Here is a 72,089-nt window from a genome sequence, read left to right as displayed (position 1 = left end):
CTTCAGCTCGAGTCATCGCATTGTGTTGTTTTTCTAAATGAGCAGTTTCTTTGTTAGCTATCGATAAATCTGGAATATGGGGCAAGGGGTCTTCATCATCCAGTTTACTCTGTGCAAGTTCATCAGTGGCTTCCAAACGTTCTGCTTCTTGCTCAGGACAAAGCATGGCCCAAGCATCCTCTAATATTTCATTAGAGTCCAGGTTATTTTTTATCTCTTCCAAATCTTCAGTTTCAATGTCATAGTGAGATCTATTTGAGTTCACAATTGACATCACTGAAACGGTCTGGTTGCCAAGCTGCACTGTGCCCTCTTTGTAGAACTGTTCAAAAGAATGAAATGATGAAGGTTTGAGGTCGTTATCATGACGATAAGGAAAAAACAGCTGTAACAGGCTTTTGTAATATAGCTCAGGATTTTTTGTTTCTGAAAACCGTGCATAGCGCACAACAGCAGGTTTGGTTCTGATTCGCTTTGAAATATAGCCACATGAATTCTGTAACTTAATCACATTTTTGGATTTCTTTTCTGATGTACTTAACACACGATACTCTGAAGCAAATGTGGCTATACACATATTATCAAAAGTGTCATTCTGTGGTCTGTTCTTATATCGATCCACAAATCCAGTCATCCAAATGTCATTGTTTCCTGACTTTTTCAGTTCATTTAGTGGTTTGGTGAGTTTGAAAATTGTGTCACCTGTGGGGATAAACACAACTTTCCTTGAACATTCTTTGAGGTGCATTTGAGTGATTCTGTACACAGCTTCTTGTGCAGACACATCACGGTTATGGAGGTAGGCTTGACCAATCTTCTTCATTGCTTCTTTGGCATCAGCGTTTCCCTGTTTTGTGGCCTCTTGATGTGTTTGTTTCAACAACAGCCCCATCTCTCTCTCAGATTTGGACATATAGCTGATAATATAAACGATACAAGCATATACATCAACCACATATTGGATGTCCATGTTAGCGTTCCAACATTTCAACAAAAGTGCATTATATGGATTAATCCAAATTTCATTGACATCTCTTTGCAGGACAATTTGCATGCGTTTTTCAACACATTTAAGTGCTTGTTCCCATACTTCCTGCGTAATGCCAACATTTTGAAACAGTTGCTGGATACTCGTAATGGGATTGTCTTTATCCAGAAGTGCTTTTTTAACAGTTGACAGTATTTTCATTGCATCCTCTTCTTTCATAAAGTTCTGTTCATTTTGAGAGCATATGCATTCAACAGTGTCTTTTCTTTGTTCTTGGCTGTTTGTTGCAGTGTCTGTACCTTGGCACTTTGGGCACTTTGGTATTTTCTGTTTTTTGGTGATGAAAGTACGTTCAGATACAGGGCGTGGGAAATTGAACCGGCAGGCTGTATTCTTTTTCTTACATGTTTTCGAATGCCGTTGAGAATGTTGCTGCACGGAGGTAACAGTTTCAGCTAATTGCTGATCTTGTGTGGGTATTTCACATGTTATGTACTTGTTGATGAATTTCACCACTTCTTCATCTGTGTTTTTTCCAATCTCAGGAGCATCCTCAATCCAAAATAAAGCGTGTACATGGGGTGATCCACGTTGTTGAAATTCTACTCGATAAAAGTAATCTTTAATCTTTCCAATTGGATTCAATGAAGATAGTAACACGTAATTCAACAAGAGATGCCACCTGTAGTCAAACATGCGTGCTGCAGTGACAGGGCGATTACGCAACAGTTCACACCTTTCAGCATACTCCAAACTCTCAGAAGTTTCAGTTCTCCCCTCTTGCTTCAAAATTGAATTTAAAAGCCCTCCCCAGCGCAAGTCTGCAGACGAAAAACTGCAAAAGAAAGTGGGTTTTCCCAGATTCCGCACCATGGCAAGTAAATCTTTTTGTGCACCTTGCCAAAAGCTTGGAGTACCTCTTATAGGCCTTAGAAAACGATATCCTTCATCAGTCTTAATGATGTCTTGCAAAGACTCAATGTTTTCTGGAGCATTGTCTTTTTGGCCTGCAGGGTTTGTGTGTCCTTTGCGTGATGCTATTGACACTTGCTGAATGACTTGCTGAACTTCTGACATGTATTGTGCAAAAAAAATGTATTCAACGCACTTTGCAAACCTTCCATCAGCGTGCAATATTCTGTTATTAAAATATCGTGCCAATGTCAAGTAGTGCTGTCTGGGCGTATGATAAGTATTGTTCCCTGATGGAAAAAGATATGGAAAGGATTTTGCTTCATTATCTTTATCTGACAAAATACGCACAGGATTGTTTCCTTCAGCAGGTGCCAGATTAATTATATCTTCAAAACCCTGATCAAGAGTTTCTTGACCAAGATCAACAGGCATGGAACAAGAATCTTGATAAATACAGTGGTTTTGCCGGTCATGTAGAGTTTCATCTTCTTCATCAGGAGACTCAGGTTGTTTTGAATTATTGTTTGAGACTTCTTCTGTATGTTTTTCTTCTTCATGTTGAGATTTGTCTTCTGCATCCTCAGGGGAACTGTTTTTTTGTACATTATCATTAGAGTTGTCTTGTGCTTGGTTTTCTTCTTCCTTAGCAAACTCATTCACCCATTCTTCATTTATTTCTATGTCTTGATAATATTGATTGTTTTCCTTTAAATATTTAAGTGCTTCTTTCAGGTGATTTGTGTCAACAAAGTGATATTCATAATGTCCTTTGTAAGATAGCTTACGCTTTAATTTAACACGTAACAAACAACCTTCCAGATTTGACCGAGGCAAAACAGAACAAGTATGATTTATTGAAGAAGGGATGCAAAAAATTGGTCCGTGGCATCCATTTTGACCACCCTTTGGTAAAGCTAACACTTTCATAAATGGAATGTTTAAAGAAATCAGATGTTTTTCCAGATGATTCAAACAAGATAACTCTAGAGGAATTGAATCCAGTTGTAAATTGTTTCCCCACCATTCTGCTGGGGTTACACCTCTTCGGATCTTTGAATGGCAAACCTTGCACATCCAAAGCTCTCCTCTTGATTCTTGTAATGAACATGGTGTATTGCACTCAGAGGTACATTTATGCAAATACTCATCCGAGACACATGTTTCTGCCGTTAATTGAGCTGCTTTGTTTTTGTAGTTCTTTTGTTTGTATGGAACTACTGCTGCTTTAAACATGGATCGGAAACATACACAGCAAACAAATTCAGGTCCATCGTTTGATTTCTTTAAAAACTCATTTATTACAGAATTAATCTGATCAGTTAGTACTTTATCTTGATTTCTTTTGAATCGTTTTTTAGCCAGGACATTATGTCTAAAAGTACTATCTTTGTGGTATTTGGCTTTATTTATTGATTTTAATTTTTCTCGAAGATCAGGATTTGCTTTATAATTTTTGACACTTTCACATTTTACTTTATTTTGATGTGTCAAATCTTTTCTGTATTTCTCACAACTGTATGCTTTCAATTTCTCTTGACGTTCCAAATCAGTTGTGTATTTTTCCTTGCTGTATGCTTTCAATTTCTCTTGACGTTCCAAATCAGTTGTGTATTTTTCCTTGCTGTATGCTTTCAATTTCTCTTGACGTTCCAAGTCAGTTGTGTATTTTTCCTTGCTGTATGCTTTCAATTTCTCTTGACGTTCCAAGTCAGTTGTGTATTTTTCCTTGCTATATGCTTTCAATTTCTCTTGACGTTCCAAGTCAGTTGTGTATTTTTCCTTGCTGTATGCTTTCAATTTCTCTTGACGTTCCAAGTCAGTTGTGTATTTTTCCTTGCTGTATGCTTTCAATTTCTCTTGATGTTCCAAGTCAGTTGTGTATTTTTCCTTGCTGTATGCTTTCAATTTCTTTTGACGTTCCAAGTCAGTTGTGTATTTTTGCTTGCTGTATGCTTTCAATTTCTCTTGACGTTCCAAGTCAGTTGTGTATTTTTCCTTGCTGTATGCTTTCAATTTCTCTTGATGTTCCACGTCCGTTTTGTATTTTTTGGAACTGTGTGCTTTCAATTTCTCTTTATATTCCAAATTTGTTTGGTATTTCTCCATACCGCTTTCTATTGCTTTCAATCGAAATTCTTCCTCGTTGTGATATTTCACCATTTTACATTCTCTGTCCGTCTGTGCCTTCCTTTTCCTTAAATGCTTTGACAAAATGATCTTTTTATTATCATGTGATCTGCCAATAGTATCATCAGGAATTGCACTGAAGGCCCCTTCGTTTGCATGTCTTGATCTGGTGATATATCCCTGGGGCTCACCAAACGTACACAGTTTATAACAGTCATTTCTTTGGCCTTGTTTCACACAAACAACATGTTCATAATGAGCTCCGTGATTCTGTAGGTAGATGCCTTCAGCTGACAGTTGTTTTTCACTGTTTATAAATCTTAACCATTTGCCTTGATAGAAAGTGTAAATATCAACCCCGATGCAATCAGCTGTGGCTTGAATTTCAGCTTGTGTTGCCCAGGTGTTGACATAACACATCTTTTGCAGTTTGATGTACTCTGCCACAGACAAATGCTGATGTTCTTGATTCAAAAGGCAGTGATATTTTCCAGCATTCTTTTCTAAGTGCTTCACTGCATTCAGTCTGATTCTTCTATGGTGTTTCTGTGTCCCACTTATGGCTTGAGAAATGGCACGGAAAAAACAGTTACCATCGGCAACAATGCTTTCATTATGACATGGCACCCCAGCATCACCAGCGCATAAGGACTCTTTAACGTTGCAATTTTCAAATTCAACACTGAGAAATTTGCAAATTGTCTTACACACGTTTTCTGAAAGAGGATTAAACTGCAAAGTATTTTCCTCACTACCAACAACTGTGATGTCATTGGCATCATACACTTTGGATTTCTTCACAATATGGTTGCCTTGAACAATAGAAGATCCACTTTTTAACTCTACCCTGGTTCGCTTTCTGTGCACACCATCGCATACACTCTCAACAGCTGCAGGCTCAGCAGACACACCATCACATACACTCTCAACAGCTGCAGGCTCAGCAGACACACCATCACATACACTCTCAACAGCTGCAGGCTCAGCAGACACACTCTTGCATACACTCTCAACAGCTGCAGGCTCAGCAGACACACCCTCGCATACACTCTTAACAGCTGCAGGCTCAGCAGACACACCATCACATATACTCTCAACAGCTGCAGGCTCAGCAGACACACCATCACATACACTCTCAACAGCTGCAGGCTCAGCAGACACACTCTTGCATACACTCTCAACAGCTGCAGGCTCAGCAGACACACCCTCGCATACACTCTTAACAGCTGCAGGCTCAGCAGACACACTCTTGCATACACTCTCAACAGCTGCAGGCTCAGCAGACACACCATCACATACACTCTCAACAGCTGCAGGCTCAGCAGACACACCATCGCATACACTCTCAACAGCTGCAGGCTCAGCAGACACACCATCACATACACTCTCAACAGCTGCAGGCTCAGCAGACACACCATCACATACACTCTCAACAGCTGCAGGCTCAGCAGACACACTCTTGCATACACTCTCAACAGCTGCAGGCTCAGCAGACACACCATCACATACACTCTCAACAGCTGCAGGCTCAGCAGACACACCATCACATACACTCTCAACAGCTGCAGGTTCAGCAGACACACCATCACATACACTCTCAACAGCTGCAGGCTCAGCAGACACACCATCACATACACTCTCAACAGCTGCAGGCTCAGCAGACACACTCTTGCATACACTCTCAACAGCTGCAGGCTCAGCAGACACACCATCACATACACTCTCAACAGCTGCAGGCTCAGCAGACACACCATCACATACACTCTCAACAGCTGCAGGCTCAGCAGACACACTCTTGCATACACTCTCAACAGCTGCAGGCTCAGCAGACACACCCTCGCATACACTCTCAACAGCTGCAGGTTCAGCAAGCACACCATCACATTCACTCTCACCTTTCAAACTCACTGTCACAGTATTAAGCTCAAACTGAACATTTGGCACACCAAATCCTCCTGCAAGTTGGATTAGGTGGTAGTAAACTTCACTGATGCGCTTGAAAAACACAACAACACTTGAACCATTACCATCTACCATCCCAGATTTACTGCGTGCATGGGAGTCCACAATAGCATACATGCCATTTTTAGCAATAATAGCATATGTAGTGGCTAACATGGTGAAGAGACAAGCGTTGTCAGTAGCAAGATGTTCTTCCAGAGCTGTCTTCAAAGTAACAAAGCATACTTTCTCAAAAGGGATGGTGACTGAAAGCAGACGTCCCATAACAGGGACAATATTCAAACAAAACGTCTTGCCAAACAACTTCTCCTCATTTTTAAAATCAAAAGCTCCCAAATAAAAGTGACCCCCAGTAATAGCTGGCTTCTTCCTTCTGTACAGGCGATCACCTTCCAATAAAGTCATGTTTAGATCTTTCTGAGACCATTTATACACCTCTCGCTGGTATGTGTGTTTAACAATTGCAGCCAAAGCAATGGCCGTGCACTGCTTTCCTCTACTTTCTGGATTAAATATTGTGTGTCCTTGATGAAATGACCCAACAATATTATCAAAGTGAGGAGACTTAGCTTTGCTGTCTTCATGCTGCAGAGGCTGCAGTTGGACAGATGCTTGTTTTTCATGGCAGGAATCCTTCTTGGCCACTTTTGCTTTGCCCCCTTTGGGTGACAGCCGCTGCAGTCTGACCACAGGGACTTGCTTTCCACAGCTGACCTTCTTCATTGGGACCTAAAAAAAACATCAACAACAATGTTATTACCATTTAATTTGAAACAGTTTCTATTAAAAAAGACACTCATACACACTCAGCAGCACACATGTAGCATTCACACTCAGAAACACAGCACATACAGACACATACAGACATTATTAAACAATAATGTTTAATCAGTATTATATTGCGTGTCAATTTTTATTATTAGCACTTTATTAACACACCTGCACATCTGCTTCTCTGGGAACAGGACTGGAGGTCCTCCTGGGTCTCTTCACATCAGGCTTCACCTGCACACAGAATAGATATTGTTATGAACATGACTTAATCAAATAATACTTACTTCGATATAAAACATTTTGCCTGAACATACCAGCTCTACAGTCACTTCAGCCTCTGTGCAGGTAGATGGACGTGGTATCACTGAAACAGCATCAGTCTGCACCTAAAACAGAAGATGTCAGATTTAGATATATCCAGACACCCCACCCACAGATATTTTGAAATGATATATACCTGCTGATCTTCTGTCGGTGCTGTGTTGATAGCAGGTCTGACTGGCGTCTCTGCCACAGTTGTCTCCAGCTAAAAAAGAACCAAATACCAATCAGACAAATTAAATCTTGTATTATGTATTTTCTATCCAAATATGAAGTCAATATTTTTATCAAACCTTTTCCAGCACAACTCGAGGTTGCCAGCTTGATGTTGAGCTCGCTGCTTCCCCAACTCTGGCTGCATGCTTCATCTAAAAACATAGATATTGGTAGTTATTGTCAAACAGATTTCAATTTCATTTTCAACAGCACATCATATCACATGATCTTGTGATATACCTGTCTCTTTGGCTGACTTCTACTTGGCACAGCAGTCCTTGCTTCACTCACCTATATTGAAATAACACATTTATAGTTTAGATCAACAAACAAAAACTATATTTAAACAACATTTTTATGTTTTAGATCAACAAACAAAAACTATATTTAAACAACACTTTTATGTTTTACATTCACAAATGTAAACAATCAATAGATTTGCCCATTTGTTTTACCTTCTTTGTTGCCATGGTAGTTGGGTTCTTTGAGGTTGCAGGAGTCTTCTGCGGTGCAGACAAAACAGCAAAGCGGCCAGCAGACACGGGAATAGCACACAGACCGGTGACCTGAAAAATATGGTTTCAGTGAGGATTTTTAGACCTAACATTGATTGATGAATTGAAAAATAATGTTAACATTTTACTAACCTGTCGCAGGGGAACATTTCTTGTGCTGGTGGCAGTCAACTGTAGACTCTTCTGAAAACATAAAGTCAGTTAGCACTTTCACATAAGAAATTTGGCCACAGCACATATAACAGAGCATATATTTTCTATTGTACACTTTCTCTACCTTTCCAAATTCCCAGCCCTCAGAGTCCGTCTGTGGAGTGGTAGATGGGACATGGACTGCTCTGGATGTGGGACAGGTCACAACCACATCTGGGGTCTTCGGCAGGGGCTTCACACACGGGGCGGCAGGTGTCTTCGGGCTTGGGTGGGCAGAATCCACGGTGCTCTCAGACAGCTCCCTGATGGCCTTACAGATCAAGTCTGACAAGACTCGCATGCCTTCAGGTACACTGAGGTGGATCTGCATAAAGAAAATAACATGAATTATTACACTGCTATGTCACACATACATTATGTCAACACACAAACAGTATTTGTATTACTTACACCATCCTTAGCCCAGAGACGCAGGTTCTTCATAGGGAAGTGGTGCACACAGGAGACATACTGCAGCCCTACAAAAAGACATAATACAATTTAAAATATACTCTTCCATATTTCACTTTTACTCAAGCACATGTACTTTGTCTTACCTTCTGCCTCTGCTGCTGCCTTGTATGCTTCACGAAACTGGTTCTGCTTGGCCACACTGACCACATGACGAGCCGGGAAGTCCACCACACATGTCTAAAAAAAATACAAAAGTTTAGCTCACAAACTATTTGAGGTGACAGTGTGTTTTGGTGATAACAAATGTGACACTGTTGGGAGTGCATACCTTTGGGCAAAGACGTTTTACTGTAGACAGAAGACTCTGGAAGTTCTTCTGTGCCCGCTCCACTGTCTGGCCCCTGGTGGAAGAGTCATTGCCCGTAGCCAGCACCACACATTTTGACACGCGTTGGTCAACAGTGGAATGGCGTACGTCAGTCTCCAAGGTGTCAGCTGTAGCACCAGGGGAGCAAATGTACCCAAAGGAGTATGGGCCATCTGCTCTGATGTCCACATCTCTCTCCACAAAGGATCTGAGATGTGAATCCCCGATAACCAAGACCAACTGGAAAACAAGAACAGCATTTATTAAACACTGAAGTGTTTAATATTAACCCAATTTCTTTTTAATTTTAGTTAACAGTTTACTAATAATCTATCCATTATTTGTTTTACACCAATAAATGTACAATGTGTTTGCATCTGCTGCTACAGTGTGAAATACAACCATGTTTTGTTTTTTAACAACTCCCAAAACAACATTTCGCAACTCAGCTGATGCCAGTTCATATGTTAATGGCGATGATGGTGGCTGTTGAGCCATGGTTAATGTGCACAATTAATATGCATAGGCTGGCAGCACTGTATTTACACACCTGGCTGACAGACTAAAATAACCTCTTAAAAATGTCACATCACTGTGTCTACACACTATAAACTTTTAAAATAAATTGGACATACCTCCTTGTTGGGGGATTCAGGTGGGATGCAGACTCTCAGCTGTTTCCCGGTGAAAGAGGAGCGTGTCCAGTGGCGCACGGCAGGACGCCAACCAGTCCCAATCCCCACTGTAAAGATACAAAAACATTGTATTCTTAATTTCATCTCTACAACTTGTAATTAAACTGCTCACATACACAACACAACCAGTAATAATATAATACAAAATAAACCCATACCAAACACAGGAGACATCACGAAACTCTGGCAGTGCTTAGAACAGAACACCTGAACAGCACCTGTTCAAAACACCTGAAACAACAAACAAAAATATAACATTTTAAATGGTTGAAAATACAAAATTAGTACGTAATCAACATTATAATGTCAAGGCAAACTCTAAACACCTAGGAGGTTACTAATTTGTCCAAGAAACATCATGTTGTTTATTTGGCTCTGATGAGATCAGATGCACTTTCCCAAAAACATAACTATGGTTCCTTTTCAAGTATTAAAGTAGTCTGACAGTAATAATAGTAGACCATTAAAAAGGTAACACAGTTTAGACATAAAAACAGACATAATAACTGTATATAATTCAAAGTAGTACACATACCTTGATGCAGTCAAAAGAAGCTGTGACTTGATAGTAGTCGTCGCAAAAATATCAAAGTAAAAAGTAAAAGTGAATGGTCCACACTAAAAGAAAGTAATCTTCCTCGTAGAGTGGGAAAGTATCCAAACTGAGAAAAAGTAAACTTCCTCGCAGAATGGGAGTCTTCTGAATGGCAAGCCAATCAAAGACACGAGCTCTTTCGAATGTCTGACTTTTAACCTGGTCTTCCCAGGTGTGGCCACACCCCTTGCAGATAACCCAGCCCCCTTCCCCCAGCCCCATTTTTTCAGATATTTTTTTCCAGATATTTGCAGCCTTTAGGTGCAAATTTACACCTTTGTCTTATTTATTTTTCTTCTATTTTCTTCTGGCAAACTACAACAACTTCGTAGCCACATGTACAATACACGTTGATAGTTATGTTTCAAAAACTGAGCTGAACTCTAAATAAGATGCCAACATTCATAGTATAATCATAATATGTTCATTATCCTTACAAACATTAATGTTATTAATATCATCCTGAAAAACTGCCCTTTCAAAAGAACAAATGCTTGTCTCATAAGCTTATAAAACAACAGAAATCCAAACTTATAATAACTAATATTATTAAGATAAACACCATGACAACACCAACATATTTAAGCAAGATACACATGTTTGCCCTTCATTTCTGAACTCCTCCTGCTACAAAGACAGTGTTTATCGCTGTTCAAACACTACTGCTCTCACAATATCAATGTTCATAAATAATGATATAAAATGGACATACTATATACTACACATAAAATAATAGAATCAGGTTTACATGAACACCACCGTTCCACATAATGCAACTTTATGTTACCTTACCTTTAATAAACTGATTAAATAGTAACCACAAAGTTACAGTAAATTACAAAACTGTAATTAGGAATAGACTCTAATGTAAGTACTGAAATCAAATTCAGTTTCAGCATCTTTGGGGGATGAGCTTGCTACATACTTCTTGACCTGTATTCACATGGAAACAAGACTAATGTGTTATTGTATTCTCTGCTGATGGCTGTTGGGCCCAAACTCTCAGCTGTAATGACTCTGATTACATATGAATAGTACAAGTCAAATAGCCCTATCACAACTCTACCCCCCAACCCCAAGTCATTCTCATTGACCAGACATTTTAATGTCAACACTTCTGTTTTGCACTGTACAGACATCATCACAAATGTATCAAATGCAACTATTAAAAAAACAGAAAACCTCAGACTACCATAGAAGAAAATACATATAAGAACAAAGTAGCTTGTTCTTATGACTAATGTTATACTGTATTCTTCATGAATACACAGATATCTTCTCATTCTAATACCTTGGTCCTTTGCATCAAATGTAATTCCTCTGACAAATGTACTTTTCTTTAATTCCGCAGTACATCATTTTTCACCCGCAAAACAAAAATTCAATACATGCGCGTTTTAATTTTGGTTGAGTTTATAGCACAGATAATTTCACCACACTTGCTTCCTCTGCTTGTTTTCAAAGACATGTTTTTTTTTTTTTTTATGACCACTCCTTATAAATATCTGCCAATGACACAAGAGAAACCACAACACTCTTCACTGAAACTGTAGAATATTTAACATTTGAAATGATTACAGGTAAGTCACAATGATGGAAAGGTACTACAGAATTGTACTCCTGAAAAAATTACTTGGCTAAAACGCACTGAAGTACAAGTACTACTGCCAAATATATATGCTACATGTGTTTACTAACATTTTACATACATCTTTTGTGCTATACTTCATTGATTAAACCTGTATTCAGATGTTCAAATGTATATCTACATATTCTCTAAACTCTGATCAATGCAGCAGTGCAGTCCACAGAGGTGGGACACACATGGACTGACACAACCAGGACTGTAAGACAACTCTGTAACAACCCCCGTGTTGTTGCAATTTCACAAAAATACAGTCAATTGAATTAAACACCACAAAGTGTTGAGTTAAACTCTAACTCTGACCTGTCTGAATCAGCTTCTACATGAATTAAAAACACATCTTTGAGAACAAGCTCACCTTCCAGTTCTTTAGTCATATAATAATCATTTATATTCTAAATATATACCTTTATACATGTGCTCACCTTGTTGTGCCATAATGAATGCACTAATTATTCAATCTGTATCCAAACTGCTGTCTCTGATCATTATAAGGACAATACAAACATTAAAAATATATGTTCTAACACAGCCTCAGAGCAGTTACTGACTCATCATGTTTGCCTATAGACTGTACCTACAGCTCTATGTTACCATTTACTCTTAAATACAGTTGCAGACTATAAGCTACTGAAACCAGTAATACATAGTGAAACAAACATACTCCAAATACTTATAAATTAGTAGTTTATCATGTTCTCAGGGTGAGCTTCATCTGCATACATATGTAAAACACTGCTGATGTGTGGATGGACTGTGCAGGAAACCAACGTCAAAGCTGTGAATGGCTCCAGACTTTTGCATATGACAGACCCAACTCTGAGTCCTCCCCCAATAACACTCAAAGCCTCATCTCTGTCAGTACTACTACAGACAATACAAATGCAGTTTCAATTTAAACTAATTTCAGTGTCTTCTTTTTTACACATCTAAGCACAGTCACATTAAGTGAAGTCTTCACTGAGCTTCACTAATGCACAGGGCCTGATGTTGTTGTCCAACAAGGTCCTGGGTTCAGCTCATTTCAATTCACATTTACATTTCTCCACCTGTGTCTGCTGTAGCATTAACTTTTATGTAAGAAGCAAAATTTTAAAAACTTTAAACTTTAAAAAAAACACAGCTCAAATGTATTGACTCCAAAATAATGGTTTGATGACAGGCCCATTGTGCAAATGACTCCTGGTGCAAACAGCTCCCACAGAGGAAACACTAGACACAGTAACTACGAACAACAAAACAATGTAGGTAAGATTATTGAAATAATTAGCTTGAAAATACAGCACAGTACACCACATAAATCATTACTCCATTAGAGTAGTCAAAAACACATATACCAAAAAACAAGAAATGATACTCATTAAAATCACATACAAATCATTATAAAACATAGAATTTACCTACTTATTTGAACAAGTAGCAAAACTGAAAAAGCCACATTCACAGAACAAATACTTACTTTTCCTGAATAGTTTCACAATTCAGTTACACTGCATCAGAACAAGAATAAAATCACATATATCTGGACCACTGTGATTCTGCAGATATAACACCTGATGGAAATATCAAACTAAGTACTGTTATTAGTGGGGAGACAGTGGCTCAGTGGTTACAGCGTTGGTCCCCCAAACCAAAGGCCTTAGGATCGAGTCCCACTCGGACCAAGTTCTGTCTGTGTGTGTGCTTGTGAATCAGGCTGCTAGCCTCTGAGACAACCAGGACTGTAAGACAACCCCAGTGTTTTTAAATGTAACAAATTACTTTTAATTTAGAAATTATACTGAATTACAAGTACATCTTTAATACTCTTAAAAAGGACATTACCCAAATCATCTACTAAATTACACATATATATGTGTCATTACTTACTTTCCACACTAAGGACACTCCCACAAATGTAAATATAATTGTTTCTTGAAGTGAACACATGACTAGGAGCAGTGCTTAGCATTAACAACATTAACTATGAATGTTGCTAATCTAACTTTTTCTTGGTTCAATCAATGATCCCAACAGGGCTCAGGGGAAACTGTTGTTGCAATTTCACAAAAATACAGTCCATTGAATTAAACACCACAAAGTGTTGAGTTAAACTCTGACTCTGACCTGTCTGAATCAGCTTCTACTTGAATTAAAAACACATCTTTGAGAACAAGCTCACCTTCCAGTTCTTTAGTCATATAATAATCATTTATATTCTAAATATATACCTTTATACATGTGCTCACCTTGTTGTGCCATAATGAATGCACTAATTATTCAATCTGTATCCAAACTGCTGTCTCTAATCATTACAAGGCCAATACAAACATTAAAAATATATGTTCTAACACAGCCTCAGAGCAGTTACTGACTCATCATGTTTGCCTATAGACTGTACCTACAGCTCTATGTTACCATTTACTCTTAAATACAGTTGCAGACTATAAGCTACTGAAACCAGTAATACATAGTGAAACAAACATACTCCAAATACTTATAAATTAATAGTTTAACATGTTCTCAGGGTGAGCTTCATCTGCATACATATGTAAAACACTGCTTATGGCTGTGGACTGTGCAGAAGACCAAAAGCTGTCAAAGCTGTGAATGGCTCCAGAATTTTACATATGACAGGCCCAACTCTGAGTCCTGAGTAGTCAAAAACACATATACCAAAAAACAAGAAATGATACTCATTAAAATCACATACAAATCATTATAAAACATAGAATTTACCTACTTCTTTGAACAAGTAGCAAAACTGAAAAAGCCACATTCACAGAACAAATACTTACTTTTCCTGAATAGTTTCACAATTCAGAACAAGAACAAGAATAAAATCACATATATCTGGACCACTGTGATTCTGCAGATATAACACCTAATGGAAATATCAAACTAAGTACTGTTATTAGTGGGGAGACAGTGGCTCAGTGGTTACAGCATTGGTCCCGCAACCCAAAGGTTGCAGGATCGAGTCCCGCTCGGACCAAATCCTGCTCGGGAATCAGGCTACTAGCTCTCCAGGTGTACAAACAGCAGTGTGACATATACAATGGAAGTAATGTATGTATGTAGGATGGTGGTATGGTTTTTGGTGGCATAAATCCCGCGGTCGCAAGGGGTGGCGAGGGCCTTTATCACTGCTTGCAGTTTTAATTATTATTATTATTATTATACTTACCGCTTTGAAGTCATTTTTGCCCCCCTGAACGTTAACGAAAAGTCAATTTTATTGCACCCAAAATTCAAGACTGGTGAAAAAATTTTTATTTTTACCTGCGTTTATAAAAATTTTGAAAAATGTCTCGGTAGCGCCCCCTAAAACTCCAATGCATTGTTTTTGCAAAGTTTGACATAAACATTTGAAATTTTGCACATACATCCTCCTTGACATACTGATAAAAAAAGTCAATGAGATCATACCTCTATTTGCAACTATGTTGCCGTGGTAACATAATAAATGTGCCATTGAAATGAATGGGGTTCAGAGTACTGGACTTTGTTGTAGACTAAATAGATGCTCTACACTCATCAAACTATGGCCTGAAATTCAAGATTGGCAAGAAATGTTGTATTTTGATGTGCAAAAAAATTTACGTAACAAAATGACTCAATAGCGCCACCTCAAAATTTGAAATACATTGCGGCAATGAGAGACCTTTTTCATCGTAGACAAATGAAATTTGGTACAAACATAGAACATGTCAAGACAAGTAAAAAAATATATTATGACCCCGCCCTAAACCCTACAGGAAGTCGGCCATTGTGGGCGGAACCCCATTTTTCCACAATTTTAACTCTCACATTTGGATTTTTTATGTCGTGGATTTTTATTCAACAAACTTGCAAATTGGTCAAAATGAACTAGACCCATGTGGGATTATAATGAGCTGTCTTTGATTTTTCTACATCATAAAATGTGGGTGTGGCCACCAATCAAAGAAAAAAGCAATATTTTGAAGTTTTCAATGGCCCATAACTCAAACATGCAGTGTCCTAATTCCCGGCATTAATATACGTTTTGTTCAAAATCTTGATCTGAGTGCATAGATATGCAATTCACATATGTCAAATATTACATTGCTCCACAGCGCCCCCTTGAAATTTTAAATGGCACGTAAAAAAATTACTTTGTCACAAACATTTGAAATTTGGAATAAATATCGCTATTGCGATACTGAACAAAAAGGTCAATGACACCATACCTCTATTTTCAAAGGTGTTGCCATGGCAACGTCTGACATTTCTCATTGAAATACATGGGTTTTGGTCAACAAGGACGAAAAATTATTACTTTGTCATAGACCATTGAAATTTGGTACACATATTCCTCTCATCATACTGAACAAAAAAGCCAATGAAGTCATGTCTCTATTTCCAACCGTACAGGCGTGACAATGTCATCAATGCTCTCATTGGAATGAATGGAGTAGTATTACTCAGTCGCTCATTTTGGGGGGAGGAGCGATGTAAGCGGGAACGAAAGGCAGGATCTCCGCGGTGGCGTGTACCCCGCGGTGGCAAGGGGTGGCGAGGGCCTTTATCACTGCTTGCAGTTTTAATTATTATTATTATTATTATTATTATTATTATTATTATTATTATTATTATTATTATTATTATTATTATTATTATTATTATTATTATTATTATTATTGTTATCATTATTATTATTATTATTATTATTATTATTAGTAGTAGTAGTAGTAGTAGTAGTAGTAGTAGTAGTAGTAGTAGTAGTAGTAGTAGTAGTAGTAGTAGGCTAGTAGTAGTACCCTAGTAACAGTGTACCAATAAGCAAATGACTGGTAAGATCTTTGAAAAGGTGATTGTGCTCACAGTAAGAATACATGTTTCTCGAAGTATTATGATTACACATGCTATTGAATCAATGAGATATGCATCGCCACAGGGATAAGCAGGTAGCTGGCCTCCATCAGAAAAGTTACCCTGTTGTGCACCTCTTACATGTAGCCTATAGACGCCCTTTCTTCGACTATTTCTTACGAATGAATAGCCTTTAATGCCTTATGACATGTACAGCCTTGGACAGTCTTAAGCATTATACATCCAAAGATAATAAGATAGCTTATTTTGTTTTGGTGTGTATGAAAAACTAGAATGCATTGTTTTCCTCTGTCAAGCTACTGTAGCCATAACGGTCAATAATTAAATTTAATAATGTATATGAAGCTTTTCTGTGTGGCTTTAGCCTGGTTTCAGTAACTCTTGGACTCATTCTCTAGCAAAGTACTCCTGGCCATGACAGTCAAGGGTCCCTGAGAGCTGCAGTGCTCACATCATGAGCTCTAAAATCGGCATGCTTTTGCGGACAAAAAACTCAATTAACCATCGTGTGGATCAGTTAATGGGCTAAATTTAAGTTAAGGTTAGGGTTCAGCTATTTATACAAGCAATGAATGTGAATGATGGCTTGTACTTCAGCTCATATTTTATTAGTTTTTACTTACTAAAAAATATGTATGATGCAGAGATAAATAAATCATATCAATAACAAAATTGGCAATGGGGTTGTTAAAGCCCCAGGAACTTTTTTGCTAAAAAAAAAAAAAAATACTAAAGAAGACTAAAGTAAAAGCATGTTTTTCATTATAGGTGTGTTTATTGCACATCAAAACATATATTGTTACCCTGTCTCTTAGGGTCCACTTTGGAGCTCGATATGGGGCTGTGACAGCTTCACAGTTGACTGCACTGTCCTTTCTGTCTGGAGTGTGCAGTTTCTCAATGGTCTCACTCTAGTTTGCCAAAACATACACAATATCCTGACCAAGCCTAGCAAAATCTGGAGACCACTGTTCCTGACATGTTGTCCCAGCAGCAGAGAAGGATGGGTTAAATGTGTGTTTTAGTTATTTTATTTCTAAGCCTATTATTTGATAACTTATGTCTGAGAATCATCTCTAAAGCAATGCCAAACTTCAACTTTTTGTGCAGTTTTAAATTTGAAAATGGTTGTATACAAAGCCCTGGAGCAGGATAAAATCCCCAAACTGCCATTAGGCTTTAGTGAATGATGCTAGAATTCCATTGGAAGTAGCTTAAATAAGTGTAAAACATCATCACTTAACAGTCCCATAGTCTATCCATTTTCTATACATTTTAAACAAACACATCCTCACATATCAAAAGGGTTTCCACATCTTGCTTGAAATAATTTTCCAGGACATTTTTAGTTGTGTTATCACAACATCTACAAACAGATTACCCCCTCTTTGTATACAGTATTTTGTCTAAACCTAAGGCTATACCTCAAGTCGACAATTATTGCAAATGAATTCGACACCAAGGCAAACACATTATATTTTTTTCTGTAGATGTCCTAAAAATATTTGACCATGGAATGCAAATTAAACGGAGAACAAATGAACCTAATTATAATGACTTAAAATAAACAAGCAAGTAAGTGCTCACAATGCATTCTCCACATTTGAGTGGTACTTTGTGAGTCTAGTGGCGTAATCATACTCATCATTTATATTCCTGTGTTATACGTGACACCAAGTTCCTGCCAAACAGGTAAGATGAAAGAGATGTGAGGGATTTTGGGGGTCGTCCCCCAAGAAATTTTGTGCAAAGTATATATTCTTGTGGAGGTTTTTAAAAAAAACCCAGCTCTAATAAGTGGCAGTAAAAGTCTCCAATAATATAGCAAAGTGTGGTGAAATTTTCAATGTCAAAATATATTTTTTCCAGGCATTTTTTTTTGTATGTTTGTTTTTTTCTCATTTTCCATGTGTTTTCCATGTCTGGAATTGGTCAATTTTTTTTTCATGTTTCCCAGGTCATGTGGGATCCTCAGAATTTTAATCAGCAGAATTTCAATAACAGTGTTGTTTATTCCATTCAAGGGGAATATTACTTGCACATCCATTTACCTCACACAGTTCACTGAAGAAGCATAAACCCATTTGTGCTCAAAGGAAATTACTCAGTAGTGATATTATTATTATTAGTGACAGGTAGCCTTTGTATCTTTTTGGTATTATTTGCAGTGACGATGATGTGAGGAACAGTGACAGACGTGTTTAGTGCTCCCCAAGTTCATAATTTACTGAGGGATCTGACGTAAATTGTGCTTTGAACACTTGTCTCTTTGTAAAATTGTAGGTTTTTTTTGCATAAAAAATCAAAATTTTCTATTTCTGTAGATTGGTGTTAAATTATATGCAAATGAATATAAACTGAATCTGGCAGTTTGCTAACCTGGCTGAAATATGTCAGTCAAAATTGCCATGTTTGTTTTGGTTTCCCTGATAACTTTTCTTTTGGCTTCCACTCAAACTCCAGTGTTGTCCTGTGATTGGTCTAATCTCCTGCTCACAGGTGTCCATGCCCTGACGCACCAATGACAGAATGCAAAGATTCATTCGGATGAGTTGGTGAACCTGTTTGTCTATCCATCCATCCATTTTCTTCCGCTTATCCGGGGCCGGGTCGTGGGGGCAGCAGTCTAAGCAGGGACTCCCAGACTTCCCTCACCCCGGACACGTCCTCCAGCTCCTCCGGTGGGACCCCAAGGCGTTCCCAGGCCAGCCGAGAGACATAGTCCCTCCAGCATGTCCTGGGTCTTCCCTGGGGCCTCCTCCCGGTGGGACATGCCCAGAACACCTCCCTAGGGAGGCGTCCAGGAGGCATCCTGAGCAGATGCCCGAGCCACCTCAGCTGGTTCCTCTCAACGTGTAGGAGCAGCGGCTCTACTCCGAGCTCCTCCCGTGTGACCGAGCTCCTCACCCTATCCCTAAGGGTGCGCCCGGCCACTCTGCGGAGGAAGCCCATTTCAGCCGCTTGTATCCGCGATCTTGTCCTTTCGGTCATTACCCAGAGCTCATGACCATAGGTGAGGGTAGGAACGTAGATTGACCGGTAAATCGAGAGCTTCGCCTTCCGGCTCAGCTCCTTCTTTACCACAACGGACCGATACAGCGACCGCATCACTGCAGACGCTGCACCGATCCGCCTGTCAATCTCACGCTCCATCCTTCCCTCACTCGTGAACAAGACCCCGAGATACTTGAACTCCTCCACTTGGGGCAGAGACTCACCACCCACCCGGAGAGAGCAAACCACCTTTTTCCGGTTGAGAACCATGGCCTCGGATTTGGAGGAGCTGATTCTCATCCCAGCCGCTTCACACTCGGCTGCAAACCGCCCCAGTGCCTGCTGCAGGTCCTGGCTTGAAGAAGCCATCAGGACAACATCATCTGCAAACAGCAGAGATGAAATCCTGTGGTTCCCAAACCAGACCCCCTCCGGCCCCTGGCTGCGCCTAGAAATTCTGTCCATAAATATAATGAACAGAACCAGTGACAAAGGGCAGCCCTGGCAGAGTCCAACATGCACCGGGAACAGGTCTGACTTACTGCCGGCAATGCGAACACAGCTCCTGCTCTGGTCATACAGGGACCGGACAGCCCTTAGCAAAGAGCCCCGGACCCCATACTCCTGGAGCACCCCCCAAAGGACACCACGAGGGACACGGTCGAATGCCTTCTCCAGATCCACAAAACACATGTGGACTGGTTGGGCATACTCCCATGAGCCCTCGAGGACCCGATGAAGAGTATAGAGCTGGTCCAGTGTTCCACGACCAGAACGAAAACCACACTGCTCCTCCTGAATCCGAGGTTCGACTATCGGTCAGATTCTCCTCTCCAGTACCCTGGAATAGACCTTACCGGGAAGGCTGAGGAGTGTGATTCCCCTGTAATTGGAACACACCCTCCGGTCCCCCTTCTTATACAGAGGGACCACCACCCCGGTCTGCCATTCCACAGGTACTGTCCCCGACCGCCACGCGATGTTGCAGAGACGTGTCAGCCAAGACAGCCCCACAACATCCAGAGACTTGAGGTACTCAGGACGGATCTCGTCCACCCCCGGAGCTTTGCCACCGAGGAGCTTGCCAACCACCTCAGTGACTTCAGCCAGGGTGATGGACGAGTCCGCCTCTGGGTCCCCAGTTTCTGCTTCCTCCTCGGAAGACGTGACAGTGGGATTGAGGAGATCCTCAAAGTATTCCTTCCACCGCCCGACAACATCCCCAGTCGAGGTCAGCAGCTCTCCACCCGCACTGCAAACAGTGTTGGTGAAGCACTGCTTCCCCCTCCTGAGGCGTCGGACGGTTTGCCAGAATCTCTTTGAGGTCGTCCGATAGTCCTTCTCCATGGCCTCCCCGAACTCCTCCTAACCCCGAGTTTTTGCCTCTGTGACTGCCTGAGCCGCGGCACGCTTGGCCCGCCGGTACTCATCAGCTGCCTCAGGAGTCCCACGAGCCAACAAGGCTCGATAGGACTCCTTCTTCAGCTTGACGGCATCCCTTACTTCCTGTTTGTACCACAATAAAATACAGACTATATATTAATAATTCCCAAAGCCACTTATGACCTCAAAACTCTGCTTGGCATACACAGATGACAAAACACAATGCAAATTAAAAAAATACAGATGCATATTAATTATCAAGTAACATGGTCTTTGCAGGATAAAGAAGATGTTGCTAAACTGAAAGTATTAAGTATGAACATTGGACTCTTTGCACTGGATGTAGCCTACAGAGCAACAGAAGTTTGTGCTCTAAGTTAAACCATGTGGATAGCATATCCATATAACAATCATTCAATGATTTGAATGAAAAATTTTAATTTATAAATATGTATTTTGTGCTTTTACTGTTTCAAAAATTAAAGTTGAGCCTGAGTTATCAGTGTCTTAACCTGCATGTAGAGATCATGCTCCTGATCTTTAGTTTAAGCATAAATGTCAGCACCACAGGAGCAGACTATGCTCCAACACGAGCATGCCAGTAAGGAACAGGGGAACACCGAGTAAAGAGGCATGAGGAGTCAAAATAAACTTCTGATGCTGATACTGATGCTCTTTTAAAATAAGTTAGCTTAAAATAAGATGTATTTCCCTTGACTTGTTTTGGCTGCTGGCTGCCAGCCATCTTCAGAAAAGTAATTTATTAGTGTACCCACAATCTCACGGCCATAGTCCAATCCACGGCTTTAGCTCAATGTTGCACCCAATGGACTACTCTGTTCCTCTGCAAATAACTTGTATACAGACTACAAAAATGTTTTAAAGCCTCTCAGGGAATCGGTGCAGTGTTGACTTGTTGGTGCATTTGGACATTAAACATTTAGCACTGGAGCTTTTTCTCAAATTTTCTATTGTAATGAACAAGACTCTTGCTTAACCTGAAGTGGCAACCAGAAAGAAAGCATGGTTTAGTAGCATTTAAAGGCAAAAAGTGGGTTTGTTGGAATAAATATTACAAAAGAAAATTTAATCCTGTCAACAGGACAAACGTTTTGCCCCTCATCCAAGAAAGTTCTGGTGAAATGTTTTCATTAAAAAAAAAAAATCAGTTTTCTTTTGCAATTAAACTTATCTGAACAATAAAGGGATTACACAACTACATGGTTAAACTTTTTAATGTTGGTTAAAATAGGTTAAAGTTTAGATCAAGGTTAGACAAGTATTAACTGTTTAGCATTTCAGGAGATGAATGTCTCTATGTAATGTCCCCAAAAAGCATAGAAACCCAATGTGTTAAGCTTGGATTATACTTTACGCCTGTAGATTCCATGCAGAAATTAGGCGCACAGAGCCAAGCAGAGGAAACATGCTGTATGTATGCAGCTGCAGATAGTACAAACAAGCAAACTAGTTACTTCGGAATCCGGCTCATTGAGAAATGTTTCTGAGAGCTGCATATAGTTTTTCATACAGACTTTATGTAAGAAAATGTATAGTTCTTTATTAGTTAGTTTTATAGACTGACTTTAGGAAATCTTATAGTCATCAAAACAATCCCACATGCCCTTTCACCAAAACACCCTACACTGATAACTGCCCGATCCAACACAATCATACATCTCACACACAGACAGCCACAGGCATAGTCTCACCCACATGTGCACAGGCTAAAATACATAGCCGAGGTAAATGAGGCTGAGTACAGACAAACCAGTTGAGGAAAAACCATCATAGGAGCTGTGTGTACCAGGATCATAGAGCTCCCTGCAGACACCAGGACATCGACAAAGGGCCCAGGAAAGATGAGACGACCCAGCACAGCTCCAACAGAGGAAACACTGGAGAGCCAAAAATCATAAAACAGTATGAGTTAAAAACTAAAAACTAGCATAAAATAGCATAAAATAAAATGGTAAACCTGAAAAATAAATAATATACTAAATGCATGTAATAATAAACAAAGAAAACAATAAATATGAATCAAAAGCTACAATAAAAAAGAGCGTCTTGAGCCAGCTCTTAAAAACATACATGTTCTCTGCAGCCTTGAGGTCCTTTGAAAGGTTAAATCTGTCTTAATAATATCTCAGCAGTAAGCTGTGCAAAGAAAAAGTCATACAGCATTTTTTTTCCCTCCTAATAGGTCCTTAAAGGTTTTCAGTTTAGTGTATTATTATTATTATTATTATTATTATTATTATTATTATTATTATTATTATTATTATTATTATTATTATTATTATTATTATTATTATTATTATTATTATTATTATTGTACTATATGACTATTTGAAGGACTAGCATTACAGAAAAGAATTTCAGTAGAACTCTGAAAGGAATCAGCAAATGGATGAAACATTTCCTGTAGTCCAGTGATTCTTAACCATAGGGCCAGGATCCACAGTAGGGCCATGAGCACCTCTTTGAGGGGCACACAATCAGATATAATACATTTAATATGAGATTGGGCCCCAGACTACTTTGTTGGAAAGAACCCCTGCTTTAGTCTTTGTTAAAGGATTTAAGATTTAATACATTTTCTATTAATGAAATGTATTTTTAAGTAATTGTGTGTGCCATGTGGACTGCGACTCCTGGCTGTCAGAACTTAAGGGTGAGAGACAGATGCCCCATTTGATAGGCAGGAAAACTGCTGGGATGCTGGCCTCTATTGCAATGAACAGTGTCAAAAAGCACATTTTTTGAGAAGCAATTGTGGATACTTTTATATCACTTTTAATGCGCTGTTGGTGTAAAAAGGGTTTATCTACAGAAGATGTTCAACTGTCTTTCCAACAAAGCAACATTTCCATAACTTTTTTGCTCTTGTCATCTTGATAAAACAAGTAGCACCTGCTAAACCTCCTCTTTTTGCACTTTGTACTCAACAGTTAGACAGGTGTGTTCAAGTGGAACCTCCTCCTTCAGACTTTACGCCTATCACATACCAACATAAAGGCCCCATATTATGCTATTTTCTCATCTGTTATAATGCTGTTTCCTCAACAAAAACATACCTGGAGTTGTGTTTTGTTTCAATCACTCGTGTTTAACACACAAACCCTGCATATTTAGACTAAATTCTCTAAAACTGAAAACAACGCTGGGTTTGCCAATCTCTACCGAACAAAATGTAAAAGGTAGGTGTTAACTCAAAAACTACCCCCTCATGAAATCACAAGGTGGAACAGAGCATTTTGAGTTTTGGAGACGTAAACAAAGTAATAATAAAGGGTTACTCAAACATGTGTGAATGAAACAAAACAAATATCCAGGCATGTTTTGAATGAGGTAACAACATTCTAACATGGCTTAAAGCTCTCAAGAGTCAATTTTGGATATTATAGGACCCTTTAATGCGTAACAGCAGAGAGGTGGTGCTAAACTGCACTGCTGGTCTGTTTTATGTAACATCACAATGTTCTCCAATGTTCCAAGGTAAAAGGAATGTCACATTTAGATTCATTTGGTAAAGAGGCCTAGAGATACATTTGCTCATAATCATAAAGATTTGAAGTTCTTAGGCTGTAGGAATGATTCATAAAGTCATATCTTAATATTTCTAATCTGGAGGTCAGCACACCTTGTTTCTGCCTTTTTCATGTCTGCTATTTGTATCCTGCTCTCTCTTTTTAACAGGTGGATATCTGTCCCCTCATGATGGGTCGATAAAATCCGTGACATGCCTGAACCAATGATTTCAATGTGCCACTTTTTTTAAACAAGAGTCAGAGTGTATGTATCACTTTCACATATGAGCAGATGAAAGTGCTAGAAATACATGTGTCATTCACTCTCATGCGTTCGATTTGATATAAACCATAATGTGTAAGAAACAACAGCTAAATTTAACAACATCTAAATCTGTCCCACTTGTGTTGGAGCATGTTGAGATTCTGACAGTTGTATGTATGTTATTGATGTATGTTACTACCAGTTATAGAATTATGTAGCAAAAAGGAAAATAATCAACCTGGCTCCTGATAAAGCTGAAGAAAATGGATGGATTTTAAATTCAAAGCCTTAAAACAACCACCCTTTGCTTTGTTGAAAAATATTTAGTAGACTTATTTCATTTGTTTGTTTGTTTTTCTATACTATGGCCTGTTTCTTTATATTCCTCTGTATAAAGAAGGTTCCGTGTTCCCCAGGTGTCCAGGGCCTTTCTGTGCGGAGTTTGCATGTTTCTTGCTAGGCTTGTCTTTGCTCTCAAATTAAAACCCCTGCAAAATTATTCTTTCTGCAGCCTTGCACTCCAGCACTAAATAAGTGCCTTTTAATTGATTTGTTTTATCTCTTGACTTGAATAGTACTTTACAATAGGTTGTATGGTATGTTTCACCATACACTAGCCTGTATATGACTGCCGTTATGTTGTATTTTCCTTATCTGCAATTTTCACAAATGAATTTTTAGTTTCAGAAATTGAACACCATGTTTTTACTACTGAAGCGGATGGTTCAGCAGATGTGCCTGACAGAAATCCTGGTAAAGTCAACATGCTGAAAGGAGAGGCTGTTGGTCGCTGTTCTGTAGGACACAGATGGTGTAAGCGCATGCTTCATCAGGTCTCTATCAAACTCCAAGTGTCCTCTGTGACTAGTCCAAGGACCCTGGCCACTTGTTTGAAAATGCTGATTAGTGTTATTTTCTTTGTTTGGCAGAATGATGGCAGTGGGACTGATTTCCTAAAGAATGCAATCACTTATGACCAGACTGAAGGCTTGAGCAGCGACATATGGAGAGTGGATGACGTAAGTCTTTGTTTGAGCTTTTTGCGACACAGTTATGACTGATGCACTGAGTTGTTTTAGCTTATTATTGCCTCAGTTTCAACTTTTAATGTGGTCAACTTGATTTAACTAAAGCAAAGTCTCTTTTAAAATGTGAGAAAATTAATCAGAAATATTTTGAAAAATCACTATTGCATGTTTTTTCCTTATCTTGTAGCTCAATGTTACCATTAGCTTTAGCAGTGTAGCCTCTCTCACATCTCTTATAAAATCTGTATAGGGTGCACTGTAACAAATTTTAATTAACTTTTAAAGTTATCACATAATTATACTATTTTTTATTTTTTTTTTCAAATTGCAGAGGTGAGAGCTGTATAGACTTTACAAGTTTTTCATTGGTTTGAAGTTTATAGTAAATAATTGCTCTGTAGGTTACAGCACCTTGTACGTCACATTTATATATATTACAAGTCAATTTTGTTGTCAATAATTACCTGTAATTAAAAAAAGTTACCCTATGTATTGCCATAAGAGCACAGATATCCAGAGCTAAATGAATTCAGACATTTATTTTAAAACATTTAAAAAAGTTAAAATATGTAAACAAATAATGTAAGAAACTACTTAAGAAAGTTAAAAACACATGTGACTGACTTACAGTTGTACATGAGCTGATGTATAAAGTCCATAAATATCCTGAAGAGATTTGAGGATTAATTTGTGTGACCTGCAAAGAAGTTCTTTGTCCTCTTCTAAAGGACCAGTGTAGTCCAGCACTGATGTGCTCACCTCACAAAACATCTGCTATCACAAACAGAGAGGTATCAAACAGAACAGTACTCTCTGTTATTCTAATGCCACACACTTTTACTATCTATCACCAGATCTTTTAACACAAAATGCTCACCTATAAAGTGCAGTGACTACAGTGAAGAAGTCAGTTCAGCTATAGTGGTAGAATGTGACCAGGTCTTTACTGATCGGACACAATCGGTATTTCTTCAGCATCCAACTAGAAAGATGCAGTGACTTCACCTAAACAATCACACTTCATTGTTTTTATAGATGGAAGTTTTATATATACCAATAAAGCCAATTTAAAAAAAACAAACAAAAGAATAATCTTGATATAAAAATATATTCATATCTTAATTAATGCTTGGCTTGATTAGCTGTTAGCCTGTTTAGCTGCAGAAATTAACTTCTCTCATCAATCTGGAGCTTGCTAAATCTGGTAAAAAGCTCAGGCTTTCTTCTACACTTGATAATGTGTGTATCCCTGTGTGCAGCAATAATCCACAATCTCTGAAACTCTCATCATTTTGTCCTTGGCTTGTCAAATCCCTTAGCCATCAGTGATGTCTTGATATACTGTTGGATTTCATTGTCTCATCTAATATAGGTGTAATATTTTTTTCAAAAAACTGACCTGTCTGGGATAGCTGGTATTGTTTTCTCCAAAAGCGGTGAACTGTGTCTTGGATCAGGATTTCATACAAGTTTGGCGGGATCGATTTTAATGTCTGCAACTGTCTTTCTGAGGTTATCACTTTTTCTTCTTTCATACTGTTAAGGTGACAGTCAAATCTTTGCTATTTCAGAGTTCAATCTCTGTAGCTGAGCTCCTGATTGATTAACCGCTCTCTACTCCATCTTGCCGGAAGCCTTAACCAGGCCAGTCATTTCATAGTGGTAAAGTGAACAGACTTTACAGTTTGAATGTGCCCTTGTTGGGCATGTCCCCAATCTCTGCATCCAAATTAAATTTACAAAGGCAGAATCTCTGACATGGAGCGGTTGATCAGCCAGATCAGTTCCTATTAGAATAAACCTGTTTTTCCTCCACTGACAATGAGAAGACTTGATATTCATAGCGGTGCCAATGAACAATGGCCAATCAGAGCTTTTTAATTCAGGATGTAGCACTATAATTACAAACAGCAATCAACAGCTAACGATTTTGATCAAATGTTAGTCCATTCAAGTCATCCAACTGCCCTTCACTGCCTCATGTAATTGGATTATTCACAGTGAAGAGGCTAAGATCTGGCTTTTCTCTCTAAGAATTGACATGTCCTGATTTTTTAAATGACTATGTGCCATTGTTGCTGTGTAGTACGGACCTCAATTGAGTGGATACAATAAACTCATGTTGTTTACAACCACAATTCTAAAGAAAATCATTTATTAGGGCTGAGTGCAAAGTCAACGCCCAAAGTGAGTGTAGCATACATAGAATTCAAATACTAATAGTGCCATAAGGGAATTGTTGTCCCCCATGTAATCTTTATATTTTGATTTATTTGACCTCATGGCTTCCCCATAAGTTTAAGAAGTTCCTAAAGTGATCTCTGTAGGAACTGTGTGGGTGTTAAGAACTTTGTCGTGTTCTCATCATCCATCCTCACAAAGGGGAGTGATCCACAAACAGATTCAAATACTCACATTAAAGTGTGAATATTTTTAAATATAATATAGAAATGTATTTACAAATTATAGTCAATTTGGGGTATAAAATCAACATTGCATATTAGATATTTTTTAATCCAAAATTGTAAATAAATCTTTTTCTCTGAATTTATAAATCTTATTGAGACACTTTTATGGCTGAAAGTATGTTCCACAAAGATCCCTGAGATCTATACTCCTTAATGATGGTGTCATATTGATATCTGTAGCACTGTGAATGATCTGAAATGGCACTTGCTGATAGTGATCTGGAAAAGGTGTAACATTTAGATGAGTATTTGAAGCTTGGGTGAAATGTCACAACAGCAGAACAAGTCAGGAAATCAAGCCTTTGTTAAATCCAGGTGGGAGAAAACCATACATCTTTACCATCCACAAATACACAAATTTATTTTGGTATTCCTGCTAACTTCTTCATGGAAGTATATGATCTGAAAGATGAACCAGACATGGGGTTGTACTGGTTTTAAGGCCAGGGCTCTTTGGCGCATGATGCCAAAAAATGTTTCTTCTGCATTTATTTCCTAGTGCCAGCTACTTTATGGTAACAGAATCATGCAGGGTGTGATCACCTCTGACCAATCAGAGTGATGGTAGCGAGAGCGGGGAATGTGGACCCAGAGTGAGGCTAGGCTAAATTTTACAAAGCTAACTTTTAAGCGTTTTGAGAATTAAAAAGTAAATAAAGTTCATCTTGTGAAAATAGAAGAATATCTTCAAAAATCTGACCTTTCTGAAACCTGTCAGGCGATGTGCTGACAGGGCACCTGTGCATGAATCTATAATGGCAAGTCAGGCATTGTGAAAAAATCAGGGATTTTGAATTAAACTCTCATTGCATCAATAAATCTTATAGAAACACTGAGAACCAACATGTGCAATGAATAAAGCTAAAGTAATGAATGAATCCACACTACAAACCATGTGCCTATGTGCTAGTTTTGAGCCTTATATGTACATATGTCTTTCTTCAAAGAACCAATAACAATTAACTATAAGGCTATGAAAAAAAATATGAGAGCATAAGTGCATTAGACAAATAATTGCTGAGACTTTGTTGCTGTAGCAGTCCGTGCACCTGTGTCAATTATATCCATCATACACAGCAGTGTTTATGCAAATGATTCACACAGCTTTAGGTTCAAGTTTCACATCCAGTCGGAGGAATGTCAGTGGTAAAAATGGCAACATTTAGATGTGCTTAATAAAAACATTCTGTGCCACCGGGAGCAACTCCGAGAATAATGAAGCAGTTGTAGAGGGTACAAATGATTCTGAGTGAAGCTTCCGCTGCTCATTCAAGCCTCTTCATCAGTTCTGGTTAGACCTCTGATGGACACTGGTTTCCACCAGAGCACTTCAGGTTTGCTAGAATTTCTCTGAGGCGAACTGGTAGTCCTTCTCCATGACCTCCCCAAACCTCTCCCAACCCCTTTTGCCTTTTGTCTCTGCAATAGCACGAGCCGTGGCACGCTTGGCCCTCCGGTACTCGTCAGCTGCCTCAGGAGTCCCACAAGGCTCGATAGGACTCCTTCTTCAGCCTGATGGCATCCCCTACTTCCAGTGTCCACCACTGGGTTCGGGGGTTGCCGCCACGACAAGCACCGCAACAGCTACGAGCGGCTACATCGACAATAGAAGCAGAGAACATGGCCCACTCTTAATCCATGTCCCCAGATCTGGGAGAAGTTCTCTCAGAGGTGTGAGCTGTAGACCCGCTGACAGAGGGCTGTAAGGCTCTGTTGGGCAAGACGTTCCAGGCAGCCAGGTCTGTCAGGCTTCCTCCTCCGCCAGTGGATCCAACTCACCACCAGGTGGTGACTTGTTGGCAGCTCTGCCCCTCTCTTCACCCGAGTGTCCAAGACACGCACGCACGTCAGAGGTCAGATGACACAACAACTATCATCGACCTTCGACCTAGGGCCACGTGCACCGATGGACACCCTTGTACTCGAACATTGTGTTTGTTATGGACAAACTGTGACTAGCACAGAAGTCACAGAGTAAGAGCATATATACCTTCTCTATAAGGAAGATCTTAGTATTGTTTAATATTGCTTGTGCTATGGCTATTACTGATGCAGAAAGGGGATGCAATGCATTCATCTTAATGATGTTATTTTATTGTTTTTTTCCCCTTAAGAACAAAACTTTATTTGAAATTTGTGAGACCAACAATTAATCTGTAATACAATACACAACATTTGTTTGATATATTTGTTGATTTGGTGGACAATCAAATTTAATTTACATAATACAGTAATGACAATCACCTTTTTAATATTTATTCAAATAAGAATTAAAAAATAATTACTGTCTAATAGACCTAATAACTGCCTAATAATAAGAGGAACTGTGTTCATCTGCAGGAACCAGTCAGCTACAGGCTAAGCTCCCTCTGACCAGACTCCAACTCACCCTGAGAGAAGACAGCAGACCACACCGATTCACAGTGAGGTGAAAATTTTGCACTAGGCATTCACAAGTGTGGCCCCGTGGCTGAGTGGTTAGCACTCTTGCCTCTAAACAACGTTCCGAGTGCAGTTTGCACGTTTCTGTATCTGTGTAAGTCTCCTCTGGGTGCTCCAATTTCCCTCCCTATTTTGTTTTGCTAGTGAGATTAACCGTTGTAAGGTTGTAAGTACTAATTAGTACAGATGTTCCTAGATCTGATAGACAGGACTTAAAACTAGCTAAAGGAAGAGTGTAAACTGATCTGACGTGGAATTACAGATGGATTAACCAATCAGAGAGATGTGTCACAACAAATATGACAGTTTACATGTAAAAAGAGAAACAGCGTGGATTTCTGTAGAGGCAACAAGCGAAGCTCAAAGCCATTATTTTTCATGGGTAAAAAAACATATAATTTGTTCTGAACAATATCAGAATTTTGGAGAGAAGATGTTGTCTGCATTTGAGAGACATCTGCTACAAATTAGCAGTTGTGATTGGATTATTCCACCTTAAAATGGAGTTTGAGACCCTTATGATCCTATTCCAGACCCATTTGTCTTCGAACAGAATGTAGAAGGGACTGGCTGGTCAAGCAGGTTTATTATTATTATGGGGGCATCACCCACAGGTTAGCCTTAAAGCAGACCTATTATGCAAAATCTACTTTTCGGAGCTTTTAACCATGTTATAGTTGTTTCCTCTTCTGATTTACCCTCTCAGTGTTGTTTTTAGAGTGATTTGTGCATGTCTGAGCAATCTTTATTTGCTTATTTTCAAGACCAGTTTTATTTTCTTAAACAATGATATGCATAGGATTCGGCAGCATCACGCAGTCTTTTTTGTACAAATGAACAAAAATCTGCTGTTTACTAGCGTGATCTGCAGCTATCCAGAGGAGATGCAGACAGCTACATGGCTTTTAATTGTGATGACGTTTATGGCAGTTTTTCAACACGGAAGTCAGTGGACTTATTTCTTTTATTGAGTCGTTTTAGATTAATATTGCAATTTAAAATGTGTAAATCATAACATAATGATCCAGTGGTGTCATAGATTATAACTATATAGCAGACACATAAAGAATAAGTCTTCTTTAAAAAAAAAAAAAAAAAAAAAAACCTCCTCCTAAAACCATCAGTTACTATCGATGATCCAGAATAGTCTTTGCTCTTACCCACAATCATTTCATTCATACTTTGGTATCAATATATTTTGATCAATATAATGATATTGGGGTGGGTGACTCTGAAGATCCAGGGCCTCTCAGCTCTGCAGTTTTGAACAGGAAGTAAATTGTTCCATTATTATCAAGTTGTTTTAATATTGAGGCTGCAATGAACAAAATATAAAATTAACATTTACTTACTGTGTTATGTTTCAGTTCTAAGTACCAAAAATTATATGTCTTCCTCTATAAAACTTCCTTTTAAAAAGCATTTATATTGCTATTATCACTGAATGAATTAAAAAGATTTTGTACTTTACAGTATTTGTGTATGCTGTTTATTAATAATCCAAATGCAAGTCACAAGTTACAAAACACTCTGGACATAAGTTGTATTGAAGCGCCATCTACTGGTCACAAACCATAGCACCAAATCCCCCCTGCTGTGAGCTGTTTAACGCAGGTGTTGGCCTATGTGAGCTTCAATACTGACTGCTTCGCCTCTCTATACTTCTTTCTTAATATATACTTATTTATACAGTCTATGGACGAACCCTGTTTAGTGTGATTTGTGTTTGCTGTATCCATGCATAGACGTATATCAGGTCGTCAGATCCTTGATGTGTTTGTTTACAAGCGCCAAGCCCTTCCACAGCACTTGTGGATCAAACCATTTGCATCTTTTCTAAAGGGGTGATGGGGACCCAGATATCATGCATAATTGTATATAGTGGAAATAATTTTTCTTACAAGCAGTTTATACAACCACAATGAATTTTATGACAACAAAAATATAGTGTAGAAAGTGTATAAAGTGCAGAAAAATGCAACTGAGAAAATGATCATTCCATGCTTCTAAGGGCCCCTCCATGCCATGGCCCCTGAGGTGTAGGATCCTTCACTCCCCCCTAGTCCGACACCCCTGGGTTTAGTGCTACTGTAATTTTCCTAAAAAACATATAGCCTATTAAGATGTTCCACTGCTTTTTATTTTGCAACATAAGATGGCGCCTGACACACAGTATTTTTTTTTTCTTTTAACCAAGCCCTTCAAACCGATCTATCCATAAAGAAGTCATTATTTCCTCATACGCTAACAACAGCAGTTTCTCTCCCCATGATCTGCCGCGCGTGGGTGCCTCTCCCTCCCTGGACAGGCGTGGTCGTGGCTCGTGGGGGCCGACCCAAACGCGCACACGCACCAAAACATCACTTGACGTGTTTTTGGTAGGGCCCCGAAATTGAACAACAAACCAACTGCTGGCCCCATTTAATTGTTTTTAGGTGACATTCGTGTTTGTTGAAGACGGAGCAGGGGCTGCTGTGGGTGTGGTGCTGCCCGGACACAAGGCACGTCCCGGGGATGCGCTGAGGTGAGTAGAATACAGCCCGTGTTGTGTGCTCATGTCTGTCGTTGACCATGAAAACCACCAGCACCACGGCCATGCTACACAAAACAGAGGCGTCTCCTAGCATGAGCATGTCGCGTCCCCCTGAACACTTCCCGTAATACAAGGCATTTAGCAGCAACTGTTTACCACTGCAAGGATATTGCTAATGCATTTGATTTACGGTGCAGGTTTTTTCGTTTTGCTTACAGGGCCCACCGACATGAGCTCATATTTAGCAGACTGCAGCCATTTATAGCTTCCCATTTTAATCCTGCCTTTTGTCGGCCGCTGGTGGCTTATTGTTAGCATCTCAACTGTGCATATCTCCCTTTAGGCGTCACTTATGCGCTCCTAATGCGTCGTGGCTGGGTGGGTTTTGTGCAAAGGGCTGCCTACGGAAAGATGCTGCTTTGCGCTCTGTCTCCTCGCTGCTGGTGATGATGCAGATGGCCTGTGCAGGTTTGCGGGTGGACATTAGCGGATGTGCGTCGCGCAGCTGGTGCTGATGCTGCTGCGCGTTAAAGTGTTGCTAGGCAGCCAGGAAGAGCGCAAGGGCCCCGAGCCAAACGACTCGGAGGATGCCATAATTACAAAAAGCGCGTATCTAGCCTATTTGACGCATAGGATAAATAGGCTAGGGTTAGTGTATCGGTCCTGTGTAGGCCTATTACGTATCACGTGGCAATACAAAACATGCAGGATCGAGTGGGCGTTTAGTTTGGAGGCAGATAGAGAGCATGAAGCCATGGCATGACTAAATCGGGCGGAGGCACAACAAACAACGATTGGTAGCCTAGGGTGATTGCTGGGTCTAAATGGGACTTATACCCGTCTTATTTAGAACATTTTGTTATTAGGCCATTTTTAGACAATTTTTTGATTTTATATATATATATATATATATATATATATATATATATATATATATATATATATATATATATATATATATATATATATATAGATAGATAGATAGATAGATAGATAGATAGATATAGATAGATAGATATAGATACATAGATAGATAGAAAGAGAGAGAGAGAGAGATACCTACTACATTTATATAGATACCTACTACTATTATTAAAGTTTTATGTGTCTATATCTTCCTCTTGTGGGAAGATGATGATTAGTATAATTTAGTCAACAGAATCACAGCTATGATCCTAGTGCCTCTTCTGCCTCAAATGAACTAAAGTTTGAACACTCCAGTCATTAACGATGGACAGAGAGCCAGAGAAAATCAATGCACTTTAGGTCTTTCCTGTGGCTCTCAGCTCCTGACACACAGAGCCCCCCTTCTGTATTACTCTGAAGTGCATGTGGTCAGTGCTAACTACACATGCACTCTGTGCTTACATCAGCTTAGTTATTTAACCAGAAAGGTTAAATAATGTCTAAGCAGCAAAATGTCAAGCAGTGACAGCGACTGCTACTAACGTTTATCACTTCTACTCATTTATGCAATTTAGTAGTGTTTCCACAATGTGCAAAAAACCTAAAACACACTTCGTTCGCACTGTATATTTTGATGTACTGAGATGACTCCGCATTTTAGACCTCACCACCAACAGTGTTCTTGTATCTGATTGTTGTTTGGTGTGAATGTCTCAGGATCACCGGGCCACAGCTGCTGAGAGCGAGCCCTGAGAATGGGCCACTCTCTTGGGGATGCTCTTAATGGCTGAGAGGGTATAGTTCTTACTCTGTTTCAACAATAGACACACCCTCACTGTAGGTTTTTATTCATTTTTTACATTGATGTGCTGCTTAAGGAATATTTTGGTTAAGTGACTGTCTCTGCTAAATAATCAACAATGGAACAATTATCCAACTCTGGCCAATCACTTTTGCCTGGAATAAGACACAGTCAGAAATGCCAAAAACAATTAACGCCTAATCTCCAATAATTATATAAATCTAATCTTATCAAAACAATTCAAATCAAGATAATCTGAGTTTATGTCATTTTAACCCATTTGTTTTGCAAATAATGAAATCATGTTAAATTCAATATTAATAATGCCAAAATTAGACTTCACCCATTCATTTCCTGCAAATCATTTTCTATTTGAACTCTTTGAATTTCTCTAAACTCGTAGCTCAGCGCCAACACTGATGCTAGCAGCTAGTGCCTTATTAGTTCTTCATATACTGTATAGTGAAGGGCGTGGTGCATTCATGGCCCTTATCTTCTCCCTCCAGTTAGGTTCATGTGCGTGTGGTCGTTTTGAGTTTGTCTGGGAGTGGCTTAGGTGCTTACGGTAACCCAGTCTTCTTTCTCCTATTACCAACGCGGATCACTCGATAACTTCCTGTCTGAGTTGTCTGCATGTAGCCACTTAGAGCTAATGGTTTTAATTGGGTTTACACTGGGCCAGAAGAATACATCAACACCAATGAGAAGAGAGGTAGGACTACACTTCTTTTGATAAAAAACAATATGATTGGTGATTTTATTGTGCGTATATGTGCCAAACTAGGATGTTTTTCTATGTTTTGGGAGGTGAAGAAATTCAGTGCAACGTGATACCGCTGGACTAAAGCGTGGTTTGATTGTCTGCATGTATGCCAGATTGTCCAAAGATCATATTTCGTATTCACCTCATACTCAAAGCAAGGCTCTTTGTGTCCATCTCTCCTTTTCTTTTTATGCAACTTGATGTCCTGCAGACCACTGGGTTCTCAGATGATGGTCTAATTCTCCTGATGGAATTCTGGAGTGTACAAGTCCTTTATTTTATAAAGTTTTATTCCTTTATGTAAGGCAGGTTTTTGTGCTGTTTTTTTGTTTTTTTTGTTTTTTGGTAATTACATCCTATGTACAACTAAGACTATAGTGACCAAAAGTTGTTGAAAGCAACTTTCTAGAGGTGGCATGTCACCTGCATGATTTAATAGAAAATTTAGTTAAAAATCGTATTATATTCTCCATGGATATAGATATGTTTTATTCCATACTGTGGAAATTTTTAGACCATAGAACAACATTTGCAGGATGAGGCCCTTCTCCAGGCCAAATACCCCAACCCTAACCCCAACCCTAACCCTGCAAAAACCCTAACCCTAACCCCAACTCTAACCCTAACCCCAACCCTAACGCTAACGCTAACCCTAACCCTTTCCATGTAACAGAAATAATTAAATGTGTTTAATTATTCTTTGGGGACAATGCAAACATATTTACAAAACAAAGCTTGCAGCTGATGCAGTGCATACTGAATATAGCAAGTGCTAATTTTCAACTCCTGTCCCTGTTAAGCTTTTTTACAATGACAAAATGAGAAAGCCTGCTTTTATTTTAGTCAGTTTTTTGTGTTTGTGTTGTATACTCTGTATACTCTGCCAGTTCTTTACATTGTCTGATCTGTACTTTGTCTTTCCTTCATAGCTCTCTTCACATCCTGAATAACAGACACTCACTCAGACCAAAAGGAGATGAGTAAGTCTCCCACACCTAAGGGCACTCCGGTGCAGAGGAGTCCCAGTGATGGGGTTCCTGAGGGCCTACAATCTCCCCAGTCCGACACTGGCCCTCAGCTGAAGAAGCGCATCTCAACCCTGCTCCAGAGTCCAGTAAGTCAAATATGTATTACTCTCTGCTCTGTACTGTATGAATTAATGTCACTATGAAGAATGTGGACATCGTCAATTATAGGGCACTGTAAGTTCAGTGTTGCAGACTTGGCAGAGCAGTGGCTGCACATTGTATGAGGTATGGAGAATAGGTCTCTAAAATGTGGCCACAGTATTTATTAAATTAAAGTTTCATAGATTCTGTTTTGAGTTGCAAAATACACCTTATAGGGCTGAAAAATGAAATAAAAATATCTTGTTGTCATTGTAGATTTGTGTTCAAGAGTGGGTAAATATGTGCTAATTAAACCACTCATTTTCCAGAGAATGAATTGTTGTCTGCATTTTTGAATCTCGCACAGTTAACCGTAGTTACTAACCATTGATAAAACTACTCCGATTTGTATCCGTTACTTACATTTTTTTCCTTCCTGCAGTCATTCAGAGAGGAGTTGGATGGACTGATCCAGGAGCAGATGAAGAAGGGAGGCAGCTCGTCAAACCTTTGGGCTTTGAGGCAGCTCGCAGACTACATGTCTTCACACGGATCTCCCTCCAGTCTGCCTGTGGCTCCAAACAGTACGGCACTCACTTATACGATATGTAGAACATTGAAAGTAGGTATATTTTATTTATAAAATTTATATTTTACTTTATTCGTTTAGTGGATTAATCTGTCAATGGCGTCTTTATGAACCAAAATTTGAAGATTATAATGATCTATTGATTTTCCCAGAGGCTGATGCAGACAGTATCCTAAATAATCTGTGCCCAAACTTTACCTAAAACAAAGCCCAAAATCCCAGTTTTTGTTTTCATATATATTTTTAATAACTCATCTGTATTTTAACTTAGGTTTTATTTAATTATTGAGTAATGATATATGAAAGTAATTGGGATGATATACATTATTATTAAATTGTTATTTGAAGACCTTTATATTTCAAATGTATTGAAAACAAAAGGCAAGTGAGGGTCCTGTTGGAGGTTCCTCTAACATGTGTCATCTGTCTTTGCGCAGACATGATGATGGTGACTCCCATAAATGACCTGCAGAGCTGGGAGCCCGGGCGCCTGGTGAAGGGAGAGCGACTGATGAGGTGTAAACTGGCCTCTGTGCATCGACTGTTCGACCTCTACGGCTGGGCACAGCTCCGCCACACCTGCCTCACTGTTAGTAACATCCTCCCTTGTTTAGAAGCAAACTGATTAAAATGGTTCACTATCTGAGAAAAACATCTTTATTCAATATCCAGATTTAATAGTGCCACATCACCACAATCTCATCTGATATTGGAGCTAAGCAGGGTTAGCTGACATGGAAACCTTTGGGAATACCAGGTGCCACAGTGGGGCAGCAGTAGCTTACCGCTCTCGTCAACTTTTGGAGGGCTCAAACTCGGGCATACTGCCACTGTGCCCTTAGACATGGCAAGGCAAGGCAAGTTTATTGTATAGCACAATTCATGCACACAGTAATTTAAAATTATAATACAAACAACTAAAGCATAATAATCATCATAATATTAACACTAAAAGAAAAGAGTGCAGAATAAAAACCTTTCAGACATATGCACAGCTTAACACAACCGTTTGAGCCTAGATTTAAACATTGTCAAAGTAGAGGCCTGTCTCACATCTTCAAGAAGACTGTTCCAGGTTTTAGCTGCATAAAAATGAAATGCAAATTCTCCATGTTTAGTCCTGACTCTGGGCATCAGCAGGAGGCCAGTCCCTGAGGTCCCTGAGGTTCATGTGGCTTTATTGACTTCATTCTTGTTTGAGTTTAGCTGGATTAAGTTGTTTTGCATCCACAGACTGATCTGTTGGATGCAGTAGCAGAGTGAATTCATTGGTCCATATACACCTGCAACCAGTGAGTTATAGATCTGAGGTCATCTGCATTGTTGTGATAAGACATATTATTGCTACATATTATCTAGTTAGAAAGTGAACATATTGTAAATCTGGTGCTCTAGTCATAAAGTATAACCTCCGCCCACAGATACAATATAATGTAAATATTAAAGTAATAATAATAATAATAATAATGTCAATTTTTCCCTCTGTATGACTTGTGTTGAGAATCACTGCTTTGCAAAGAAAGAGGAGCTTGGGTGTCACTGATTTAATATCACTATTATACTACTATTAAATATAAATATGATATATAGATGATCACCTGCTTGTCTTTGCCCTCACAGCTGCGCGTGAATAAGGAGCAGGAACACTTCCTAGTGCTTCCAGAAGGTCTCGCCTACAGTGAAGTGACTGGCTCCAGTCTGGTCAGTATGTCATTCACCATATATATTTTGTATTGGTTGTTTTCAATTTCTAGAATGTGCTGATGTTTTAGGCTGGAATTCATATCATATTCATCAAAGCTTTATGCTGTACTTCTAAACAATTAACAGATCTGATGTTTTTCTCAGGTGAAAGTAAACCTTCTGGGCGAGGTGGTGGAGAGGGGCAGTACAAACCTGGGTGTCGATTTGGAGAAGTTCAGTCTTCATTCGGCCATTTACTCAGCTCGACCCGATGTCCGCTGTCTGCTGCACCTTCAGACCCCAGCCACAGCAGCAGTGAGTTAAAATCACCACATTTACTGAAGAAAAAGGCGACTTGACGGATAGTTTAACATACAGTGTAGCCCGAACTATTGGTCCCATTAAAATATTGAAACTCCACCTCCATCTCCATATCTTGAGGCTTGTCCTAACCAAAACAATTTTGTAGCCTTAAGTAAACAGCTTTATTTGTCCTAGAAAAAATTAGAACTTCCCCTTCCAACCAAGGTCCGTTACAGTGTCATTAGGCAAGTTATTTCACCCACTTTACCACCTACCATTATTCAGTGCATTAATAATGACTACACTGTAGAAATTTAAGAGGCTTCAACTAGCCTGTAAGTGGAAGGCATTAGTATTATTATTTGATTGTAATGAATGGACCATGTAACATTCAGATGCTACAACATAATACTGAACTAAAGACCCATAGGCTCATTTTATTGCTTATGTCACTGATTTCTAATTAAAAAAATAAAAATAGGACTGACAAGTGCAAACTGTAATTACTTCTTTTTTAATGTAATGCTTTTGTAAACAATCAAAACTTCTTAGAACCAACTGTTATGTGTACCTAGGTCTCCAACATGAAGTCAGGGCTGCTTCCTCTTTCTCATGAGGCCCTTTTGGTCGGAGAAGTGGCTTATTACGATTACAATGGCGTCATGGAGCAGGAGGAGGACAGAGTGGAGCTGCAGAAAAGCCTGGGACCCACCTGCAAAGTGAGTAGGGAAACACATCCATTTAAAAAGTGACTTGTTTAAACTACATAGATGCGGTGCTTTATTTTAGGTGCTCGTGCTGAGAAACCATGGCATCGTGGCTCTGGGGGAGACTGTGGAGGAGGCCTTCTACTCTATCTATCACATACAGGCAGCATGTCAAATACAGGTAAGACTTCAACTTGGGTTTAATCTGTTGTTATGATCCATCTTGGTACTGTAATTCAAATAACCTGTCTGAACAATCAAACCCTTAAGTAACAGTATGACAATTGACCAAAGACATTTCAGAAAATGCACAACATGTGTTTGGGAAATGCTTTTCAAGAATATATATTGTACTATTTTGTTAAAGTTATTTCATCAGATTTTTTTGAAGGCACTGAAGAAATAAAGTGCTTTACAAGAAACTAATAATTCAGTTTACGAAATAAAAGCAGGAAAGGTTTGTCTTCTGCCTCTGGAGTTGGCTCAGACACCAGGATTGATACAAACAGATTAGTATCCCTTTAAGTGAAGTGCTGTAGTTGCTCATGTGATAGTGTGTGAGGAAGAGTGGTCCATGTCAAATGCAGTAAATGCAGATTGTGTGTTTGGACTGAGCTGCAGAGGACAGGGCTGCACTGCAGAGAAACACCAGAGCCAAGGCCAAACTGCACCATTAAAATGTGGAGTCATCAGTCTGAAAGAAAAACTGATACAGGATGTGCACAATCCAACACCTATCAACTACATAACTGCATTAGGTTGAGACACACAGTCAGCTTTGAGTATTATCTTCATTTTAGTTTGATTTGGAACTTACTACTATTACTAGTGCTGTCACAATACTAACATTTCAAACTCAATTTTGATACTAAGAAATTGCCTCAATACTTGATACCATTTTACCATTCCACAGTGATAGTAATAAATGCACTTTTTAGACAATTGAGAATCTTGAACACTAAATAACAATACAAATAACAAAACCTTTATGTTACCACGTGGTCTTACAGTAGTTCTAACTAAGCTCAAGATCTTTCAAAAAATGATCAGGAAAGGTCAGATTTTGTTCTATTAATTTGAAATTTTTTTGTATTGTGTATTTTTGTATTTGGATTAAACCCATATTAAACCAAAACCTGAAAAACTACAATCAGAAAAAAACAATTTATTTATAGATAAATAATTAGACTACATAATTCCAATTATTTCCTTACTAACCTAGAAATGCCTTACCAAGAGTACACCCAAATAGCTGTGTTCTGTGCCTTGTCAGGTGTCAGCATTGTGTTGCTCTGGTGGGGAGCAGAACCTGATCATGTTGGACCGGAGCGCCCACAGACCTGCTCCGGCCGGGACCGTGGGCTGGGCCGGCTCCACCTTTGGCCCCATGAGCAAGAGCCGCATTGGGGAGCACGAGTTTGAGGCCCTGATGAGGACCCTGGACAACCTGGTGAGAGGATATTTAAACAGCGTTTAAAATTGGAACGTTTTTGTGTAAAGGTTTATCAAAAATCACTATCAAAAGTTATTATGAAGTTAAGTCACAAGCCTTAATATAAGTAGTACAAGCAAAAATATAATATGTTACAAATATTTTACAGTCCTGTATCATGTTTGCACTGATTTTACAGCCCTGTATCATGTTTGCACTGAATAGATTTCTTGATTTTGGGAAGCCCTTGGTGATGCAGAAATAATTATCTCATGCTAATGTAATCTATAAAATATTGGTTTCCTGAGCCAGAGCAAGGGATTGTTGGTTAATGTTGCTTTCTGCTTTTTATCATTGCAAACAAGACAATGCATTTTAAACCCAGGAACTTAATTCAGTGATGCCTGTGATGTTGCAAAATGACAACATGGTCAACATTTATACATTATTACTACATTTGCAGCTTTCTAAAGTCAGCCATGAGGAGGACACACATCAGATACAGGGCTGCACTACTTGGGTTTAATGGATTTGCTGACTCACACAGGCCTGAGAGAGATCAGGTCATGTTTCCTGTTTGGACCTTCACAATAAAACCATAAAAGCATTTCTGTGGTTAGGATGATGTGAGGTGAAAGCATTGGCAGGAAATGAACACAGCAAATATAATGCAAAATCATGGTTAGTTTTTTCTTGAATAGAAACTGTACAAACCCAAATATATTTTAAACTCAGAAATTGGTCCTCTGTGCCTGTCCCACCCTGGATGAATGGGCGCGCATCTTGCATAAATCTGCTGTTAAATCTGTATACTAATCATCGCATATTTTTAAATCTCAGAGGGTACAAAGATCAATTATAGAAAACCTGAGAGGTGTGCAAGGGCTTGGTTTATTTATTATATCATTCATCAAATGAAACTGAAATGATTTGTTGTGCTGTGTACCTCCAGGGCTACCGTACCGGCTACACATACCGCTTCCCCCTGTTGCTGGAAAGGTCTCGGATGCGACGAGATGTAGAGGTGCCTGCCACAGTCACAGCATTTTACCCGTTTGATGAAGACGGGGGACACCCAGCTCTGAGGCAACACCCTTTTGTCAACAAGCAGCAGCAGGAGAGGACCCGCTGGCTCAACACTCCCAACATCTACCAGAAGGTCAACCAGGAGCAGGCCAGCCCCGGACACCAGCGTACAGTGGTGAGACACAGCGGTCAGGCCTGCACAGTGGTCTGATATACTGTATTTACAGTAAAATAAGTACACGTTTGCCTGTCATCCCTCCATCCAAAGACATGCATTTGTGAGAAAAATATTATTCAAATATGTAAGGGAGTCTGCAGTTCTCATCCCTGCTATTAACTAGGGGTGGTCAATATAGTGACATATTCAGCGCTTGTAACTTTAATCCACCTTTATACTCAAACATACACACATGCTGTTCACTTTTCTGCGCACTCTTCTCCTTCTAATCCTCTGAGTGAGTGACAAGTGGATTCAACCAATGAAGAGAAGCAGAAGGCTTTAGTCAACTGATTAGGCTCCTCAAGTCCTTTACAAACCTGCATCGTCAGATGGACTTCAGCCTGCTCAAATATGGAGCTGTTTTTGTACGCAGTCACGGCCACTTTTTCTGAGTAAAGCTCAGTGTGCTCCATCACATGCTTTTGTTTCACTCGTTATATTCGTTATTTTGGATTGCACTATGGACACTTGGTGAAAATATCAGCATATATATTGTTGAGAAGAACAAGCTAATTTTCTCTATGAGCTTTGAGCTGTTAGATGCTGCACTGATATGTCATCAAACCCTGCTCCTCCCACTCCCCTGTGTAGCACACGGACATGCTACTCCTAATTGTGATATTCGACTGGCATCTCATTTTCTTATTTTGCAAATGCACAATACAAACCATCTTAAAATGCTTCCAAAAAGCAAATCAGTGATTGAAATACCAATAGACCAGATTTCCTTCTCATCTTCAGTTTATATTAAAATGGGCAGGTGTTTTTCCCTGCAGTGGGTCTCTCTGTCAGAAACACAACATGCTACATGTGTGGGCAGGGCCTTTGAATTTGAGATGGGCCGCCCAGATTCTCCTCTCTGCATTGCAGGGGAAGCCCACGGTGGATGACAACACTGCAGTGCATGGGCTGCCCTCTACTGGTCATAGGCAGCACCCTAAAAACAGTGCCATTAAAAAAAAAAACAATAAGCAATTGACAGTAATGCTTGTCAACTTATGCTATACCTCAAAGTAAATCTCATTGTTTTTATTTGATTAATTTATTTGTTCCGTTTACCCTTACAAAATACTGTATTTTTTATTAGGTTTGTTTTATTGTTGAATGTTGACTTAATGACTTTTTATAACCTTAATTTAAAGTGCTTTTTTTTATTTTCTGCTCTGTCAGTGGATGAAAACCGATGAGGTTAACCAAGCTGGCAGCACGCCCATCAAAATTGAAAACCCCAACCAATTTGTGCCTCTTTTCACCAACCCACGGGAGGTGATTGAGACACGAAACAAGGTCAGTTCTCTTAAATGAATATAGCAAATTATGTGTTCTGTCTATTTATATCTTTTGCCCACCAACTTTCCATAGATTCGACAACAGAATCGTCAGGACATGAAGACAGCAGGCCCACAGTCCCAAGTCCTTGCCAGTGTCATAAATGAAGACAGCCCTCCGGTAAATTCTGCTGTAAACCAAAAATATCCACTCTGAGACCAATAGAGAAACTGCTTTTCCCATGCATTATTACTAAAGGGCAAACTAAAGTACTTAAAGGAAAAAAATGACTGTCATAACTTAAATGATGCATCTTTATAAGTAAATGTTGAAATCTCTGTGAAAATATTAAATGTGCATCATTCCATTACTGGTATCAGTGCAGTCCAGAAAGTACTTTACTTTCAGTTTATAAAGTTGTGTTAAAAAGATATTTGTTTTATATGTTATGCTGCAGTCTCCAGTGAGTCCGCCTCCACTCCCACCTGAGCCTGAGCCTCCAAACCCCTTTAACGAGCTCACAGACCAAGAACTGGAGGAATATCGCCGAGAGGTGCAGAGGAAGCAGCATTCGGGCACCAATGGTAACAACAATAACACGTCTATTGCCTCTTATTCTACACTTAAAATAACACAGTACTACCAGACCTGGGTACAGACCAAATTGAGGTTGCAATGTACCTTTTTGCACCTCTGAAGCTTGAATACCACTGCTGGTTACTGGCTATTGTTGTGTAAAATATATTCAGTTATATTTTATGCTGCTCTCTAGGCCAGCATGTACCTTTTATGTTTCATCAGTTTGATTATAAAAATACTTACACTTGTTATCTTGCATGAAAGGGTTTTGGCCTTTGATTAGTGTAAATTCACCTGGAGGCAAAGATCAAGTCCCTATGTCTAGGGAACCTGGAACAGTCTGGTTTGTTGACTCTCTGAAAAATGCCTCTATGCTCTGTTCCTGCTTACAACAATTATGTCTGGTGTCGTTCAGTGTTATTTGCGTTCTAAATCAAGCTTTATATGTTTGTGTGCATTTCATGTGTTGTTAATCATCACAAAACTTATCCCAAACCCAGTTAATCTTTCACGTTCAGTCACTGTCTGTCTGTCTGTCTGCCTGTGTCCCGTGTGAGTACAGGGGAGGATGTGGAGTCTTCCCCTGCCACCTCCCCCACAAAGGTGCTCTCCCCAAGCCAGTCCCCTCTGTCAGGTGAGGCCAGGCAGAACGTCCCCTTTGGTCAGCATGTGTCTCTACAGCATGCTTTCAATCAAGGAAATCCCAGTGTTGTTTAAAGGAACTCTATGTACACTGCACTTTGATTGGTTTAAAAATGGTAATACAATTACAACTGAGCTTGTTGCCAGTGCCTTGACCTGCAGATAGAGGACACATACATGTTATTCTTCCAGAATTCACTCACTGAGCTCCAGAGGCTCCACCAGCACTGATTAATGATTGGCTGCAGGTGCTGGGGTTTAGGTAACTATGATTCACATCAGAAAGAGTCCTTTTAGGTTTAAACCAACTTTGACATTGAAACTGGCAACCCAAATGATAGACTCATATGAGGCTCATTCTGCATTCTGATTTTTTATTTGCCTACAGGCCCTAAAAAAATTGCAACATAAACAATTTGGTCATCATGTCCAATGATTTTGTAATTAAGAATAAATAAGCATTACTAATTGTTATCAGTAAAAGCTATATTTGATTTGAACATTTATACCCTGTATATATGGACACAGATAGGTCAGGTTTCTAAATTTACAATCATAATATTACATACAGTTCCTTTAACATTTTCACTATATTTTTATATTTTATGATTGGCTTTTATTGAATGACTGTAATTGTGGTAAATAACTGCATCATACAAAAGTAACAGGTTCATACTTTTGTTGCATGTGGTTTTCGTCTGTTATACTATTTTGATTCTAAGCTAGGCTGATTTGATTTATTTACCTCTCACCACCATCAATTATTGACAGCAAAAGATTGGATTATATTACTCATATCTAGAGGTGGGAGATACAGTGAAAAACTAATCATATAATACTTAATATATAATATAAATCACCCACCCTGTCTTTGTCAATATCATCCAGCCTTACTCATATAATTTTATTTATTCAAATTGCTGGTGTTTTTATTCCTTTTGCAGAAGAACCTAAGACTGATGACGCAGTGCTCCAAAATGGTGGCGAGGAGGAAAAGCAGACGACAGAGGAGCTGGAGAAGAGCATGAAGGCTCTAACCACCAACGACACATCCACGATCCCGACTTCGCCCCCCGCCAAACTGCAAGGCAACACCCCCGAGGGGTCACCGTCCAAGTCCCCCTCGAAGAAGAAAAAGAAGTTCAAGCCGCCATCTTTCCTGAAGAAGAGCAAAAAGCAAAAGGAAAAAGCCGAGAGTTGAGTTGGTTATGATGCAGCCCCTTGGTTAAATATTAGTGTGAAACATTTATTTACTGTTTGAGCTAATGGTGCATTCAAATCCACTCATGCAAAATTAACTGTAACACTCTTGGACACTAAATAAATCGGTTTCACTCTGTACTATTTGACCAAGGCTGGACAATCATTTAGCATCAATTCTCTTCACTGTCAGTCTTGCTTTGGTCACTGTATAGCCATAATTAGTCATTTTGTTTTTAATTACAGGATTGCTAGTGTGATCCTGTGCACTTCTTATCACACCATGTCACATCAGTTTTAACCAAATTCCCAGGATGACATTGAATTATGCACCGGTTCACATGAATAACTTCTTACATAATGTATATTGACATTGTATTTCCATCTTTGTCATAGTTTGGGTCGATAATAGATGTTGCAGACACAGAGGCAGAATGTGTAACTCCTAGCTAATGATTGTACCGTTTGGAATTTGAATGCTGATTTTGTGGAAAAAATATAGCTATTGATGTTTTTAGCAGAGGAAATGTAAGGTAAATATATACAGATCAGGCTCAAGATTATGACTAACAGATTCTTTCAGTCAAAACATTTCCAACATTGCAGGGGTTTGCACTTGTGTACATTTATCCAGAAAAACAGAAGTAGACTGGTGGTCCTAATGTCATGCCTGATTGTGTAGCCCACAAATAACACTGGCTCTCACTAAATCACTTCACGCTATCTGTGCTAACATATTACCAAAAATATGATGAAGAGATCCTGTCGCTTGTCAATGCCGTTGCAGTAATAGGAGAAACTACAGACTGTACTGAACATTCCACAAATTTTACTTCCAATATATGTGTGCAAAATACCTCTTAACAGTTGTTTTGTGTTTACCAATATCTGTTAATGAAATGCTGACATGTGATGTTTGCTTATGAGTTTATTTATTTTTATTAGGAATGTTAAAGGGAGTGTTGAAGGTTTCCATGTACCAGTCATTAAAGCTCAAGTTTGATTTCAACTTGAAGTCTTCTCTTATGGACAGGATTGTGGCATTAGATAAGATTCATGTTAAAACTGTCTCTTGAGTTTGGAATAATCTGTATTCAGAACAAGAGCAAGTAGCATAAAAACGGGGCCAGATTTCCTTGAATGTCAAACTGGAGCTAGGTAAGTTTATTTGTACAAAGTAATTCAAAGTGCTTTACAGAATAAGAAAGACATTAAAATCGCACAAATCAAAACATAAATAATCACAAATAATCATCATAAAATTACCATTAAAATAGAAGAGTGCAGAATAAAAGCCTTTCAGAAGATAAAATGTTTCAGGAGATGTTTTTAAAGAAGCCAAAATTAAACAGTGGCCTCTATCCAGAATTACTGTTGGTGTTCATGTCAAATTAATTCACAATATGGATGAGATAGTTTTAAAAGTCAATCAATATCTATCAACTCAAATTGATCCTGCATGCAAAATTGTATTATTTCTGTATGGCGTCAAGAAGCATATTATTTGCTCAAACAGTTCTATATTATAAAATGCCACGATAGGGGGCAGCAGTGACTGGATATTTAACATATGGAAGAGCAGCTCAGTGGCTTGTGATGGTCCTTCGTCTCCAGGTCTGTTGGAGGCGCTGCTCTGAAAACCACATACTGGAAGTTCACGTAGATTTACAGGAAGAAGTACGTCCATGAACACAGCAGTGGAAATTTCTGTCAGTAACGCGAAGAAAGCACCCTGCGAGCCGCTTTTTGAATAGAATCTATCTTTCAAGACAGTTTGAGCTATTGTCACTACGCTTTTATGAACCATGGGGAGGAGTAGGAGCCGAACCCCGCCGAGACGAGGTGAGAAAATGCTCCTTTACAGTTTGTTTATCCTCGTCATGACTGCACTGAAAGCCTCTTGTTTGAGCACAGATACTTTGTTTCAGCCAAACAAAGTCAAGATAATATGATCCATGACTATCTCCAGTAGTACGTAAAGAATCAGATTGGATAAATTAATGCTTTTGAAATGTGAAAATTGTGAAATTGTAGTAATTTCTTTCTCTAAAAATTTAAGTGAACAAAAACAGAGAGAAACAAATTCTGTAACATTTTGCTTGTAATATTACTACAGACTTCAGTTGAGCATTATTAGTGTGTGTGTATTTTTTTTTAATTGTTGAACATTAGAGAGGAGACGGTCCCGCTCCAGCTCTCGGGACAGAGACAGAAGGCGGCGGGACAGAGAGAGGACCCGCTCCAGAGACAGAGACAGAGACCGCAGGAGGAGCCGCTCCCGGTCCCCACACCGGAGGAGATCCAGGTAAAGGCACTGTCGTCTTTAATGCCTAAACAGTTTTGACTGCACACAACATGTCAGATCCATCTCCAAAATGCTTCTAGAGAAAAGGACAATTACTTGAGATTAGTAGTTCCTGGTCCTGTGTTGTCTGATAAAATGGCTACCTAAAGCAATATGCTTTTATAGTATTTTGGCTAATTGTTACATTAGTATTAGTATCACTCACACCATAGCTGTCCTCCATCACATTTTGCACTTTCAAAAGCAAGTCCCAGATTTTGATAACTTGTGATGCAGCCATCTTGTCTCCTCTACAGGACCCCTCCTCGACGCCATCGCTCGTCCTCCCTCTCTCCTGTAAGACAGAAAGACAGGCGCGATGATGACCGCAAAGAGAAGGAAAAACAATCCAAGCCAATTCAGATCTCAGGTACACCTCCTGTCTGTTTGTGTGTACGTTTTAAGAAATTATTGGTTTTGTTTTTGAAATGTTTTGTTCGTGTCTTAACAGCCGAGGACATGGAGGGTAAAACTGAAGAGGAAATCGAGATGATGAAATTAATGGGCTTTGGCTCATTTGATTCCACCAAAGTAAGACAATTATTTTACACCTCAAGTCCACAAGGGGGAGCATTTCAGTTTGACTTAAACTTGCTGTACATTATGTTTAAAATGTGTAGTATAATAGGTCTCTAGTTTCACAACATGTACTACAAGGTTTTCCAGGTACAACTGAGATTAGAACTCAAGAAATCCAGTTTCACAAATGTGTCTGCTTAAGACAGGTTTATGTGGATAGGTGTATCTTACAAAAAAATTATAAACATATTCACAAATAGGCCTTGCTTGTGGAGACACTTTTATTTGTATCAGATAAAATTTGATAGTGTAGGCCTAAATCTGTTGTAAATTATGAGTAAGTGGTACAAGGTGTAAACCAGAATAAGCCAGCTTCATTAAAAGCAAAAAGTATGCTGTTTAAGTAGACAAAAGAAACTGCTTGTCTTTACTGTCTTGGTGAACTGTTTTGATTGTGTTAGTTACCGATTGCAATATTCTTTAAAATACATTGTAAATATTTATTTATACCTTTCATAATAAATATATATATATATATATATATATATATATATATATATATATATATATATATATTAATGCATAATCTGTGTTTTATCATTGGACAACCAAATATATTACATAACATTCAACCTTTTTCAATCTTTGTGAAATGTTTCAGAGAGGAAGCTAACAATTTTGACTATACATTATGTCATTGTTTTAAGATGTTTTCATTCTAGATTCTTACATATTTTAAATGTAGAACTGTTGCTATTTGTGTTTCTTTCATAGGGCAAGAAGAAGATCGATTCATCAGTAAATGCTTATGCTGTGAACGTCACCATGAAGAGAAAATACAGGTTGGTTGACCCTATGGCATTATTGGTTGAAAGTTCCAACCAATAATGTTCCAACTTGGAACAATACAATATTAAAAGGAGAAGAGTGAGGAGAGACTTTAAGCTGAAAGAGGTATAAGCATCTATTGGTGTATGATTATAAGCATCAACACAAAGGTTTAGTTTTGCTCCTCATACTGGGCTTACACTGTGCAGTTTTTCAGGCCAATTTTGACTAAAATTTTAGCCGCGTGACAATTTTAAAATTCAGCATCAGTGTCGTGCAGTGTCCAGGGGATCACAAGACAATTACCTGCTCATGATGAATGTACACATGCGTCGATATTTGTTGTGACTTGTAGAGTCTGAGCGCTGCTGAAGCTGGTTGACAGCAGTATGTGCACAGCAATATACAACTCCAGGCAGATGTAAACATAGCTCAAGTGGGCTGGAGCAAGACACGGAGGTGACCTGGGGCAATAAAGTGTCTCTAACACGTATTCTGAACAAATTACCATGCACACGAGAGCCAGAAATGTCTGGTGACAAAGGCCTCGGACTTTAAACAAAGCTGTGCTAAAGTTAACTGCACTAAACGGTTTGCTAATGAACTTTTATGACGTTTTGGGAGTTTAAACGCATTGTGTATGAAAGGGGATCATAGGGTCAAAAATGCCCTCCTCTGGCCCATGTCCTTTTCTACAGTGTGAGCAGGTCAGCGTATATGACTATCACTTCGTACAGTCCACACACTCCTTCTGTGAGCTTCGTATGAGATTCAGTCGCACAGGGTGATTTGGGAACAATTTGGAACTGCTTGAAATTCTACAAAATCGCACAGTATAAGCCCAGCTTAAATGGGAGGAATAGTTATATGGTTCCACTGGTGGCAAGTGGGCTTCTTCTGATGGTTGTCAGGAGACCTTTGCAGTTCCAATTGCTGATTTTGTGTTTAGTTTGTTCATTTTGTGTCTGTTGTTATATAATAGCTATGTGTAATTTGCTTTGATCATTAGTCAAGTTATTTTAGTTCTTTTAGTACTGAACAAATCATATATTGAATTTGAAATGTTTTTTAAGGTGGCAGGTTCTGTTCTAAAGTGTGGATTTACCGCTAAAAAATTGTCAACATTTCTTGGGTAAAACATCGACTTGTTAGTCACCTCACACAGGACACTTGATGCATCAAGTTGTGTTATTGCAGCCAATCACCTCTGCAGGTTTTCTATGCAGACCTCCTCGCTCTCCCATTGGCCCTTGGTGATGTAATCTGGCAAGTGTTGCGAGGGTAACAGTGATGTAATGTTTTCTTATATATTTTTTGCAGGCAGTACATGAACAGGAAAGGAGGATTCAACAGACCACTGGATTTTATTGCATGAGAACTCATCAATGACTTGTGTTGTCAGACAAACATACCTTTGACTCCCTCACGTTTGGGGACGATGTACTATTTTATGTTGTATTTTATGTATCATGTTTGTTGCATTAGGTTCTTTTGACTTTTGGTGTAAATACAATGCTTCCATACTCCCTCGTTCAGTTATGGTTTGTTTAGTGTTACAGAACTGTTCACAAATACTTTCAATAAAGGTGTTTTATTATATTGAATATGGATTTTCTTATTTTTTTTCTGCTGTGTTGCATCTGTCTTTCTAATTAATAATTGCCTGCCTGCGTTCCAGCAGTGGATTGCCTTAATATGAGCTTTATTTGGCCCAACTTCTAAGCCAATCGTAAATTGTCTTTATTATTGCTGTTGCAAGCACACCTGTGTTATTACATTAAGAACACATTTATGCATGGATATTCAAATTACCTTGATGAAAAATACTTGCACAATTAAGAATCACGTTTCTCTCGGCTCGCGGCATAGCGCGCATGCGTTGTCAGTTTTTTGGGATTGGTGGAGCCACAGTCCAATAAAAAGCGAGCATGTGAATTTGTCCAATCCATGAACTCGACAAACAACAGACAAACAACAGCCCAGCAGCCAATCACCATCATACACCGCGAAACAGCATGGCCAGGGAGGCGTGTCAGCTGTCACGAGCGGGCGTTGTCACCTAAACTCGTGGACCTGGCGACCAATGGCTGTGGACGTCACGAGCAAACAACCAATCAGCGCGTGCGACGATGTGGCACAGAAAACGGACTCCATTTTGGGTCCGTGTTGCATCGATTATTTTGTATACAATAAATGTGTAACTATGTTATCATTAAAATACTCTGATTAAATGGTGCAACGCTAAACTATATACACTTAAGTCGTTAGTATAAATGTCACATTTACATATCAAGAAGCTTCGATTCAGTGCCTGCTTATTTGACTGCCTCAGTTTGCATCGTTGCCCAGTATCTTATCTTTCCAGCCCTAAACACTTAATCCGAACGCGGATGGGTAACCCTACCTTTACACACGTATCGATAATTCTTCTATTCATGTCATGTGCGATCGCCCATTTGCAGGCATTCAGTAAATTTTGTTGTTTCGGATTTTGATTGTTGTATTTTAAGCGACTTTCAGACCCAAATGGTGGACCACGGTCTCCAGTTGCAGTAAAGGCCAACCCCCTCATATGAATTGAAATGACGAATAGCCAATAGGAGCTCAAGGTAGTTATGTCCAGTATCCAATCAGATGGCCACTGCCAGGAGCTTTGTGGTACAGTAGTTAGCTATCGTTCAGATCAACAAGCCACTATTTGGAAGCAGTTTGATAAACACTCGTTGTTCCTCATTTTTTTCTCGCTCATTTTCCAGCAGTTTTACTCCAGGCAAGTCTTTGTAAATCGAAAAAGACGTCGTTACTATTTTACAAAGATTCCGTTTGATAAACAACTGAGTTAGAGACATTTTCTCGTTAAATTGGCCACAGTTAATCTGAGCTAACCTTGCCTGTCTTCTTTTTTTGGAAACCATTTTTCATTTTATGACAAGATATAGTTACATAAAACTGCCATTAAACGATTTTTTTTTTTTCTCAAGGGTCAAAACAACCTTTGCTAAAAGGAATTTGCGATTCAAGCTACCTTCACCTGGCTTAACACAAAATCCCTCTTTTTAAGATCCTTTAAAGACCACTTGAGTCTGTAACGATACCCAGACATTTAACTTTTAAATAGCCCGTTTTTGCATCGCAGAACCCGCTCATCTTGCCTTGAAAGCGAGCCACCTGAGTCAAGGAAGCAAGAGGGAAGCCAGTGCAGGACCAGAAGCAGCTTGTGTGCACAGCCACGGGATCCCCTCCTCGGATTGTTTCATTATAATCAGTGTTATTGTTGAAAATGGCGTCGTCGGAATGCTGCAGATGTTGATTGAAGCTGCTGAATTCCTTGACCGCAGGGAAAGAGGTAAGTTTATGTACATTTACATTAGGGAGAACAAGAGAGATGCTTTAAGTGTAGAAGAATCATGCAGCCCATAGTGAATGCCAGACCCCTAAATGAAAATCTTTTAATTATCAATTTGTCATTACATTATTATTAGATTAGTCATGTGGAATTTTCTAGATCACCTCATGTCATTGTGGTCTTTCAAAAATGCATCTTGCCTTTCCTTTTGTATTTCAAAACATTTAATTTAAATTGAGATAAGAGAACATTGTGGTTGCCCATATCTTCAATTAATACAAACCCCATCTCTATTAATGTTCATGTTTTGTAAATGCAGCACTGTCTTTCTTACTGTGTCATGACACCTCTAGTTCAAAAGCTTTTATTTGCATAATATTCCTAATTATTGTATTAATTTGGTGTGGATTGCATTAAAAATAGCACTAAAGGGATTTCACAACAGTGCTGCACAATGCACCTCCCACTCAAAATGTGCAAACACATCATGCATGCAGTATAACTGCATGTATGCAGACTAAACTAATAAATATTTTGGGAGGTTTAAGGTATAATGATAATTGACATGTGTTAGATGCAGGAGACATTGTTCTATGGGAGCCCCTCCTTTCCCCTCTGTTGTGGTTCGGTAGCGGGTTTATTTCAGTTCAAGATGACATCATTGTCCAGGCAGAGGGGAGAACTACAGCAAAACGTATAGCAACTGCTGCCCCAGTTAGATTTAAGCATACGGATATTCAATAAGATTATTCTCACCACCTATTTCCTTGTTCCTCCCTGTCCTGTGGTTTTCATATGCACCACTAACTGATAAGCCAACATGTGACCACTGTGTGTTGTTTATCTGTCTGCAGAAGCTGAACATGGCTATGCCTCAATCCCACCCTTCATCAGCAGTCAAGAGAGGGAGAGCTTGAAAAGGAAAAGCAAAAGCAAGAAAAACATAAGTAGCAGGTACATTCTTTTAATGCATGTTTACTTTGAAACAGGCTTTCTTTTGAAGCTGCCTTTTATACTTTGTGCGTCAAATAAGCATCAGGTTGGAGCATTTGCACCAAGACACTATCCACATATAACATTTTCTAATAAGACTGGACTGTATATCAAAAGTAATAAGATAAAATTATTATTTTTTGTCAAATATCACCAAAATCAAAACAAAAGTAATTTAATACAGTATTCAATAAAAAATAGCTGTATTATTGAGACACATTATTTCAAAATGTAATAATAGAAATATTGCACAACCTTGCAACCTTTTTACATAGATGGTAAATTTTGAAACAAAAAATTAATAAATACAAAAATGAATGCATATTAGTAACAAAATACCTAATAATTTCTCACACACCCCAGCTCCCATTAAATCTCTATATAAAATGTGCTGTTTGTTAGTGTGACAGCTGCAAACATCAGTACCATTTAAACTCCCTAAAGGGGAAGTGGGGCCATCAAGATAACTGATCCACACACTACACACTTGCCCAACTACCTCAGTGTGGCAATATCAATTCTTAATTTTAACATTCCCATTAATTTAACCATTCTATTCAAAGATAGAATGGTTTAATTCATGTGCACTAACTAAAATTACAAATCAGCCTCTTGTATCATTGCTGGAGCCCTGGGGCAAGCAGCAGAAGTTGCACTGATGCAATACTTATTAAATTGTGTCACGAAGTGCAAAGTGATGAGACAGTACCAAACTTCAGGATTAACTGGAATGTTTTGTTACCTCTGTGAATCGATTTTGTAGTAGCTAGAATAGCATAGCATCTGGGTAGAAGTATCACTATATGCTGTGGATTATTGTAGAGATCATAAAAATGTAATTTATTAAAAAACTAATAATAATAATTAATGGGAGTGTCTACCAAAATACCATGCCACTGGTTCTCATACAATGTTAAATAGCATAATACAAAAAGAAATCACTATCACAGTTAGTAATGCACAAACTGTCAATTAATGCAGTCCACCTCTCCAGTAGCTGGTTTATGCTTGATAAACTGGTCATGCGTCTTCAAGAGGTGTGAACTGGCTGTGCGCCTGCTCTGGAGATTAGTCAGTGAGGATGTATGGTACTTTTAAGGTGAACCCGCCTAAAAATAGTTTTTATATATAGGTCTGTTACCTTGGCTAACCCTGTGTCCAATACTCACATGTATCCAAATATACTTAGATATCACTTATGGATGTCATATTCATGTCACACTAGCACATACTTAACATTTAGTGATCATGGTTTGGTCCTATAGACTGATAAACTAATAAAGTAGGCTACGTGACTAGTAATTTGAACAATTTAATGAACAATATATTTGAATAAATAATATCAACAATTATGTTTTAATAACATCCTTATCAGAGACTGTAGTAAATAGATGCTCCAATGAATTTATGGTAAAACATCTAGCTTATAGTAACAAAAGAAAAGGGCTCCAAAAATCCAATGCAGATACATTAGGGCATGAGGTAAATTTCATTTGTAGTTTGCATTTGTTTTGCAAATGGTAAATGGTCTTTTCTACAATTAGTAATAAAATATATAGGAACCATATTTGCAGTTGTGTGGGTGGGTTGTGCTGCCAGAAAAATATGATAGTGTGGCTTTATTATAAAGACAAGGGCAAAAACATTAATTTGTTTTAATAAAGCCGGCTCAACAAGTATCGTTCACCATGCCACATCCAGCAGGTTGGTCAGGATGTTGATCTCGCCCACGTTTATTATGCAACGTAAATGGGCCCAAACAATACATATAACAAAGAGACAGGTGTGAGGTTCTCTATTCTCAGTTCATAGTAGTTTATGCAAAAACAATTGAGGGCATGTCTTAAGTCAAGGATAGTGAAGCAGTCAGTCAGTACATGTCCCGTCTAAGAGCTATTACGTCTTGGTTTTTTGTTTTACACTAAATGCCAACACCCACCTTTAGATAAACTTGGACTTTTGTGCTCTTTTGACAAAATACCTAGGATTGAATATTGTTGTATATTGTTTATTTATGTGCTGATAATAATGCAAACAAAAATTATGTCATATCACCATCTGATAGTTTGTCTGCAATTGTTCAATATGAAAGTATGTAATTTGCTTCATATAAAATTTCATTAGTAAAACTCAGTATTACAACACTCACTTCAGTGTAATGAAACAGATCAACAATCGAACAATATTTTGGAGAATGATGCACCATTGGTTGTCTAAAACTGTCATTCCCCCAACTGAGTTTCACCAGCCAATCTTCTGGTTGTGAACATTTGCCAAAAGAATACACCTCTCCCATATAGATCACTTTGAATGCCTTTGAAGTGCTGCCATTTTTTCTTCACCACATTTGACCTATTTGACTTTTTTGCCTGAAGTGACATTGAACAGGTACACACACAGTTTGTCTTTAAAGTTATGTGTGTTTACATAACTGTCAGTGTCCTATACTTGGGGCATAAGTGCAATATGTTTGTTCAATATACCATCCGCAGTGAGATTGACCTTGTTTGATGCACTGTTTGATTGAATGACCACTCCACAACAGTTTACGCTATGTTAGCCTTTTCCTTCTCATTACTATTCAAGAACAGCAGCCACGTTTCCTCATAGTAAGCCATTATGTCCATAGCATCAGAAGGTTAGGGTTCTAGTATTACTTCAGTGTTACTTAATGAAAAATGCATCTCCAGCATTCAATATAATTCGGCTGCACAAAATCAAGGTGAATGTCTTAATTTAGTAACTATGAATGCTTTTAAACAGTTGTCAGGGTTTAAGTCAATATATTTAAAATACATTCATACAATTTTAAAAGTATTGAAAACCATGTATTCTGCTGATTGGAACTTGCAGACCACCATAAGTAGTGGTTGTGCTTAGATTGTGCTACTTTGCAAGATAAAATACAATGGTGTTTTTTTTTTTTATCTTACAACAAAATTAATTTAAAAATATCACAAATAAGAAAATATAGTAAATACTCATAAGAGCATTTACTGTATTTGCTTACAGGTGATGTGTCCTTGGATAAAACCAGAAAGACATTTGGCACGGAATAGCAGCCATATCGCTCAGTTAATTCAGGGCAGCTGTGGCTGCAAAAGTGGCTCACCAGTGTGGAAGTGAAGAATAATCTTTAAGAAACTTGTCAAGCCTTCAAAGTGCAATATAGTTACAAGCTGGTATATTATTATTACACAGTACTTGTAAAATAAATGTTTATATTGGTTGTAAACTCTAGTCTCCTGATCGACCTGCGCTTCTTTTAGCTGTAGACTTCAAATGTAGGGCAGTGGTGGTTCGCCCAGTATGTAGCATGAGGTTGGTGCTTCCCTATATTCTGTGATGCTTTGGGGGAGGGTTAGTCACCATGATGCTAGCACTGATGTGTACGCTGTCAGTAGTGCTATAGTGACGCTCCCCTCCCCTGTGTTGCTTTCCTCCCTCTCTCCCTCCTCACCTCCTCCACCCTTCCTCCTCTTGGCAAAGCTTTGGAGAGAACCAGCAGCCCCTCCATTACACAGATGAAGGGACCTCCCCCCTCTCCTGCATGTATGTGCTCGTGCGGGCAGCGCTCTATAGAAATCACACAGGGATCCTGTCATAGGTGTGGAGCAGGGAAAATGGAGGCCTTCACTGCAGTTTACCTAAATGCATCAAAGCAGCTACATATGGCCCCGATGCGGGCTTAGGACATTGTCATAATGTCAGTGTTTACTTGTGGATTTAGCTGTTAACAAAAACGGTAATGTGAAAAGATCAACGAGCTGTATAGTGAAACATATCTACTGGAGCTCACCTGCTGCAAGGTGCACCTGCTCTGTTGTTGTTTTAAATAACAAGTATGCTGTCAGAGGGTAGCTCATTACTTAATGATATAGTTGAATTACAGCTATCTAGGGTAATGTATGGTTAATATGACTTAGCATTACTTTCAGTTGCACTTTAAATGAATCATTTGCTTCTAAAATATTGCAGTCCACCAGTGTTTTCAATTAACAAAGGCCTTTAGCTTATCAGGTAACAATCTTATTAAAATAATTATACCAGGTTATTATCCAATCGATTCAAGTTCATATTAAGGCCATTGGTAAGAAAACAAACTGGATTGTAGTTCTGATTTTATTAAATGTGTTTCAAGAGAAAATTGGTAACATAGAAATATGGTGTATCACAACTCAATAATAGAAGTTTTTATTTTTGATTGAATGAGAAAAAGAAATGAAATTGATGTTAACATTGTCACCCAAACCTGGCCAGGTAAACTTTCATTATCATTTTAAAATGACTTTCTGCCTCAGCTTTGTTCACTGTTGCGCCTTAGCTCCCCCATCACAGACACCTGCTGCTAACTGAGGGGACTGGCTGCTAAACCTTATGCTACCATTATATTGGAGTAATCTGAAACCATTACTTAAAATCTAAAACAATTTTAGATTATTGGATGGTTTCATTGCCCCCAGGTTAATCTCAGCTTGTCATATATGTTCTTCTTTTTTCTGAATAATTTGATTAATTTTAATTTTTTTTTGCAATTTCGATTCAGTTGCAATATATTGTATAGCCCTAATATTTTTTTCTTTATTAATGCTGGCAACTACAAAACAACTACAATTAACGAACAACCATTCAAACAATTCACGATTAAATTCACCTGGCCTTTACATTTAGGATTCCACCCTCATGTTTTAGCAAAGGCTCATTGGCTTAAAGCACCTACAGGCATTTACATTCGTAGTAGAGTTAATAACATTGTTGTTCATTTTTGTTTAAAATCAACAGCCATTTCCTGATGACCCATTTAATCCAATCAGAAGAGAGATCTCCTTAAATAGATGGTGTGTGCTCAAACAATAGTGTAGCAGGTGACCTCTGTCTGACAGCTGTTGCCATATGACTGTCTGTTAGACTAGGGACTATGGTCAGTTGTCAATATTTATTTTTACATGTTTGTTTGAGGAAAACAACTTAATTAATTAAGACTGTAAAATGCAACAGCAGTGTTAGAAATTCATAAGATATTCACATTATTAGTAGAACCGTGGACAAACAATTTCAACAATTAGGGTCAAACAAGCATTGATTAATTTTTTTTTTTCATTTAGTACTTTTATTTAGCATCTGTTCACTCTGGAATCCTATTTTATGTAACTTAGTCTATTCAGAAAAATGCACAAAAGCCAGAAACTAAAATTGTTTAGTTTAGCAGATGATATGATAAATTAAGTAAACAAGCTACAGTACTGGAAAGGCCTACTGCTAACTCTACTTTACTAAAGTATTTAAGACCTCCATGAAGGAAAACTAGTTCAAATTAAACAGCAAACCACTACTCTTATTAAATGTGCATATTAAATGTCAAGCCACGATTAAAATATGTGTGTCTAATGTAAACATATTAGACCCTCCCTGTTTTTAACTAATCATCTGTACTCTGGCACCACAGGGCAGAGGCCGAGTTTCAGCCAGACCAATGGACAGGGCAGTATCCTGAACTAGGATCATTTCACTGTTATGTCACCAGTGTTTGACCCAAACAGGAATGCTCAAGGTTTCCAGCTCCACAGCCCCCCAAGTGGCAGCTAAAATAACAGGACACCCCATGCCACAGACACACACTAACATCTGCATATAACCAATTTGGAGTTACTACTTGTTTTACTTTATCTATAAAAAAAGTAAAATAGAATTTAAAAAATACTCCTTATCTCATATTTCATGGTAGCATTTTTACTTCTTCAAATAATGTTGCCAAATAAAAAGGAGAATAGAAATTAAAAGTAAAAGATTTGTCCTAAAAGGTGCTTCCTCAAAGAAGCAGTGGTGCTTTAAAAATGTATCTGGAATAGTGATAGTCAAATGGTTCGTCCGTTCCAAAAATAGGTTACCAGAAGCTTGATCATAGCTTTTAAAGAACATCTGCCCAGATAATCTTCTATACTTTTGGCTTTTCCTCTCTGGGGTCAGCACACCAAAGCCTCTGACCTTTGCACAGACAATGTTTATCTTGATCAAATAATTTGAATTTGTCCAGGTTTGAGATCGCCACAAATACTAAATTGTGACTCTACATGGTCAACTTTGTCAACAGTGACTATACAGTTATCAAAATGCAAGATGGAATCCGAATATCACACATATGTACTGCACAGATGTTCTTTAACAGTATAACTGTATATCTCCCTAGCACAAGAGATCCACTCAAGTCGTGGTCCAGAGAAGGGACGTGTCCTTTTGCAATGACAGTGACCGAGCTAAGATTAGATTAAGGTCAAAGTGAGGTGGAGGAGGGAGGATCCTCTTCTCTGGCTTTTGCCCTGGCCAGTGCCCACCTGCCCTAATTCACACGCAACTAGTGTCCCAAAACTACACTTGACCCAGTTTCTTACTTTAGTCTTCATCCTGTCCTCTGTGTTATGTCAAGAGATTTGGTTTTGACTGGTCACTGGTCACTGGCACACACCTGTATCTACTTAAATGCTAAGGGTACGCTTTGAAGGAGCTCAAATGCATAAACTTTGGTGGACAATACCTATAATAATTATAATATTCATACAGATGCAATGTTGATGTATTCTTGTCACACTTTCAAGGAATATATGTGCTTAATTCAAAATTAGCTCTATGTAATTTGTCTTGAATTTCTCTTAAAAAACTAATTTCTTGAGTTTTTTCTTTGGACTGATGTTGTCACAATACTAAAATTCAAATTTCGATATGAGTATCGAGTCTATTCCTCTTGATAAGTAATAGATTTAATACTCGTTACTAACACCACAATGAAAATTAAAAAAAAAAAACTCTTCCTTTTACATTTATGGCAACTTTATATGTTAAGCCAATACATGTTGCAACACAAAGCACGAATACAGCAGCTCTTTGCTGTTTAATAATGAGCTGCACTTGTGTATAAAGATTGAAAATATAGTATTTCCAGTGCATAATACATCTAACATGAGCCAAAACCACTGCATTACATAAAAAGACACAAAAACCAGACAATAGAAAAAAACTGACAATAAACCATTGGTGTCTCATGCAACAGAGTCCTGCCCCTGGACCCAAAGCCTGGAACATGGAAACACAACTCAGCTGGAGGGAGACACACCAAGGCTGCCTCAAGTGAACCGTGCCAATGGAAAAGAGCCTATAGTGGTCCATGCCATATACTAGTCTATGTGGTACTGGGTCTGATACATCTCAAGATCATTGTAAAGCTATTCAGGAACTGTTCATTTCTGTCCTGTGAATGTTAGTATTGCCACCTGCTCAAATTTAATTTTAATCTAGTATCTGATAGTATCTGATTTTCAACACATTTAGAGAACACTAATTTGGTCTTGTCTAGGTAATCCAAGACACTAGACTTTGAAATGAAGGAACCAAAGAAACTGTATAAGCTACAGTGGATAATGCCTGGGCTTGAGGGTCTGTGCTGTTTCTAGTTACTGTTACTATGTTTACCCATGGAGCGCCAGGCTTGTAAGATACTCCTGCTCATAAAAAAACACAAGCTTCCTGCGAGGCCGTTGCCGCTTCCTTTATGATTTTTATTAAATTTGTATTCCAGTATTTTCATTTCGTCAGCTCTGCTGCTCACTTACTCCCACGCTGTTTCTTTCTCCCTGCAGTAAGGCCTTAGACTGCAGCATTGGGGAACTCTCATTGTTAATGTATTGTATAGTTCTCTTGGGTTATCGTTAAACATAGGATGCTTGTTTCTAATACTTATATAGAATACAGCATACGTAGGTCATTGAGCACTCAATTCTAAGATGCAGGATAATATAGATTTATCATTGGTCAAGCATGAATCCATGTTGTATTCCACAACACTGTAAACAAATGACATGGGAAGACGTCATTTTACATAAAAAGGCTAAAAGCTGATTTATGAAGTTGATTTTGCATAATATGTCCCCTTTAAATATTATAAATCCTTTAAATTTCTAACATGTGTTTTTGCTTGTCTTCACAGGTCTACGCACAATGAAATGGAAAAAAACAGGTATGTATTGATATGCATATATCTATTGGGGTAAATGGGTGCAAGAAAGCATGACAACGTTTACATGATAGATCAGAGCACAAGCACATTGTAGTGAGACACTGTGTTAAGTATTTTCCATGTGCTGTGAAATGTATTGTAAAACAATAATGACATACACAGGTGATTACAAATTGTTCATATCACTTTTGCATAACCAAGACCAACGTCAAAACTCTTGTCTGTCATTCGAGTCGGAGGAACCAGAATTATCTAAAGGAATAAATCCAAGTTGGCACAGGAAAACCAATCAGGTGCCAAAACGGCTTCAAAACACCAATTCAGGCAGGTCACTGTGAAGTAATACTATTGATGCACTTAGCTGTAGTGTAAACAAGCATACACAATCTGTAATGTGTCAAACTTATGGCGCCTACTGTCAGATAGTTTTAACAACACTGAGAGAAGTAGCAGTTGGCTGGAAGATTAATAAAGCATAAACACCAAAACAAGAATCATATTTTGGAGGTTGCTGTGGGGAGCTGTGAGAAGTGTCCTTTTGAACTTGACAACATTGACCTTAGATCTTAGAACCTATTATATGCCAAACTGACTTACAAAATAAAACAACTATTAATCATATTAGCATTTTCTTTTGTTTCAGCAATCTGTCAGATGTATTCAGTCCATCTTGCCTCTCCACAACTCAGTACACTGTATATTTCACCATGTTTTTGCAGATGGCTACCATTTAGTTTCCTTATAAAATTCATATAAACATTGCAGAAGATTGAGATAATGATTTGGACTTGTATATTTTTCAGTCTCCATTACCTTTATTGTTCCACTGCCCCAAGCCAACATTAAATTCATACTTGTCTTTGTTCGCTACCATCACCCTCTCAAAGTCACCACCCTGTGCTAGCTGATCCAAACCAGCCCGGTCTGAATAATACATGGCACCCGGGGATCCAGCTCTGTGCATATCACACCTCTTTAGAAAGCCTCAGACTCGTCTCAAGTCAAAATTAGAAGCAGAACTTGCCGTACTACTACTCGAGAAGCATCAACTACTTTTCCTGCCAGTTTTTCTACCACCGCTAAGTCTGATGGCACGTAGTAAATTACTCAGAGGAGACCCAAAGTATTCACACCAAAGCCAGTGTAACAGCACCCCTCCCCCTCCTCCCTCTTCTGCAATATTAGCTTGGCTAATACAAGAGAAGCAGCTTAGAGCGATCATAGTTGCACCAAGGACTGTTCAACATATCAAAAATAAAAATATCTTCTGCATGAATTATTCGCTTTGAAGACTACCATAACTAGTTTTTCTACTCGAAGCTATAGACCAGTTCTGTCTTTATGCAAAATAGCAGCGATCAAAGGCGAATTCAACCACCGGAAAAGATGATCAGTGTTTAATAAGAAATATTCACCAGTAACTCCAGAACTGAGTCATTATCATCAGCATCACTTAAGTCCCTGCATTTTAAAGACTATTATCCAGCGTGTGCCCCAGCTAAGGCTCGACTACAGGAAAAATCTCATAAATGAATGACGTCACAAACAATAAATCATACGACAATCTTCACTACACTGTTTATCTTTAGCAGATCTAATCATTATTCACGCATTTGGGTGCATGTTTGTTTAACGAGACTCCCTGCCTCACCTTCACTATGTTCCTGCTAGCTTTGGGCCGTCGTTGTTGCTAGCTATACACTGCAGCTACTCTCAGGGTTCAAAAGTCAAGTCCCGAGGCACGCAAGAGGCTGACTGACTGCTGCTCTGTCAAAGGTTGGCTCTGCTGACCTAGTTGGAGTTTTTAGTAGGTGAGAGGCCAGAGATGAGCCACTGGAGGTTACACACAAGTTGCAAATGTTTATATGACATTTCTTGTGACAAGGAACGTAGAATCTGTAAAATGTGAGGAAGTTGTTTGAACAGGCAGGAGATAGTACACTCACCTACTGACACACTGCACTAGACCTCAATAACCTGTTATAGAAGTAGTTGTAGCGGTTTGGTACTGAGATATGTTTACTATTGTTTTCTCACTTAAAAGTAGTCAAAACTTCCATCAAAATTTTTAAGACACTGTGTTCTTTTCTGGTGGAGGGTTCACCACCTACTTGTCTCCATTTGATTACTTTGCCAGGAATGTTTCACATTGTGCATTTGATGTATTTAGCTCCATGGACACAAGCAGGTGATGCCACAAGGCCAAGTCACAGGTCACATCTCTGGAGAGGCGAGTCAGTTCATAGTAAGAATACATGTTTTTTCATGGTATTTTTGAGCGGTCTGATCATGTGACCTGCTTTCTTCATCATCAGTGTGTAACAAACAGCGGCTTGCCCCAATGATCCTTATTATGTCAGAAGAGGCCAGGGCATTTCCATGTTATGTAATGACAATCTGCCTGCCCTTTGGACTGTCAGCTGAGAAGCAGGCTCTGCTTCTCAGCTGTATAGCACTGCTTTGAATGTGCGCGTGGGATATTCATTTGCATGGTGTGTTTGTCTGTGAAAAGGAAAACTTGTGCATTAGGGAACCACTATATATCGTACATCTACAGTTTGTTCCGGGGTTGTTTGCCCTTGTTTATTACTGGTCTAGTTGATGCATGTTTGCGTCTAGGTTGAGTGTAAATATTTAGTGTAGACTGGTTCTGATTTAGTGAACATTTAGACCTGGTTTTGTCCTGGTTTTGTCCTGATTTCTACTGACCTAGGTCAATATTATACTGGTATTGTAGTGGTTTAATTTTCTGGGTATGTTGTGATCCTAGCTTTGCCTTTAACCTGTCCTTACCTTAGTCATGGTACTGTTTATGTTGCTTTGCATTTAAGGGGTTCTATTTAGGACTGGACAATCAACAAAACATACTGTCTCTAAACATTTTTATCCCAATAACAATTATTAGAAGATATTTTACCTATTCAGCAGAAATGTGCTAAAATATGTCTATTATGAGTTGAGGTTGTTTGTATCGACAAATGTGGAGAGACTGTACACCACACACACACACACACACCACACACACACCATACATACATTTCTGCACACAAAAGTGCAGAAATATCACTTATACCCTTATTTGAAACATTTGAGCACAAGCTTGTTCGATTTTTATTTTTAATATTGTTTCTTTATTGCAGCATTTTGTATTCTAGATGATGACTAATATTCATAATCTGCAGTATCACAATACAGTAGTACAATACTACCTAGTGCTATTCATATTACTGATTATTAGATATATTGCCCACCTCTAGTTCACTTATGATTTAGTCCTGATTTAAGACCTGTTTAAAACTAGGCTGATATTTGGCTGTGTCTGAACGGGATGAGCACAAGCAAATGAATGTATCCACACATTTGAATGCAGCCTTTCCGGCTTCAGTACCTGCACTCGCACAGAGCACAGTGAAGCCCACAGCTGCCTGCCCCAAAACCATTTTAACCAGTGACGCGGCACCCACGCCCACTCTCCCTGGGCTCAGACACGTACGCACCAAGCTGCCCGGAGGTGTGTTGTATAACAGCAGGTCAAGTGCTCACAGACGCCCACCTCAAATCCAAACAGCTGCCAAAGCTACCAGCGCCACACAAGTACAGCAGGAGGAAGGGCAGGGGGGACAGAGAGAGAGGAACTTATTAACTTATTAAATATCAAACTAAATCAAAATCGGAATAAGTTTTATTGGCATTGTCAGTGAACAAAGTTCACAAATTAGGTTTGGTGTTATGGTGCAGCATTAAACATATAATAATAATATAAACTATGATAAAATAACAAATAAGGGAATGCATTAAACTAAGGTAAAAATCAGTCAGTGCAAGTAGATTAATTACAGTGGTCTAAAGTATCAGTAACTGGTGTTATAAATTGACAACTTAAGAGTTGTTAAAGTGCTGTGTGTTGTGGCATGACTGCTAACAGAAACATGCTTATAGTTACAAATATTTCATTAATTAGTAGCATAGTTTTAGGTAATACTAACAGTCATAAACTTAATAGGACCTGTTGTTTCCAGTATCTGTTTTTATCTGCATTATATAGTTTTTAGTGGAGGGTCTATAAGCTTATTTTCTTCATGTTGGTGTTTTTGGCAATATAAATGCATGTAATGAATGTACAAAAAACACGTTTATACCATACTGTGGAACATTCCGGGCCAAACAATAACATTATCAACAGACAAGCAGGTCACAGACCCACCAACAGAAAACTTGCACAGTGAACGTTTAAGTTCTTGCTTAGCGCTGTTGCAGTATGTTTCTAGTCTGATTTAAGTCTGATTTAATCATTTTGTTTGTGGAAAAGAATCTCGATTAACAAATTTGCAGTCCCGCAATGATAGCCACCATGTTACGTATATTGGCACTGCACACTCTCCCAGCCTAATTGAACTCAACTTATCTTTATTTAAATAAGATAACAAAGGTCACCTGAGGCCTCCATGCAGCCGCTACTGAAGCAGACAGAGTCACTGTGTAAGCAATGCCCATTTAATCTTTATAAATATTTATTTTATTATGAGTAAATTAAACAAAAAATCGAGAAAATTAAAGCAATTTTCTGGGTTGACAAAGTAAATTAAAATTTATCAGAAGAGATCCCTCAGTAACACAAGCCAGGCATGAAGCGTAAGAAATTAAGTATATTCCTCTTTTTTGTTTTCCCCACAGACGAGCACATCTACGGCTGTGTGTTAGAGAGATTGAAATCCCTCGTTCCATTGGGACCAGACGCGAGCCGGCACACCACGCTGAGCCTGCTCATGAAGGCCAAAGACCACATCAAGGTGATGAGCGCACTTAGACACGCTATCGCAATCAGAGCATCCAAATCAGGAGGTGTGGGCGAGGAAGGGGCTAGTGTTATCTGTCTGTCTGGCCTGGCTCAGTAACGGTTAGGGCAGTTAAGGTTACATCTGTATAAAGAGCTAAGAATCTATACAAGGTGCCTTCCTTATCATTAATTTACACTGCTAGAATGTTCAGGAATAAAACACAATTAAATCACATTATATTGAGTTGTTTGCTGTTAAATGCTACACCTTAGGCATTATTCATTCACTCCATACTCAGTGGTGATAACCTGCCACCACAGCTGTCTTAGAGAAGACTGATGGAATCCATGGCCCACCACTGATCACCACCAATCACACATGCACACACAGACTCACTCACACACTCACAAACACAAACACACACACATGGTGGGTGATGTTTCTTGCCCAGGGACACAAAGACAGCATGTACTAGTCAGAGTGTGAGTCAAACAACTGACTTTTGGGTTGGTGGAGTGCTCTAACCACTTCAGCCACAAAGGAAAAAAAGTATCTTGACCTTTTCCCTGTAAAGCGAATGCACTGTGATTTGGCACATTTTTACATTTGTGAAACAGTTCATGTGCTGTCCGTAATGGTCACAGTGGAGATAGTTACACTGTCAGTCAAAAGTTTGGTTTCTTGTTTATTTTCATGATAAAATAAATAGATTTTAAATAGCAATGGATGGCTACTTTGAGGATTTGATAAAAAGTGCAAGTTGAGTTATTTAGCCTTTTTTTGCTACATAAGTCCATACATCTTGCATCACATATTTGATATAGGTATCTAAAATGTAGAAAGAAGTAAACTTAAAAAAAATACTCTGATTGAATGTTCCAAACTTTTGACTGGTAGTGTCTGTGCCAGTGACCGCCGTATAGTGTGAGACTTTATATAGCCAGTGCGTTCAGATTTTGTTGTAGTAGCCTTCATTGTAGAATTGTATTGAAGTTAGAATGTGTAATCCCCTTTCACCCTTGACAGTAAGTGATACGTATGGACTTTATGTGTGTGTGCAGAGACTGGAGGAGAGTGATCGGCGAGCACAGCACACTTTAGAACAGCTCCAGCGAGAGCAGCGACACCTTAGGAGACGCCTGGAGCAGTTGGGGGTGGAACGCACCCGCATGGACAGCACCGGCTCCACACCGGCCTCTGACAAGTCCGACTCCGACCAGGGTGAGACGCACACACAAGCAATATATACACACAAACACACACAGCAATACATGCACCATCACATACACGAGCACACAAACACACTGGCAGAATCAGTATATAGAGAAAGACATGCTAAGCCCCAATAAGGAGGTTGCTAAACTTGCTAAGCTAAATCTGACATAAAGGTAAAAAGTACAATATTTCTCATATATATATATTTTTTTTTTTTCTCAGCTGCAACTTGACCGATGAATATTTAAATATTTACCACAAAAAAAAACTATCCCACTAAACAAAGTAATTTCAAAAATATGAAGGCCTGTCTCATGCACTTGTATAAATCTGTGTCATTTCATGTAAAAATGTAACTAACTTCTTTTGCAACAATGTCTAACTGTATATGTCAGTGATCTGTTAAAAAGACTACAGTTTGGTCTAAAAATAAAAAGAAGGAAAGGCAGGTTCTGGATGAAAACTCCCAGAAACAATAATTTAGACTCACACTTAAAGCTAAAAATGTATTTAATAAATTTGGTACATAATGATTCAAATCAATTTATTGCTTCACTTATATTTTTACATAGCACAGGTCTAAAGAGACTTAAGAATCACTTCATTATTGATTAATATTTTTGCACTTAGACCTTTTGTTCCCTTGGAAACCCCTTGTGGTCCAGACTCATGGAGAAACTGTTGCTCAAAAACAGCCTTTTGTTCATTTATGAAGCTGTCACCTTACATAACTGTCACTATGGAAACAAAGACTGACTTTTCCGTTAACTACAGTTACCCAACATTTCACATTTGCCAGATTTTTTTTTTTTTGTTGAAATGAAATGTCCCAAAATTCTTATACAGTTGAGTGTTGACTAAACATTGAAATAGATGCATTGGCGCTGTTACATCCCACACAGAACCCCTTTTAGCTCGGAGGTGTTGAAAGGGTGCTTGTGGGACTATCATTGTAGGATATATATGAGTCAAAGTAGGTTCAGATTTTGACTCATTCTTTATCTTAACAAGTCCTTGTGGAGCTATCGGGTTATAGTAAATGACTGAGGTGGTAAATTCAACTACTGTACATTCGGTTGTTTTTATCAGACACATGAGTGGAACCTCTTCTTTTCTACTGTACTCTACTGTACTCATCGCTGTTCTTGTTTACTCTGCTCTACTTTACTTTTTTGTCTTCACTCTATTCTACTGGATTTTATTTCATCATGACACTAAAATCTTGATTCTCATTATCAATTTTGTATGTAATAAAACATTCATTACTGACCATAGAACATATTAACAGTATTTCTTTTTTTTTTTTTTTTACCATGTGGTCATATACTAGTTTTGATTCTGATACTTTGCAGCTGATGTCATCTACAGGTTGGAGAAGGTTAAGCTAACTGGAGGCACTGCTCTGTCAGAAGCTCTTTTACTGTAGCTAGACTTTAATCTTAGCTTTGTAACACAATCTGGCCATAATCAACTATCTTAACTGGAACTACAATTGGTGAGCTGGTTTTGTACTGTTAAACAAGTCCCTCTGACATAAGATTACAGTCGCAAGCTAGCTAGCATTAGCCAGCAGTTTTTCAGTTGGACACTCTCACCTTTTTGTTGAAAATAAAACACATTGGGACCATGAATGCCTGTATTGATCACAGATTCCTGTAAATATCTTGTTTAGATCCATTTTATGTTTTTTGTGAGTTTTCAGACAATCTAAAAACATATCTGGCTGTGTTTGCTAATGTGTGCATTATGTCACCATGGTATTTTCTTTTTGTTTTTTCATCATTAGTGATAGATTTGGTAGCGATTATTATCTGGGAATTTCTTTTTAAAAATGTCTAACCCCTGTCTCTTATTCCCCGCACAGAGGATCTGGATGTGGACGTGGAGGGCACAGACTTCCTGCTGGGTGACCTGGAATGGAGCACCTCTAGTGTGAGTGACTCAGGGGACGAGAGGGGCAGCCTCCGGAGCAGCTGCAGTGATGAGGGCTACTCCAGCGCTAGTCTGCCCCATCTGCAGAACGCTCCTGACAGGCTCAAGCCGCTCCTGCTCACCTCCTAATCCCAAACCAAGCACCCAAACAGCACCCTCCAGGATTGACCAAGCGTACAAGTTGTCACACTCAAACTTCCATCCAGATTTTAAGACACCTGCAATGTTAAGTTTGTAAGGTGTTGCCCGCTCTGCTACAAACCAATCAAAACGAGTGGGATTTCAAAGACACTCCATTGGTCATTTCTCCGCCTCTCTCCCATTTTGTCCGTCCTCTGAAAATACAATACACCTTTCAGCCAGAGAATGTTACCACACAATGTCCCACTGCCTCTTTTTGTACGCCTCAAGAGCCATGGGAAGATCCGCCATGGTCTTAAACACGCACACACGCACTCTCACGAAAAACCATCTCCGAGACAGTTTTCCCAAAGTTCAATCACACATCTGTGCATGGGACTTTTGCACTTTTGTAAAACGTCATCTTTTACTACACTGTCTCTTTAAAAAAAACTTGCCGCCCTAAATGTTATCAAACTTAAGGCGCCATTTTGTGAGTCTCGTGTGGACAATAAGCTAGACTGTTGACAGCAATACGTCCCCTTAGTACAAAGCCTGGTGAGTCGGGCGCCCAACTAACTACCCTCCCTCTGTGTAAATGTCCACACATGCTATTCAAAAGCAAAAAACAGAAAAAGTTTTAAAAATATTCGTGCAGCATGAGATTGTGAAGGGGCTAGGGGGGATTTGGGGTAGATTTTATTTTATTTCCTCTCTCTGAAGACTGTGGCGCTTATCTGAAAACCAGTGTATGTCCTTGCTCACCTCTTGAACTTCAGCGGCGACAAGGGTACAACAAATGGTCGCCCCGGAATACTTGTTTGTATTTATGGGCAGGTACTTCGCTGTCCTCTAAATGAGCTAATTTCTAGTTAACTGACAGAGAACAGCCAATAGACACATTCCACTAAATCTTGGGTGCTACAAGTGCAACGGCATGGTTCAATTTAGTATGGCTTAGTTTTCCTGCTAGTTCAATTTAAATTTGTGACATTCAACCAACGATGTAGCCAGTTTATGTAGCTAAAATTAGCACACATGTCACAAACTCAGTAAGTCTATTGGGTGGCAGTGATATAAATGCCTAAAATATGAGATTTCTGAAAGGAGGAGACCAAAACAATTAAATAATATATTATTAACTACTTCTGGTCAGTTTTAAATACTATAGACTTAAATTATTTTGCAGACCTCTTATGTGCCAGTATATATGTTACATTCATATATAGCTTACTTTTCTAAACTATGCCAGTCTATTGAACCATCTCGTAACACTTATTGTGCTTATTTTAAAGGAGAAGGCAGGTGCATTATTACTACTGTTGGATGTACTTCCTGCCTGAAACGGGTTGTTGAAAGGCGGGCAAAGAACTAACCAGGCTTTATAGAGCAAACCTGCACAGGACGTCATGAAATATATCCTCCTTTGTGCGTTTGCATTTCAAAAGCCACTACCGATGTCATATTCTATCTATCCATGACTTGCCTTCATTATAGCTATTTATTGTTTTATCAAAAGAGAAACTTTTAATGTAAATAGTTGAAAGAAAGAGAGATCTCTATGTCTATCAACA

The 72,089-nt window shown here is 38.8% G+C and overlaps 3 protein-coding genes across 6 annotated transcripts; all 3 read left to right on the top strand.

Moving 5' to 3' along the window:
- The first annotated feature begins 33,015 nt into the window (after window positions 1-33,015).
- Window positions 33,016-47,441, top strand: LOC117376519 (beta-adducin-like). Of its 4 annotated transcripts, none has more exons than XM_033973017.2 (15): window positions 33,021-33,193; window positions 36,603-36,787; window positions 37,225-37,366; window positions 37,809-37,960; window positions 38,992-39,072; window positions 39,220-39,369; window positions 39,933-40,076; window positions 40,147-40,245; window positions 41,338-41,514; window positions 42,449-42,697; window positions 43,913-44,029; window positions 44,105-44,191; window positions 44,469-44,595; window positions 45,153-45,224; window positions 46,177-47,441. In XM_033973017.2, exons 2-15 carry the CDS (start codon window positions 36,650-36,652, stop codon window positions 46,431-46,433), a joined length of 1,992 nt encoding a protein of 663 aa, XP_033828908.1. In that variant the 5' UTR covers window positions 33,021-33,193; window positions 36,603-36,649; the 3' UTR covers window positions 46,434-47,441. The 4 variants fall into 4 exon arrangements, with proteins under 4 accessions (XP_055080155.1, XP_033828908.1, XP_055080156.1 ...); XM_055224179.1 differs by lacking the exon at window positions 33,021-33,193 and adding an exon at window positions 35,487-35,622; XM_055224180.1 differs by lacking the exon at window positions 45,153-45,224 and having other exon boundaries at window positions 33,016-33,193.
- A 658-nt stretch (window positions 47,442-48,099) lies between these two features.
- Window positions 48,100-51,724, top strand: LOC117376518 (U4/U6.U5 small nuclear ribonucleoprotein 27 kDa protein-like). The gene is made up of 6 exons (XM_033973016.2): window positions 48,100-48,274; window positions 48,605-48,737; window positions 49,034-49,146; window positions 49,228-49,307; window positions 50,070-50,137; window positions 51,444-51,724. Exons 1-6 carry the CDS (start codon window positions 48,238-48,240, stop codon window positions 51,496-51,498), a joined length of 486 nt encoding a protein of 161 aa, XP_033828907.1. The 5' UTR covers window positions 48,100-48,237; the 3' UTR covers window positions 51,499-51,724.
- A 1,693-nt stretch (window positions 51,725-53,417) lies between these two features.
- LOC117376704 (max dimerization protein 1-like) lies at window positions 53,418-71,632 on the top strand. Its single transcript, XM_033973223.2, is given in 7 exon segments — window positions 53,418-53,469; window positions 54,324-54,423; window positions 62,441-62,470; window positions 67,145-67,166; window positions 67,168-67,260; window positions 68,310-68,469; window positions 70,328-71,632. Coding segments are annotated over 7 exon segments (654 nt in total). The 3' UTR covers window positions 70,525-71,632.
- The last annotated feature ends 457 nt before the right edge of the window (window positions 71,633-72,089 follow it).

This window comes from Periophthalmus magnuspinnatus, chromosome 9 (genome assembly GCF_009829125.3).
Source record: "Periophthalmus magnuspinnatus isolate fPerMag1 chromosome 9, fPerMag1.2.pri, whole genome shotgun sequence".
Lineage (NCBI taxonomy): Eukaryota > Metazoa > Chordata > Actinopteri > Gobiiformes > Gobiidae > Periophthalmus > Periophthalmus magnuspinnatus.
The sequence above is the reverse complement of the archived record's forward strand: the minus strand, read 5'-3'. Positions and strand labels throughout refer to the sequence as shown.

What these genes read in the sequence shown, in the direction of transcription:
- LOC117376519 (XM_033973017.2), top strand. Translation starts at nt 36,650, where the DNA reads ATGAGTAAGTCTCCCACACCTAAGGGCACTCCGGTGCAGAGGAGTCCC. An exon ending in TCTGCCTGTGGCTCCAAACA is followed by an intron (nt 37,367 to 37,808) that starts GTACGGCACTCA and finishes GTCTTTGCGCAG; the next exon opens with ACATGATGATGGTGACTCCC. An exon ending in GCAGCATTCGGGCACCAATG is followed by an intron (nt 44,596 to 45,152) that starts GTAACAACAATA and finishes GTGTGAGTACAG; the next exon opens with GGGAGGATGTGGAGTCTTCC.
- LOC117376518 (XM_033973016.2), top strand. Translation starts at nt 48,238, where the DNA reads ATGGGGAGGAGTAGGAGCCGAACCCCGCCGAGACGAG. An exon ending in CCGAACCCCGCCGAGACGAG is followed by an intron (nt 48,275 to 48,604) that starts GTGAGAAAATGC and finishes GTTGAACATTAG; the next exon opens with AGAGGAGACGGTCCCGCTCC. An exon ending in CCACACCGGAGGAGATCCAG is followed by an intron (nt 48,738 to 49,033) that starts GTAAAGGCACTG and finishes TCTCCTCTACAG; the next exon opens with GACCCCTCCTCGACGCCATC.